The 72,089-nt window shown below is 39.5% G+C and overlaps 1 protein-coding gene, 1 non-coding gene and 1 pseudogene across 2 annotated transcripts; 1 reads left to right on the plus strand and 2 right to left on the minus strand.

Moving 5' to 3' along the window:
• Positions 1–15,780: 15,780 nt before the first annotated feature.
• On the plus strand, positions 15,781–16,259 carry LOC116481220 (succinate dehydrogenase [ubiquinone] cytochrome b small subunit, mitochondrial-like; annotated as a pseudogene).
• A 10,465-nt stretch (positions 16,260–26,724) lies between these two features.
• LOC116481391 (U6 spliceosomal RNA) lies at positions 26,725–26,831 on the minus strand. Its single transcript, XR_004251547.1, has one exon. It is a non-coding gene; the product is annotated as a U6 spliceosomal RNA (small nuclear RNA).
• Positions 26,832–69,300: 42,469 nt separating this feature from the next.
• On the minus strand, positions 69,301–71,944 carry ACTRT3 (actin related protein T3). Its single transcript, XM_032173965.2, has 2 exons — positions 71,640–71,944; positions 69,301–70,420 (listed from the first exon to the last, which is right to left on the minus strand). Exons 1-2 carry the CDS (start codon positions 71,837–71,839, stop codon positions 69,502–69,504), a joined length of 1,119 nt encoding a protein of 372 aa, XP_032029856.1. The 5' UTR covers positions 71,840–71,944; the 3' UTR covers positions 69,301–69,501.
• Between the last annotated feature and the right edge of the window lie 145 nt (positions 71,945–72,089).

Genomic DNA, 72,089 nt, shown 5'->3' on the forward strand with positions numbered 1-72,089 from the left:
TTCAGTTCTCCTTTCTTCTTTCTCTTAGGTAACTAATGTCAAAACGTCAAAACAAGGGGTTAAATTAGCAACAGTTTGAGATGAACAGTGATTGGAACCTGCAGCCATAATGAAAAACAGCATCTAAATGTTTGAAGCTACATGAAGCCAATAAGCTGTCTCTAAATCCAGTTTAATTAATGTGCAGCCTTTGTCTACTCCGTGTCTGAATAAATCCTCAAAACCAAATTAGTATTTTAAAATATGAGTTGCCCAATATGATGTGAGTTACCATACAAGCAGATTAAGATGGCATTTCCATTTTGAATGAATATAATTTAAGATTTGCAAACCTTAAACTAGATTTTTCTTACACAAATTTGATCTTTCTTTCAGCTATAACAGAGAATTAGTGACCCGGTTTCAAAAGAAAAAGGACAATTTTTTAAAATATTTCCTAAATCTCATTAGTTGTATTAATCTCCTAAACTGAAAAAGACTATTTTGAAGCTATCTCTGGAATTAGCACTTCTACAATACTGCCATAACATACTGATAGGAATATTACTCAAAATCGATAAGAAATTCCATGTCTATGCACGTTACGAATAACACAGATTATTCTGAAAGAAGACTAACATACGTAATATTACATGTTACAGGTACTGTTAGGTGTCTAGCCTACAACCATTTCTCCCTTTTCTCCTTTCTTACAGAACCTTGGCTGGGTACAAGTATATGCTGTCCTCCCCAGGCCTTCTGCAGCAGGGAAGATTGGCCCTGCGCCAATTTCAGAGGGTGAATCCTGATTGGTCTAAGATCACCACACTAGTCCTGTTGCCTTCACAGTGACTAGTGAAGCATGTGCTTGTGTGATTTTAGAAGTCGGCTGGGAAGCAACTGGGAAGAATTTCCTCACTCAAAAAGAAGCACAAGAGAGAGGCCATCTAGTATTTCTTAGAGGTTGTCTTATCTGTGTGTAGCCTGCAATTGCTATAACTACCTTGCCACCTTGAAGTAAGCTAGCCTGAAGATAGCCAATATACTGGATAAAACTTTTGTTTAAAGATTTATCTGCTTAATATTATTTCTTCTGAAAGGTAGCTGTACTCCATAAATCAGATTGTGAATCAGCTTCTTGTTTGATAAGCGAAGATACCAAACATCAAATTGGTTGTTGCAAATCAAATGTTCATGTCAATATGTTTTTTGTTCCACATCTAATCAGGAGTGGTGGTTATCTGTCTAGAATAATTTCCAAAGCTGCGTTTAGGTGTGGATTTATTTAATGCATTTGAGAGCACAAAACTTCTCAGGGTAGATATGTAGAACTAATAACAAAATTGGAAACTTATTAAGCAGTGACATTTTATTTAGATATTCTTTAGTCTACAGAAAAATGAGTGAATAGAACCACGTATTACTAATTTAAAACAATTATCCAGCTAATTTGCTGTTTTGAATAGTGTGAGTTTAAGTTTTGATATTTATTAGTGTAATATCCCTATGGAACCATTTAATCATAGAAGGCTAATCTTTCCCTACAACATTCTCTCCTAAATAAGATTTTCCTGAGAAACAAACTAGAATCTTTTTATTCTTGAACTAAGAACTCACTTATCTAGGCTGATTTGCTGGATAAGGCCGTAACATCAGTCTATGGGAATCACCCAGTTTTCATATTATCCAAAGATAAATTCTTTTCAACAGTGCAGCCTCTTCAGCAATCAGTTCCAAAATATGTAGGTCAAAGGGGGAACTGAGTGAGAGGATGCAATGGCTTAATTGCATGTGTAATCACTCACAGAAAAGTCACACACACACACACACACGCACGCACACAGACAAAAATGTCCTCTGACAGTTACTGGCATCATGTTTAGATATGAGATGGTGTGTTTAGAACATGGCTTCAGAAATCAATACATCAACAATTAGCTGGGCATGGGTCACTGTACCTTAAAAAGGATTACAATGGGGTGGCATTGCCAGAGAAGACCAACTGTCTGGTTACCTGACAGGTGGGCATTACCTTCATGACATCACAGAAGTGAAAGGAATGATCCTTGGCTCTATAATTTTTTTTTTCTGGAGACAGAGTCTCACTTTGTCACCCAGGCTGGAGTGCAGTACCATAAACACGACTCACTGCAGACTTGACCTCCTGGACTCAAGTGATCCTCCCACCTCAGCCCCCCAAGTAGCTGGGACTACAGGTATGCGCCACCATGCCTGGCTAATTTTTGTATTTTTTGTAGAGACAGGGTTTCATGTGGCTGGCCTGGAACTCCTGGGCTCAAGCAATCCCCTTACACCCACTAGTTTTCCAAAGTGCTAGGATTACAAGCATGAGCCACTGTGCTGGCCTAGATTTAAAAATTTGATCTCCACAGTGCATCAGAGTTATCAGACTCAAGAAGACTTCTTCAAGATAAACAAACACACAGAGGACTGATATGTAAATTAGAATGCCATTTATTTGTTTAAATAAGATATATGACTGTGACAAAAGAATGATCATTTTGGCATGTCCCGTGGTCTTAGTTCATTTCTGCTATTGCAACAAAATACCTTAGACTGGGTAGTTTATAAACAACAGAAATTTATTGGTCATAGCTCTGGAGGCTAGGAAGACCAAGATCAAGGCACCAGCAGATTTAGCGTCTGCTTTATAGATAGAGCCTTCTTGCTATGTCCTCACATGGCAGAAGAGGACACACAGGCTCCCTCAAGCCTCTTTTATAAGGGCACTAATCCCATTCATAATCCCCTCCCACAGGCCCCAACTCTTAATACCATCACCTTGGGGAGTTAGGTTTCAACATATGAATTTGAGGGGAGGGGGACAGAAACACTCAAACCACAGCACCTGTACATGCCTTGTAGGTAGTTAATATTTAAATCAAATTATAACCAGAAGGTTGCTTGGTGAGCAGTGAGAAATTTGAATGAATGAAGTTATTTTTATATGATTCAAATCTTTGATGGCCCTGGATTTTGATAGCCTAATTCAGTCATTTTCAAAATCTATTATTATTTTATCAACAATAGGACATATTTTTAGGATAAAGTCTTACAAAGAACACATATACAGGTATATAGCTATAAACATATAGATACCTTGGCTCTTCTGTCTCTCTGTTCTGATTGAACTAAGGTAGCCTATTCAGATCCCCACATGCTCAGCAACCCCATATACTGGAGTGAACCAGCAGAGGACGAGGAGAGGAATTCCAGTAATGAGGGAGCCCATGCAGAGATACGGACACATGACAGATTGTGGCACATTGTGGAGACTACAAGTGGTTGGATAAGAATGGAATATAGTATTTGTGAGGGGATGGAGAGAGAGGAGGCGGTAAAAGATCAGGCTGAAGAAGCAAGCCAGAACAAAATGATGAAGGAAAGACTTTGTAGACTTTGCTAAATTATTTAGATCCTATATAGAAAGCTATGGAAAGCCTTAAAAGTATGCTCAGGGGGCCATAGCATGATCAAATTTCAGTTTTAGAAATATCACTATGGCTGAAAAATAGAAAATTAGGTTATCAGGAAGGGTACAATATATGCAAGGAATATCAAAGGCCTGAATCCCATGTTCCTAGTGCCCCACCCTTACCACCTTACCCATAGGACTTCACTGCCGTAACCAGTCTTCCGGATGCCAGCACCTGCACTGCATCACCTGAGAGCTGTCTCCTACTGCTAGAACCCACTTTGTTGGCTGTGGCAGGCTTGAAGTGTCACAGAATGAATGTCCCAGCAACATCTTCTACATCAGTGACAAAGAGACTGGTGTATAACTCTGGAGCATGTGTTAGTCCCAGTTGGGATTAAACTCCAGTGGCCCACAGTGGTAGCCATCTCGACAACAGAACTTTTGGCTACTTGCCCTTCCTTGTCTCACTTCCCCACTCTTCTATCCTTGTAGTTCTCACCTCCCAAATAAATTATTTGCACTCAAACCTTTATCTCAGAATCTGCTTTTAGAGAAATACAAAGACAAGGCTACCATAGCTGAAGGATCGTGAGGGCTTGAATTAAGCAAAGAGTGGGAGACAAGGGAAGCAGGCTGGAGATACATTCAAAGGATGTGAAGACTAAATAGAAAAGATATTGGAGAATTCCAGCATAGTGTACAGGCTGCTGATTTAGGAGACTAGGAGATGGCAGTGCCGTTCACCAAGTAAAGCAACAGAGGAGAAGGAGGATTTGGGGGAAAAAAAGATGGGCTCAGACTTGCACAGGCTAAATGTGAAACAAACATGTAGAGATGAGAAACAGGATGTTGGACGTACCAACTAGAGCTCAGAAGACTGGCCTACGCTGGACATACATACTTGGAAATATGGGTTTTGTCATTTTGTGCTCAGCACATGAATCCTCTTCATAATAGGGGAAAATAAAAGACAAGTAAAGTCAGGGCCCCTTCCTCCCTTGAGAGAAATCAACAGGGGAGCAGATTCCCTGTCCCAACTCATTAGCGGCCAGGGCATAATCATGTAACCTGGACTTGACCAATCAGATGCCTCCATCAGAATTTTCACATTTTGAGAGAACGAAACACAGAGCCAAAGGGCAGTCTGGTTATTCTGGGTGGATGTGGCCAAATTGAGAGCCCTGTGTTTCTGGGGCGATGGCAGCAGCAATAATGTTCTCTCTTCTATAGTTCCCAACAGGTCAAACTTTAGGGGAGGGACCAAGAATCCCTGCTAGTTTACCATCATATAGGAAATACAAGTCAAACTCTGTGTTTTTTGTTTTTTTTTTTTTTAAAGGATCAACATTCTATTTCCTAACCTGGGAAGTAGGTTCATGACTATTCTAGTTTTTGTTTGTTTTATATTAAGTATTCCTATGCATTTTAAACACCCTTTTGTATGTATATTTCACAATAAAAAATTTAAAACAGAGAAACATGTTTTTTCAATAGAGGTAACAAAGGAGAAATTATGTTCAAGAGTGAAAAATCCTTTTCACTATCTGGGATATGCTATCTGGGATTTGTTTTGAAATAAGGGAGAAAAATGAAGAAGACTCATAAAATGTTGATAATTGCTGAGTGACAGATATGGTGGCCTTTTGGGATCGTCTCTCTAAATTTTTTAATGTTTGAAAATTTCCCTAATTATAAAGTATCTTGAGTAGGCCAGTGTGATAGGGAGTGGAGGATGAATTAGAAGAGGGAAGACACAGGGCAGAAAGTGTATCCAGGGATCAGGAAGGAAGATTAATTTAGGGAATAATCCAAGGGAACCCAATGCCTCACACATTAAATATGACCCATATTAGTTGATTGATCTTAATTCAGAAAACTAGCAACTGACTGGAAATAGGACGAAACTTTGTTTAATCAGAAAACTAAAGCCTTGGAAATACCTGATGATTTGAGTCACCAATAGTCCCCAGATTCTTTCTTTTCTGGTAATTCAGATGCCTCAGATCTCAGATTCCTCACTCACCTGTATGCCACTAACGGCTCACATTTTGATTTGGTAAACTATGAACATGTTCTTCTCCTTGGTAGCAATTATCATTCTTGATATTAGTAATTCCACTTTTCTGCTCCTAAGGCTGAGAAAAGCATTCCCACCAAGTAAATTCCCAGTCTTGTCATCAATCTTGGACGGCCAGGATTTTAAGGTGCCACTTTATTACCTTGCTCCTCAAGCTTTACAGAACCATCTCCACCCCTACTCCTACCCATATCCCTAAGAAGAGGAACATGGAATATGTTTCCAAAGGGCTGTCAGGAGAGGATTTGAGTGACACCATCCCGGGCCACTAAAAAGAGCCACCTCCCAAGGGGGGAATGAAGTCTCTGCTTTTCCAGGGTTTCCTCCCCTTCTATTTAGTCTGAAAAGCCTGGGACATACTGCATTATACAGCTTTATTCACCATTTTATCCCAGCATCCTATAGGGAATTTGATCAAAAAAGAATCCCAGAATATAAACCAGCCACACCTGCAAATTTTATTACAAGCACGTTGTTTGTTTGTTTGATTCAGATGGGGGAAGAATGGTGGAAAATTAAGAGCTACGGGAAGATTGTCCTCACAGCTCAGCTCCTCTGCTGTGGGCTTCTTTCCAGTTGGTGTAACAGGGATCTGGGGCCTGTGTTTGCTTTTCTTGGCATTCACAGAGGTGGTGTCTGTAGCTGAAGACACTGGGGTTGTTGCCAGAAGCCCTGCTGGAGCTGGGACTGTGTGCGTCCAGGTTCCAAGATCTCATCTGCTCGCAGCGATGGGGAACATTTTGATCTTGGCAAAAGCTCTCATGCTGGCACTCCATGTCCACTCGATTCTTTTCCCTACTTTTCTGACCCCAAGCAGAGCAGCAGAGTGACCTCTGGACACATGCAGCTGGGCAGCACCACTGTCTTCGGAATTCCTCATATCTCCCTGGGGAACTTGAAACAGTGGACGCAAACATGAATACAGACTGCTAGTGACCTGGCACCACGTTCACAACAGGCCCCATGAGAAGAGAAGAGCAAGCCTTCCTTCCCCCGTGGCTGGTTCCACTGTCATGCCTACTTCAGACACCAGGGAAGTAAATGTTTCAGCCATGTAAAATTAGCACAGTCTGAACACAGTTAGAAAACAAAATGCATTCTCTGTAAGTGGGAGATGTGACCCTCTTCTTAGGCTGTTGCTAATCATTAACATCAGGGTGGGTGTTCTCGAACAGTGCCTGAGCCAGGCCCCAGCTATCATTTCGAGCCCTTTGGAACTGTGGATGTGTCGGCCTATAAAGTCTTCCAAAACTCAGGTCCTCATTTATCACTCCACCCTTGACCTCCCATTTGTGAGACCCTCCAGCCCACTTCCCGCAACTGTTACCTCATTCCTCCACATCCCAGCAGCACCTCACATGCTCTGACATCCATGCACTTCAGTTCCACCCTCCCCTACATGCAAAGAAGCAATCAGCTCCTCCTCCACTTCTGAGCCGGTGTTTCTCAACTTCCAATCCACAGACAGGAGAGGCAAAATCAAACCACCATATCACAGGTTCTCTGTTATAAGTAGGAGCTAAAGAATGGGTACACATGGACATATAGAGAGAAATAATAGACACGGGACTTCTAAAGTGGGGAGGGTGGCAGGGAGATAAGGTCTGAAAAATTGCCTATTGGGTACACTGTTTACCAATTCAGGTGAATGGCACACTAGAAGCTCAGACTTCACCATTACACAACACAACCATGTAACAAATCCGCCTATGTACCTCTCAAAACTATACCAATTTTAAAAGTTTTTAAACCAGACTACTAATAAATTCATTCCCCCACCCATTTCCTCCACCACACAACAGCATTTCCAGCTCTTCTTTCCCAAACTTTTAAACTTTTTCTAGATACAAAATAGAGAGTTTAGAGGTTTTGGTTAATGATGTGGTTTTAGTTGAGAAACAGTCTTCATTTATGTGATATAATTTTTAAAGTAATATTTATTGAGTTTTAATATGTACTAGGTACCTGATTAAGTATTATCCTATTCAATCTTTACAACCACCTTTCTGCAGATAAAGAAATCGTCCAGAGAGATTAATTTGCCAAAGGTGATACAACTATAAAATGGTAGAGCTAGAATTTAAACTTACGGCAAATTAAGTTCTGAAAACAATCCTGAGCCTACAGTCCATGCTTTTAATCACACTATATATCATTTCCCAATCCCTAACAGCACCCCTCTTTTAAAATTTCTTGCCCTCTTTTTGTACTGCCCCTTGCCAAGATCATGATTCCCTACCAACTTCAGGGAAAGTTTGCCGTATTACTCCATGATGCTAACCAAAACCTACCCCTCCATCTTTTTCTCTGCCATCACCCTAGGGCTCTACCCAGGTTAATTCCTCTGAGAACTCTTTAATACCCTTGTATCAGTCAGGATGCTTTTGGCTACAAGAATGTAAACTCCCAACTTAGGCTAACTTCACTGATAAGGACATTTAGTTTACATAACAGGAATTGTTAAGGATAAATCAGAATTCATGACTGCATGACTGAGCAGCTCCACAATGCCATCAACAATTCAAGGATCAAGGTTTTTTCTGTCTCCCTGCTCTGTAAACTTAATCCTAGAGCTGGTTCCCCTCAAGAGTTGAGGGCTGCCGCCAGAAGCAACTTGCTCCACGTTCTTTCTTGCTATTGTCCCTGAGTGGTAAGGGGTCGGGGGGGACTCTCCTCCAACTATGTCTGATTGGACCATATGCCCAACCCCGCCAGTAACAGGGGAATGTACAACATGATGGATTTAATCCCAAATTCCTGAGCAGTTATCTGACAGCCTGTAGCTGCCCGCTCCTTCAGAGATTACCTCAGCAAAGAGCATAAACTTTTCATGTAGCATCAAGCCAATGATTAAGCAAGGTGGTGGTTCTAGGGCCCAGCCATTTCTACCCAGTGCAAGACTCCTCTAGTTGGCATTCACTGCCCTGGAGCTCCTAATTGGAAAGGCAAAGAGTTTGTCAGATCTGCCTCATGGTCTGTTAGCTCTTCCTGTGCAATCCTTCTTCCTCCTCTTTTCCTTTCACTGGTGTTACTCCTTAATAAGCCTTTGGGACTCCATCTCAGTACCCCCTCCCCAGAGAACCCAATCTACAGCAGTACCCTACTAGGTAACTATGACTCCATCTTCACCTTCTGTCTCTATTCCACCCACATATCTTGTACCTCTAGAAAATCTGTCCTACACCATCTACATTCCACCCCTCCTTCTAAAACTGCTTTTCATCTGCCTTAGGACTTTCAGTCGTTTAACCTATCCCCATTCTTAGTCCACCAGCCACCATCTATGTTCCCTTGCATCATGCCTTTGCCTGGACTGAATCTTCACCACAACTTTGCTATCACTTGGTTTCTCCCCTCCCAACTCTTAGACCAATCCCCAGCCCTGGGAAAGATATAGTAAAGCATCCTTTCTCCCCTCCTAGGTCTACTGAAAGAAAACCTGTAAACTGGATTTAATGGCTTAATGAAAAATCCATGCTATCTAACTTTAATTGGACCCTCAGGATGGCTAAGTAATCATTTTACTAATCTCTGTAGACTTCCACTGCACTGATGCCAAATGTTTTCTCTCTTCACTTCCTAATGTTCCTTCCTCCTAATTTCTCCTCATACTCTGAGGAGAGATTGTTAACCTCCTTCTTTTTCTGTTGATCAAGTATGTAGTCTATTGCCTTTACTTATCCAGATCCATCACACCTCTCTTTCCCTTGGAGAAATGGCCAACCATGGGCATGTGAATCAAGCCAGACCAACAAAACCCTTGTCAGAACTATTAAGGGAGAAAACTTTTGCTTGTTTGTTTTGGAGATTGCTAATCTGTAAAGAAATAAGACTGGTGCTATAAGCCCCCATATTGTTCCAGAAGGGAAGAGCCTTTCTAAGAAAAAGCCAGAGGAAAGCAGATCAGGCCCTGATGGCATCCTACTGCTTCCAGATCCACCTGTCTTAAAGCCGTCACCCCATGAGACTTCAATTACGTGTTCCAACAAATTCTCTTTATGTGTCTGTACTTTCAGCCAAGGGTCTTGATATATAAACTCCTTTCAGTCTCCAAATTTGTCTCTGTCTTTACCTATTCTGACACATTCTCACAGGCCTCTGATGGAGGTACTGTTATTGTTTGTATAGTTTTCCTCCTGTGTGTTTTTCTTTTGAACTTTGTTTGATCACATTGTTTTCTCCCATGTCTTCTTCCTCCTCATTGCCCATATTCACAATTGGTATTGGCTGAATAAATGTTACCAAGCTATTTCAAAAGTGGGTCTTTAATGAAACTAGACAGAACACACAGAACACATTTCTGAAGGTGTAAGAATGTGGCTCATTGACAGTGACTTTATTTGCAGGTGAGCGAGGTGGAGTCATTCCAGATGACGGAAGGAGAACTTTGACACAATTTCTATCCTTATATGTTCCTCAAAAGGATGCTAAGATCTCACCTCCTCACTCACTTCACCTCCATTTGGCAGTCAGTACACCCTTGAAGAATTGCCTTGTGGCACACAAATGTGAGCAGAATATGTGCTCTACTATTATGTGTAAGAGATTCTGCAGAGTTGAGGGGACTTAGGAGGAGGGAGCAGACTGATGCATATCAGCAGTCCTTAGCTGCCCTCCGAAACTTCAATGCCCAGCAGGGTTTATTTGTTGTTGTTTTCATTTTCTTCTTCATTTAATTTTAAGTAGATAATATATTTACATGATTTAAAATTCAAATCTATATAAAAAGATATACAGAGAAATTTCAGTCCCCGGCCCCTCTACCTTTTCCATCAAGTTTTCTGAAGTTTTCAGTTTATGCCTCTGTGTTAGTTTCTATTGCTGCATAACAAATTGCAACAAACTTAGTGGCTTAAAACATATTTATTATCTCATAGTTGCTGAAGGTCGGAAGTCTGAGCAGGATGTTCATAGGTTTTCTGTTCAAGTCCTCGCAAAGCCAAAATCAAGATACCAGCCAGGACTGCAGTCGCTCTAGAGCTCAGGGTCTTCTTCCAAGCTCATTCAGTTCCCTATAGCTATAGGATTGAGGTCCTTGTTTCCTTGCTGGCTGTTGACTTAGAGTTACTCTTAGGTCCAAGATGCCATCCTCAGCCTCTAGCCACATGGTCCCCTTCACATGCAGTTAACAACATGGCTGTTTTCTTTCCTCTAGGCCGATGAAGAGCATCATATTGACTGGTCCCATGTAAACTCAAGGAGAAGGGGATGATACAAGGCGTATATATAGTTGGTGGACAGAATATTGGGAGTCGTCCTAAAATTCTGCCTACCATAGCTTCCATTGTTATTTGGCTTATTAAAAATAAAAGCAAAGCAAAAATACACACACACACACACACACACACACACGCACATTTCCCCACTAAACAACAGTGGCATATAATATATACCTTACTCCATATTGTTTTTTGCACTTAATAGTATATCTGGAGTCCATTTTTTAGCAGTATATATCATCTTCATTTTTTATAGTAGTTTAGTTCTTTATTAAAATATATTATATTTATTCAACCATATTTATATACCATATACCATAAGATAACACCATATTTATTCAAATATTTTCTAACTCTTAGCCATTTTGATTTTTTCCTATATTCTCTTTGCTATTACAAATAGTGCTGTAATGAATAGTTTGCATAGCATTTTTTTTCCCCTGGGTCAAAGAAATGTGCTAGATGTTGTCAAATTCCCCTATATCAAGACGACACCATTTTGCTCTCCCTTCTTCAAGATACCTGATATGGTTTTTATTTGTGATTTTCCTTTTGTGAGTGAGGTTAAGCAACTTAAAGGGGGGATTTTTATTCATTTTTCTGTGAACTGTCTGTTCATGTTCTTTGCTATTCTTCTATTAGGTTGTTGGGCTTCTCACAGCTTCTAGAGGGTCTCAACGGGTTTAGTCATTTTCCTGTGATATGGCAAATATTTTTCCCAGTTTGTCACTGTCTTTTGACTTATGTTGTTTTGCTATGGAAGAAACTTTCATATATGTTGTTGAATTTGTCAGTCTTTCATTTTAGGGCTTCTGGATTTTGAATGAGAGAGAGAAAGGCTTTGCCCAATCAATAAACATAATCCAGCATATAAACAGAACCAAAGACAAAAACCACATGGTTATCTCAATAGACGCAGAAAAGGCCTTCAACAAAATTCAACAGCCCTTCATGCTAAAAACTCTCAATAAATTAGGTATTGATGGGACATATCTCAAAATAATAAGAGCTATTTATGACAAACCCACAGCCAATATCATACTGAATGGGCAAAAACTGGAAGCATTCCCTTTGAAAACTGGCACAAGACAGGGATGCCCTCTCTCACCACTCCTATTCAACATAGTGTTGGAAGTTCTGGCCAGGGCAATCAGACAGGAGAAAGAAATAAAGGGTATTCAATTAGAAAAAGAGGAAGTCAAATTGTCCCTGTTTGCAGATGACATGATTGTATTTAGAAAAACCCCATCGTCTCAGCCCAAAATCTCCTTAAGCTAATAAGCAACTTCAGCAAAGTCTCAGGATACAAAATCAATGTGCAAAAATCACAAGCATTCTTATACACCAATAACAGACAAACAGAGAGCCAAATCATGAGTGAATTCCCATTCACAATTGCTTCAAAGAGAATAAAATACCTAGGAATCCAACTTACAAGGGATGTGAAAGACCTCTTCAAGGAGAACTACAAACCACTGCTCAACGAAATAAAAGAGGACACAAACAAATGGAAGATCATTCCATGCTTATGGACAGGAAGAATCAATATCGTGAAAATGGCCATACTGTCCAAGGTAATTTATAGATTTAATGCCATCCCCATCAAGCTACCAATGACATTCTTCACAGAATTGGAAAAAACTACTTTAAAGTTCATATAGAACCAAAAAAGAGCCCGCATTGCCAAGTCCATCCTAAGCCAAAAGAACAAAGCCGGAGGCAGCACGCTACCTGACTTTAACTATACTACAAGGCTACAGTAACCAAAACAGCATGGTACTGGTACCAAAACAGAGATACAGACCAATGGAACAGAACAGAGGCCTCAGAAATAATACCACACATCTACAACCATCTGATCTTTGACAAACCTGACAAAAAGAAGAAATGAGGAAAGGATTGCCTATTTAATAAATGATGCTGGGAAAACTGGCTAGCCATATGTAGAAAGCTGAAACTGGATCTCTTCCTTATACCTTATACAAAAATTAATTCAAGATGGATAAAAGACTTAAATGTTAGACCTAAAACCATAAAAACCCAAGAAGAAAACCTAGGCAATACCATTCAGGACATAGGCATGGGCAAGGACTTCATGTCTAAAACACCAAAAGCAATGGCAACAAAAGCCAAAATTGACAAATGGGATCTAATTAAACTAAAGAGCTTCTGCACAGCATAAGAAACTACCATCAGAGTGAACAGGCAACCTATAGAATGGGAGAAATTTTTTGCAATCTACTCATCTGACAAAGGGCTAATATCCAGAATCTACAATGAACTCAACAAATTTACAAGAAAAAAACCAACAACCCCACCAAAAAGTGGGCAAAGGATATGAACAGACACTTTTCAAAAGAAGATATTTATGCAGCCAACAGACACATGAAAAAATGTTCATCATCACTGGCCATCAGAGAAATGCAAATCAAAACCACAATGAGATACCATCTCACACCAGTTAGAATGACGATCATTAAAAAGTCAGGAAACAACAGGTGCTGGAGAGGATGTGGAGAAATAGGAACACTTTTACACTGTTGGTGGGAGTGTAAACTAGTTCAACCATTGTGGAAGTCAGTGTGGCGATTCCTCAAGGATCTAGAACTAGAAATACCATTTGACCCAGCCATCCCATTACTGGGTATATACCCAAAGGATTATAAATCATGCTGCTAGAAAGACACATGGACATGTATGTTTATCGTGGCACTATTCACAATAGCAAAGACTTGGAACCAACCCAAATGTCCATCAATGATAGACTGGTTTAAGAAAATGTGACACATATACACCATGGAATACTATGCAGCCATTAAAAAGGATGAGTTCATGTCCTTTGCAGGGACACAGATGAAGTTGGAAACCATCATTCTCAGCAAACTATCACAGGGACAAAAAACCAAACACCGCATGTTCTCACTCATAGGAGGGAACTGAACAATGAGAACACTTGGACACAGGAAGGGGAACATCACACACTGGGGCCTTTTGTGGGGTGGGGGGAGGGATAGCATTAGGAGATATACCTAATGTAAACGACGAGTTAATGGGTACAGCACATCAACATGGCACATGTGTGCATATGTAACAAACCTGCACGTTGTGCACATGTACCCTAGAACTTAAAGTATAACAAAGTAATAATAATAATAAAATTAAAAAAGAAAGGCTTTGCCCACTCAATGTTTATAAAGGAACCCACTATGTTTCTTTCTTGTACTGCATAGTTTTATTTTTTTATACGTAAATATCATATCTACTTGAAGTTTGTTCTATTATCTTGTTTAAGGCATTAATCCAATGTAATCTTTTTCAAATATCTTCCCAATCAATTGTTCAATCATCAGGAAAACTGAGGAACAAAAGTCACCAGAAACCAAATTCAAAGAGAAAAAAGCTATTCTTAAATAGTTTAAGGAGGTGCAGACTTTCTCAAGACTGTGATAAAGGGAAGTAACACTGCTTAATTATCTGACCAGGTATGCAGTGCCAACTGCCAGACAATTTTATCTAGCTGAACTTGAAGAACATTTAAACCATGTAAACTACAGAGAGAATATGGAGAAAAACCACTGATTTCAGAGCAAGAACATGTATACTTTCTATGCTCGAGTTGATAAAGTTTCCCCTCGTCCACAAATGCTACAAAACCAAAATCTTAGTCTTCTCTTTTTTTTTCAAGTTCAAATCTTTATTAATGTCCTTAAGGTACTCTGATTTTTTTAAAATTTACAAACAGTAAAATTCACTCTTTAGGGTATACAGTTTATAAGCTTCAAAAATGCATAGAATTATGTAACCATTTCCACAATGAAGGAACAGAACAGTCTCATAACCCCCCAAAAATTCTCTCAAGCTACTCCTCCCCAAACCAGAATACCCAGAAAACCTGGCAACCATTGATCTGTTCTTCATCCCTACAGTTTTTCCTTTTCTAAACATTATATGTCATATAAATGGAAACCTTCTGCTACAGTATGAATGTTTGTGTCCTCCCAAAATTCATATGTTGAAACCTAATCCCCTATGTTGTAGTATTAAGAGGTGGGGACTTTAGGGAGGTGACTAAGTCATGACAGTGTAGCCCTTGTGAATGAGATTAGTGTCCTTATAAAAAAGGCCTAAGAGAGATTGTTTGCCCCTTCCATTGTATGAAGACATATAGAAGGTGCCATCTATGAGGAACAGGTCCTTACCAGACACAAAATCTGTTGACACCTTGATCTTGGACTTCCCAGCCTCCAGAACTGTAAGCAATAAATTTCTGTTGTTTATAAATTACCCAGTTAAGGTATTACATTATAGTCGCCCAAATGGGCCAAGACACCTACTTTATGTAGGCTTTTTAGTTTGGCTTCTCTCACTCAGCATAATGCACCTGAGATTCATCCATGTTGTTATGTGTAGAAATAATCTGTTCTTTTTATTGTTAAGCAGTACTCCATGAGATGGATGTATTACCATTTATACCAAAGGTTATTTGGAATATTTCCAGTTTTCAGTGATTATAAACACTTGCACACAGATTTTCAGCATACAGATCCTGCATGTACTTTGTTAAATATATACCAAAATATTTCTTTCTTCAGGGGGACAGTGCTATAGTAAATGGTACTGTTTTTTCACTGCTAGTATAGAAAATATTTTTTCTGTATTCTGTTAACTTGCTAAACTCACTTATTAGTTCTAGAAGCTTTTGTAGATGCCTTAAAGTTTTGTATGTAGACAATCATATCATCTGCAAATAGTGATCATTTTATTTGTTCCTCATCTATCTACAGATGCTCTTCGACTTGCAGTGGCATTATGCCCCAATAGATCCATTGAATTTGAAAATACTGTAAGGCAAAAATGCATTTAATATACCTAACCTACTGAAGATCATAGCTTAGCCTAGCCTACCTTAAATGTGCTCAGAACACTTATATTAGCCTACAGTTGGACAAAATCATCTAAAACAAAGCCCATTTTACAATAAAGTGTTGAATAGCTCAAGTCATTTGTTAAATACCGTACATTATGCCAAAATGGAGATAATGGGACCTTGAGCCCTCAGGAATGAGATGGTGGTTCTCTGGAGGCTGAGTGCCCTTTGCGGTGCCCAAGGAGGCCGAGCTCTGTTGCTGCGAACCCCAATGGTCAGACCTGCTCATATCTCAGCATTTCTTCAGGACCAACCTATCCCAGATGGTGTGGAGTGCAGCACATACACTTGTCACCGAGCCACCATTCTGGCTCCAAGGCTGCACCTCTCCACTTGACTAGTGAGAGGGTTGTCAGTGGTTTGCTCCTGGGTCTGCTTCCGGCTGCTTATTTGAATCCTTGCTCTGCGATGGACTATTCCCTGGCTGCAACCCTCACTCTTCATGGTCACTGGGGCCTTGGACAAGTTGTTATTGGCTATGTTCATGGGGATACCTCGCAGAAAGCTGCCAAGGCAGGGCTTTTGGCACTTTCAGCTCTAACCTTTGCTGGGCTTTGCTATTTCAACTATCATGATGTGGGCATCTGCAAAGGTGTTGCCATGCTGTGGAAGCTCTGACCTTTTTGACTTCATAGTTTGAAGAATTGATGTATGCCTCTTTGCCTCTGCTTTGTCATGCCATTAAGCTCATAATAAGAAAGAAATAACAGATAAGTCCATTGGTGGACAGCCTTCTTCTCTTAATTACAAGATTATTTTCAGAATTTAATCTTTGAGGAAAAGGTTTGAGAGGAATTGTATCTAAGTTGTGAGACTGAGTTCTGTATTCTGGTGAGTTAATGGGGTTGCCTCCCAGCTTCTTATAAGACTCACAGTATAACTAAACGTGATATATGAGCTTTTGCCTTTTAATTTATCAGTCTGAGAATCCAGCTTTATTACTATTAGTATATTATCAAACTTCCATATTTGCCCTGGAAATAATGGACAAAGGGAAATACTCTTAATTCATGAATAAAAACTTTGCAGAAAATTAGACAGTGTTTAATTTTCGAAAACTTCCCTCTCTAGTCAGTAGATACCACCTACTGATGGTTACATATACTAGGGAAATTTTAAAATTAGGAAATGCTGTTATCTCACATTATAAATTTCTAAATCCTAGGAAGAAATGCTTGGAGTGCTTCTGAATATACAGAAGTTCCATTTAAGGGCAAGTTTCCCCTTGTAGACGTATCAAAATATTACCAATGGTAAACTGAGATTTAATTCTCAAATGTATTCTACTTGTTCTAAAACAATCTGTCCACAAATATAAAACTATAAGTAATAAATTGTTATTTTCACACAATGGGAATCTCTAATGTGAAAATGTATTCTATGAAAATAATTTGTTTAAATAAAATGTTGTATAATAAAAAAATGGAGATAATGGGTTTCATACCATTGTAAAGTAGAAAAATTATAGATCAAACCACCATAAATCAGGGATATCTATATATGCCTTCTATTTATTTTTCTTGCCTTATTGCATTGAAAAAAAACCTTCCAGTATGATACTGAATAGGAGTAATGAGAGTGGGTATCTTTGTCTTGTTCCCAATATTAGGCAAACATTCTTTCACCATGAAGCGGATGTTAACTGCAGATTTTCTTGAAGATGACTTTTGTTAGGTTAAGGAATTACCATCTGTTCTTTGGTGAGTGAGAGTTTTCATCATGAATGGATGTTGAATTTTATCTAATGATTCATCTTCATCTATTTATTTGATCATATGGTTTTTCTTCTTTAAGTTGTTTATATGATGAATTACATTGATTTTTGAATGTTGAATCTACCTTGCATTCATAATATAACCTGGTCATGTTATATTATCCTAATTATGTATTGCTGGATTAGATATTGCTTATATTTTGTTGAGGATCTTGCATCTGTGTTCATGAGGAATATTGATCTATAGCTTTCTTTACTCATAATGTCTCTGTCTGGTTTTGTAATAGGGTAATATTGGCCTCATAGAATAAGTTAGAAAGAATGTCATGCTCTTCTGTTTTCTAGAAGAGATTGTAAAGAATTGGTTTCTTTCTTAAATATTTGGTAGAATTCACCAGTGAAACAATCTGGGCCTAAAATATTTTTCTTTTTCCTTTTTCCTTTTCTTTTTTTTTTTTTTTTTTTTTTTTCTGAGACAAGGTCTGGCTCTATCGCCCAGTCTGGAGTGCAGTGGCACAATCTCGGCTCACTTCAACCTCTACCTGTCCAGCTCAAGCCATCCTCCCACCTCAGCCTCCCGACCAAGCAGCTGGGACTACAAGCACCCGCCACCATCCCTGGCTAATTTTTGTATATTTTGTAGAGACAGGCTTTGCCACGTTGCCCAGGCTGGTCTTGAACTTGATCCACTTGCCTTAGCCCCCCTCAAAGTTTTGGGATTACAGGCATGAGCCACCACACCCAGCCAAGTTTTTTTTCTTTGGAAGGTCTTTTTAATACAAACTCAATTTCAATTTCTTTAAAATATAAGGGACTATTCATGTTATCTATTTCTTCTTGAAGGAATTTTGGTAATTTGTGTCTTCTGAGTATGTCATTTAATCTAAGTTGTTGAATTTATAGACTTGGAATTGTTAATAATCCTCCCTTATTATTCTTTTAATATCAGTAGAACCTTTAGGTGATATTTCCTCTTTCATTCTAATGTTAGCCCATAGTTGGGCAAAATTAGCCTGCAGTCAAGTAATTTATGTCTTCTCTCAAGTTTTTCTTGGTCACTTTATGTTAAGAACTGTGAAGGGTTGGAGATTTTACCCTACTTGCAAACTAAGAAATTAGACTGCCAGTGTTGTAGATTCTGGTAGAAGACACATGACTCCTAAGTCAGAGACAAAGTTTAGTTTAGTGCTTACAGCAGTAGCAGCAGCCAGCCAGAGTGTCAAGATTTTTGTACCAGTTCCCTGGGCACAAATTCCCACAGGTCAACACAAAGAGGTCTAGATGATACCTGAAACTGCAGTGGCTTGTACTGCAGGAAAGGAACACTAAACTTAGAGGACCAGAATCTTTTATACTGAGAGTAAGCATTCCTTGCTCCAGAGTGAGACACTATCTCCATCTTCCAGGGCTGTTTATAGACACTATTGGGGGAAAAAAATAGTCCAGAACAAAGGGTAGTCAGTGTCTTACTCAAAAAAACATGTAGAAAAGTGAGAGATCCATAAAGAGTTGTTTCTCAACACTCTGGTTAGAAATTGATTGATTATATTGATCATTTTAAAGAACCAGCTTTCATTTGATTGTTATTCACTGATTTTCTCTATTTTTATGTTTACAATTTCATTGATTTCTGCTCCTAATTTTATTCTTTTCTTCCTTCTGTTTAATGTGGGTTTAATTTATTCTTCTGTTTCTAGTTTCTTAAAGCAGAAGCTTAGATTATTTATTTGACAACTTTTTTCTTTTCTGATGAAAGCATTTAATGCTATAAATTTTACTCAGTACTATTTCAGCTACATGCCACAAATTTTTGATGTTTTCTTTTTATTTTAATTCAGTTCAAACTATGGCCTAATTTCTATTAAGATTTTTCCTGTAACCACTGGGTTTTTTAAAAATGTGTTGATTAGTTTTCAAATGTTCATCAATTTTCCAGAAAGCTTTGTTATCGATTCCAAGTTTAATTCTGTTGTGATTGAAACGCTTTTTTAAAACTGTTATAATTTCAATTATTTTAAGTTTACTATTATTTATATCCCAGAATATAGTCTATCTTGGTGAATGTTCCATGTAAACCTGGAAAGAATGTGTATTCTGCTATTGTTAGGTGGAGCAGAAGTGTCAATTCAGTGCTCACTTTAGCAGCATATATATCAAAATTGGAATGATATAAATGTCAATTCAGTCACGTTGGTTGAGAATGTTGCTGAAGTCTTCTATATCCTTGCTCATTTTTTTCTACTTGTTCTGTCAATTCTGAGGGAAAAATTTTTAAGTCTTCAAATATAATTGTGGCTTTGTCTATTTCTTTTCTGTTCTATCAGTTTCTGATTCATGTATTTGGATGCTCTGTCATTAGACGTATACACATTTGGGATTGTTATGACTTCTTAGTCATAGAAGAATTAGTGAATTGATTATTTTTCATTATATAAGTGCCCCTCTCTTTATCTCTGATACTTTTTCTTGCTTTGAAGTCCACTTTGGTATTAATATGGTCCCTGTCATTTGTTTGGAATAATGCTTGCATGGTATATTTCTTCTATCCTTTCACTTTTTTTTTTTTTTTTTTTTGAGACAGAGTCTCGCTCTGTTGCCCAGGCTAGAGTGCAGCGGCGCGATCTCGGCTCACTGCAAGCTCCACCTCCCGGGTTCACGCCATTCTCCTGCCTCAGCCTCCCGAGTAGCTGGGACTGCAGGCACCTGCCACCATGCCTGGCTAATTTTTTGTATTTTTAGTAGAGACGGGGTTTCACCGTGTTAGCCAGGATGGTCTCGATTTCCTGACCTCGTGATCCGCCCACCTTGGCCTCCCAAAGTGCTGGGATTACAGGCGTGAGCCACCATGCCCGGCCTATCCTTTCACTTTTAACCTATTTATGTCACTGTATATAAAATAGATATCTTGTATTCAATACATAGCCGGGTCTCTTTTTTATTCAGTTTGAAAATTTCTTTTTTTAATTAGCGTCTTTAGGCCATTTACCTTTAATGTAATTATGGATGTGGCTGGATTTGAATTTGCCACTTTATTACTTGTTTTCTATTTATCCCTTCTGTCTTACATTAGTCTGCTTTTCCTTTCTCATATATTTCCAGATTATTTGGATATTTATACTCTCTCATTTTAATATACCTATTGGCATTTTTTGCTATATCTCCTTTTATTATTTTTAGTGGATGCCCTATGGATTACAATATACCTACACAACGTTTGGTTGTCCATTTAGTGTTAATATTAGCACTTAGAGTAAAAGGTATTAGACATAAGTAAGAGAAACAAAAGTCTCTTTAACCTTCCCTTCTTTTAAGTTGTGGTTGCCATTTATAGTGTAACATTGAAACCTCCACTAATTCTATAATTTTTGCTTTCAATAATCATACATAGAGATATATTTTTTAGAGACAGGATCTTGCTATTGCCCAGGCTGGCCTTGAACTCCTGAGCTCAAGCAATCTTCACACCTCAGCCTCCTAAGTAGCTGGGACTAAAGGCTCATGCCACTGCACCCAGTAGTCATACATTTTAAAGAACTTACTAAGAAAAAATATTCTTTTACATTTACCTAAACATGAGTTAGTTCTCCCTTTATTCTTAATGTTCTAACTTTCTCTCTCTTATAATTTCCTTTCAGCTTGAAGAATTTCCTTTAACATTTCTTTTAGAACAGAAAATGTCTGATAGCAATGAATTTTCTTAGTTTTTTTTCCCCTCTGAGGATATCTTTATTTCTCTATAATTCCTGAAATATATTTTCACTGATTGCAGAATTCTGGATTAATAGCTCTTTTCTTTAAGAACTTTAAAGATGTTGTTCCATTGTCTTCTAAGCTATGTAGGATTTTTAAAGATCTTTAAGAACTCTTTTTTTTTCTCTCCCTCTTTTGGTTTTTATAAGTTTGATTGTATCTGTCTGATGTGATTTTCTTTGACTTTATAAGATAACCTTATGTGTTTCACCAAATTGGAAAGTTTTCAGCCATTATTTTTTCAAATAATTTTTCTTCACCAATTTTTTTTCCTCCTGGGACTGCAATTACACAAATGTTTTATCACAAAATACTGTCCCACAAGTCTCTGATGATCCATTCATTTTTAACAAATATTTTTCTCTCAGTTCTTTACTTTGGATGATTTCTATTGAACATGTTCAAATTCACTGACTTTTCTTCACAGTCTCATTTCTGCTATTGAGCCCATCCAGTGAATTTTTTTTATTTCACATATTTTTTAGTTCTAAAACTTTCATTTGACTCTTTTGATTATAATTCTATTTATCTACTGAAAACTCCTTCATTTATTTCAAATGTGTTCACTTTTGCTTCATTAAGTTTGGTTATAATAGCTGTTTTAAAGTCTGTCTAATAATTCCAACCCCTGGATAATCTTAGGGTTAGTATCTGTTGATTGTCTTTTCGCCTGAGGATTAGTCATATTTTCCTGCCTTTTCATATGTTGAGTAGTTTTAGATTCTATCTTGGACATTTTTAATACATTTTATACTATGAGACTCTTAGTCTTATTAAAATTCTTTGGAGAATGTTGACGTTTTGTTATTGTTTTAGCAGGCAAACAGTATGGCCAAGTTCAGACTATAGATTGTCTTTCCTTCTTTGGTCAATTAGTTTAAATGTTAGTTGTTTTCAAATCTTTTGCCATGCTGCTTTGGGTCTGTACTACACACGTGCCTCTCAGAGGTTAGTCTCCAAATTGAGTGTTGATTTATGTCATAGATCACTCCTCAATACCTTTGTTATCCAGCTTTGGACCTGTTTTGTGCCTTTAAAGCTCAGTCTTGCAACATAAGATTCCAATATGACACTTCCTTCCCATCAAGTCTAATGAATTATATGGATGCTATAATACAGTCAAAAGACATGTTTTTCCATGACTGTTCCTTTGTGGCATTTGTTGTCACCCTCCTACCATTTCAGCTTAAGAGATTTGTATTTGTTCCTTGGTAGCATTTGTTGCCACCCTCCTGTCATGTCAGCTTAAGTGATTTGTATTTAAATCACAGAACTCCTAAAATTGATTTTCTTCTTTCCATTGTCAAAAGAATTATTAAAGTTGTGTTTGTCTTTAATACTGAAAAAAATCCAATACAGATGAAGGACACTCTTCACCATTAGGTGACTTTAACCCAATTTCCGTCTTAGTCTCAACGTATCTCTCTTGTTCAGAGAGCTTTCTTGCCTTTCTATCTCCTCCAAGGATAGTAAATGGATTTAGGCATGAAAGGCTGTTGAATTTTATAGAAGGCCTTTTCTGCATCTATTGAGATAATCATGTGGTTTTTGTCTTTGGTTCTGTTTATATGATGGATTACGTTTATTGATTTGCGTATGTGGAACCAGGCTTGCATCCCGAGGATGAAGCCAACTTGATCTTGGTGGATAAGCTTTCCGATGTGCTGCTGGATTCGGTTTGCCAGTATTTTATTGAGAATTTTTGCATCAATGTTCATCAGGGATATTGGTCTAAAATTCTCTTTTTTGTGTGTGTCTCTGCCAGGCTTTGGTATCAGGATGATGCTGGCCTCATAAAATCAGCTAGGGAGGATTCCCTCTTTTTCTATTGGTTGGAATAGTCTCAGAAGGAATTATACCAGCTCCTCTTTGTACCTCTGGTAGAATTCAGCTGTGAATCTGTCTGGTCCTGGACTTTTTTTGGTTGGTAGGCTATTAACTATTGCCTCAATTTCAGAGCCTGTTATTGGTCTATTCAGGGATTCAACTTCTTCCTGGTTTAGTCTTGGGAGGCTGTATGTGTCCAGGAATTTATCCATTTCTTCTAGATTTTCTAGTTTATTTGTGTAGAGGTGTTTATAGTATTCTCTGATGGTAGTTTGTATTTCTGTGGGATCGGTGGTGATATCCCCTTTATCATTTTTTATTGCATCTATCTGATTCTCCTCTTCATGCTAAAAACTCTCAATAAATTAGGTATTGATGGAAAGTACCTCAAAATAATAAGAGCTATTTATGACAAACCCACAGCCAATATCATACTGAATGGGCAAAAACTGGAAGCATTCCCTTTGAAAACTGGCACAAGACAGGGATGCCCTCTCTCACCACTCCTATTCAACATAATGTTGGAAGTTCTGGCCAGGGCAATCAGACATGAAAAAGAAATAAAGGGTATTCAATTAGGAAAAGAGGAAGTCAAATTGTCCCTGTTTGCAGATGACATGATTGTATATTTAGAAAACCCCATCATCTCAGCCCAAAATCTCCTTACGCTGATAAGCAACTTCAGCAAAGTCTCAGGATACAAAATCAATGTGCAAAAATCGCGAGCATCCCTATACACCAATAACAGACAAATAGAGAGCCAAATCATGAGTGAACTCCCATTCACAATTGCTACAAAGAGAATAAAATACCTAGGAATCCAATTTACAAGGGATGTGAAGGACCTCTTCAAGGAGAACTACAAACCACTGCTCAATGAAATAAAAGAGGACACAAACAAATGGAAGAACACTCCATGCTCATGGATAGGAATAATCAATATCATGAACATGGCCATACTGTCCAAGGTAATTTATAGATTTAATGCCATCCCCATCAAGATACCAATGACTTTCTTCACAGAATTGGAAAAAACTACTTTAAAGTTCATATGGAACCAAAAAAGAGCCTGCATTGCCAAGACAATCCTAAGCCAAAAGAACAAAGCTGGAGGCATCACGCTACCTGACTTCAAACTATACTACAAAGCTACAGTAACCAAAACAGCATGGTACTGGTACCAAAACAGAGATACAGACCAATGGAACAGAACAGAGGCCTCAGAAATAATACCACACATCTACAACCATCTGATCTTTGACAAACCTGACAAAAAGAAGAAATGAGGAAAGGATTCCCTATTTAATAAATTATGCTGGGAAAACTGGCTAGCCATATGTAGAAAGCTGAAACTGGATCTCTTCCTTACACCTTATACAAAAATTAATTCAAGATGGATTAAAGACTGAAATGTTAGACTGAAAACCATAAAAACCCAAGAAGAAAACCTAGGCAATACCATTCAGGACATAGGCATGGGCAAGGACTTCATGTCTAAACACCAAAAGCAATGGCAACAAAAGCCAAAATTGACAAATGGGATCTAATTAAACTAAAGAGCTTCTGCACAGCAAAAGAAACTACCATCAGAGTGAACAGGCAACCTACAGAATGGGAGAAAATTTTTGCAATCTACTCATCTGACAAAGGGCTAATATCAAGAATCTACAAAGAACTTAAACAAATTTACAAGAAAAAAACAACCCATCAAAAAGTGGGCAAAGGATACGAATAGACACTTTTCAAAAGAAGACATTTATGCAGGCAAAAAACACATGCAAAAATGCTCATCATCACTGGCCATCAGAGAAATGCAAATCAAAACCACAATGAGATAACATCTCACACCAGTTAGAATGGCGATCATTAAAAAGTCAGGAAACAACAGGTGCTGGAGAGGATGTGGAGAAATAGGAATGCTTTTACACTGTTGGTGGGAGTGTAAACTAGTTCAACCATTGTGGAAGACAGTGTGGCGATTCCTCAAGGATCTAGAACTAGAAATACCATCTGACCCAGCCATCTCATTACTGGGTATATACCAAAAGGATTATAAATCATGCTGCTATAAAGACACATGCACACGTATGTTTATTGTGGCACTATCCACAATAGCAAAGACTTGGAACCAACCCAAATGTCCATCAATGATAGATGGTTTAAGAAAATGTGGCACATATACACCATGGAATACTATGCAGCCATAAAAAACGATGCGTTCATGTCCTTTGTAGGGACACAGATGAAGCTGGAAACCATCATTCTGAGCAAACTATCACAAGGACAGAAAACCAAACACTGCATGTTCTCACTCATAGGTGGGAAATGAACAATGAGAACACTTAAAACAAAGGGCATGGAACATCACACACCGGGGCCTGTCGTGGGGTGGGGGAAGGGGGGAGGGATAGCATTAGGAGATATACCTAATGTAAACGACGAGTTAACGGGTGCAGCACACCAACATGGCACATGTATACATATGTAACAAACCTGCACATTGTGCACATGTACCCTAGAACTTAAAATATAATAAAAAATAAATCAACTAAATTAAATTAATGGATTTATGTTTTATTATTTCATCTACCAACTATTTTTCAAGTGTCTACTGTGTGTTCGAAGCTATTTTAGACATTGTTCAATTTTTTTTAAAGAACTGCCTGATGCTGAAATGAATAGGTTACCAGAGACTTACTTTTAAGATAATTTTTAAGTTACCTGTGTATTCAAGAATATTAACCGGAGAATGGCTTGAGGTGAGGAATGGACTAGTCTCTTCTCACTGTCCTTTAGTTCAGTGACTTCTGAAGACTGAAATAACAAGACAAGACCATCAAATAAACCCAAAGCATCTCTGAGAAAAAACAAAAAAATTTTTATTTTTTAAGTTCTGGGGTACATGTGCAAGATGTGCAGGTGTTTGTTACATAGGTAAATGTATGCCACAGTGATTTGCTGCACCATCAACTCATTACCTAGGCATTAAGCCCAGCATGCACTAGCTATTTTTCCTCATGCTCTTCCTCCTTCCACCCTGCCTCCCACAGGCTCCAGTGTGTTTTTCCCCTCCCTATGTCTGTGTGTTCACATTGTTCAGCTCCCACTTATAAGTAAGAACATGCAGCATTTGGTTCTCTGTTCCTGTGTTAGTTTGCCAGTGATAATGACTTCCAGCTCCAACGATGTCCCTGCAAAGGACATGATCTCGTTCCTTTCGTTCCTTTTTTTTTTTTTTTAATTACACTTTAAGTTCTAGGGTACATGTGCACAATGTGCAGGTTTCATACATAGGTATATATGTGCTATGTTGGTTTGCTGCACCCATCAACTCATCATTTACATTACATATTTCCCCTAATGATCTCCCTCCCCCAGGCCCCCACCTCATGACAAGCCCCAGTGTCTGATATTCCCTACCCTGTGTCCAAGTGATCTCATTGTTCAATTCCCACCTATGAGTGAGAACATGCAGTGTTTGGTTTTCTGTCATTGTGATACTTTGCTGAGAATTATGGTTTCCAGCTTTATCCATGTCCCTACAAAGGACATGAACTCATCCTTTTTTATGGCTGCATAGTATTCCATGGTGTATATGTGCCACATTTTCTTAATCTGGTCTACCATTGATGGACATTTGGGTTGGTTCCAAGTCTTTGCTATTGTGAATAGTGCCGCAATAAACATACGTGTGCATGTGTCTTTATAGTAGCATGATTTATAATCCTTTGGGTACATACCCAGTAATGGGATTGCTGGGTTAAATGGTAATTCTAGTTCTAGATCCTTGAGAAAAATATGGAACATTTCATGAATTTGCATGTCATCCTTGCACAGGGGCCATGCTAATCTTCTCTGTGTCATTCCAATTTTAGTATATGTGCTGCAGAAGTGAATACAATCTCGTTCCTTTTTATGGCTGCACAGTATTCCATGGTGTATATGTACCACATTTTCTTTATGCAGTCTATCATTGATGGGCATTTGGGTTGATTCCATGTCTTTGCTATTGTGAATAGTGCTGCAATGAACATACGTGTGCATGTATCTTTATAATAGAATGATTTATATTCCTTTGGGTATATACCCAGTAATGGGATTGCTGGGTCAAATGATATTTCTGGTTCTAGGTCTTTGAGGAATCACCACACTGTCTTCCACAATGGTTGAATTAATTTACATTCCCACCAACAGTGTAGAAGTTTTCCTATTTCTCCACAGCCTCACCAGATCTGTTGTTTCTAAACTTTTTAATAATCGCCATTCTGACTAGCATGAGATGGTATCTCATTGTGATTTTGATTTGCACTTATCTAATGATCAGTGATGTTGAGCTTCTTTTATATGTTTGTTAGTCACATAAATGTCTTCTTTTGAGAAATATCTGTTCATGTCCTTTGCCAACTTTTTAATGGGGTTGTTTGGGTTTTTTCCTTATAAATTTGTTGAAGTTCCTTGTAGATTCTGGATATTAGAAATTTGTCAAAAAAAAAAAAAAGGAACTTTGTCAGATGGATAGGTTGCAAAAATTTTCTCCCATTCTGCAGGTTGTCTATTTGCTCTAATAGTAATTTCTTCTGCTGTGCAGAAGCTCTTTAGTTTAATTAGATCCCATTTGTCAATTTTTACTTTTGTTGCAATTGCTTTTGGTGTTTTTGTCATGAAATCTTTGCCCGTGCCTATGTGCTGAATGATATTGCCTAGATTTTCTTCCAGGGTTTTTATAGTTTTGGGTTTTCAATTTAAGTCTCTAATCCATCTTGAGTTAATTTTTGTATCAGGCATAAGAGCGGAGTCCAGTTTCAATTTTCTGCATATGGCTAGCCAGTTCTCCCAGCACCATTTATTAAATAGGGAATCCTTTCCCCATTGCTTGTTTTTTGTCAGGTTTGTCAAAGATCATATGGTTGTAGATGAGCAGTCTTATTTCTGAGTACTCTATTCTGTTCCATTGGTCTATGTGTCTATTTTTGTACCAGTACCATGTTATTTTGTTTACTGTAGCCATGTAGTACAGTTTGAAGTTGGGTAACGTGATGTCTCCAGCTTTGTTCTTTTTGCTTAGAATTGCCTTTGCTATACAGGTTCTTTTTTGGTTCTATATGAATTTTAAAATAGTTTTTTCTAATTCTGTGAAGAATGTCAGTGGTAGTTTAATGGGAATACCATTGAATCTATAAATTACTTTGGGCAGTATGGCCATTTTCAGAATATTGATTTTTCCTATCCATGAGCGTTGAATGTTTTTCCATTAAAATTTTAATAAGCTATTGTCTCTCAAATTGTAGCCCTTCCATACTGCTGCAATTATACCTGTTCCTACTTTTCATGCTTCTCCCCAGAAGCCCACAAGTTTTGAAGGGAAAATAAAAGCCATAATCTCTCAAAAGTACCATAAACTAATGGCCAAATATCTCACCTGGCTGACTTTGGGACAATGTTCCACATTCAAACGGTTTCCATCTTCTTCTCACTGGTAAAGTCAATGGGAAAAAATATATAGTGAGCTAACTGAGCTAGGAAAATAATTTTATTGTTCTATCAACAAATTCCTAATAAGTGTGATTAGCATAAATACTTTCACATCAGTAGAATGAGGCTTCACTAATGAGATGAACACAATACACATCTGACGTAATACCAATTACTTTTAAATATATATATGTGTGTGTCTATATATATATATATAAAAAATAAAAATTATTTTTAAAGGCAATATAATTAACTTGCATGATTCAACTGGAGTTTACTCCCATTTACTGGTTGTGTGATTTTCAGATAAATTATTTAACATTTTTGAGTCCCCTTTTTCTCAACTATAAAATTGGGACAATAGCTATTGGTAGTTTGTTAGAATTTAATGCCTAATACAGTAGATACTCAATTAATGTTAGGTGAATGTGAATCCAAAGCCAATAAAACTTCTGAAAGGGAGTATATGCATCTGTTTGAAAAGTGACCTTGAGAAGAATTTATTCCAACAATTTATATATTTTACAAATTGAATAAAGCAGAAGGATTTCTTAAAACATTGTCACCTGAAGCAGAAAAACAAATCTTTCTTTTAAATAAGTGTTTTCCTACCTTAATATTTAATTCAATTAGATTAGGCTGAATGTTTTTGGAGAGACTTGAATATAATAATGCATAAAATTTGTCTACAGTTGGCCACAGCTTTTGCTGACACTTAATGAAATCTTTTTAATTACTCCAGCAGCCCTTGTGTTGGCTGCTGTGCTGGGGTCATTGGAAAACTCGACCCTGTGGTACTTGGGATACAAGAACATCTTCTGCTGATTGAAGCCTATACCCTGTGGAAATGTTTTAATGTGGTCCTTGAAGCATGTCCTAAGAAATACTGTCAACACATATTCTTCCTTGTCAGGCCTTTACTTGGTCAGGAATACTCAAGAGCTCTGTCTTTTTTGCCTGTAGTTTACCACGTTGTCTTCCACTCGTTTTCAAATCTGGTTTAGCTGTGTTCAATAAAGCAGAGTTAGCTGAATTAGAGGACATCATCAACCCTTCTCTCTCAGAGAAAATTTCCCATCAGATAAATCACTGAACCAGCTACCATGTTCTGACACACAGAAGCCACATCCCTGCCACCTGATCATTCACTTGCAGCAAAACATTTTCTTAACACAGGGAACAAAGAGGCATGCCCAATGGGCCATATGAAAAGCTGGGATTGATCACAAACCCCCAGTGTGAAGAATTTCAAAAGAAGAAGGAACAGGAAAGAATAAAAGGATAACTTATTCATAATTCACAGTATCACAGGTGATTTTTTTTAAAACAAACAGGCCAGGCACAGTGGCTCACACCTGTTATCTCAGCACTTAGGGAGGCTGAGGTGGGAGGATTGCTTGAGCCCAGGAGTTTGAGACCAGTCTGGGCAACATGGTGAGATCCTGTCTCTAAAAAAATGTTTTTAAATGTTGACCAGTCATGTTGGTGTGCACTTGTGGTCCCAGCTACTCAGGAGGCTGAGGTGGGAGGATCACTTGGGCCCAGGAGTTTGAGGCTACAATGAGCTGTGATTGTGCCACTGCACTCCAGCCTGAGCAACTGGGTGAGACTCTGTCTCAAAAAATTAATTAATTAATTAATTAATTAAATAACAAACAAGACTGCTGGACTCTACTGTTTAATATAAACTAAAAGATAGGACATAATCCTTAAGACTCCATAGCTAATTAAAAACCAACTCCTAAAAAATAACATACGAGCAAATATAGATGACTTTGGGTTTGGCGATGACTTTTTCAGACAGAACACCAAAGGAATAAGCCATGAAAGAAAGGATTGATAAACTGGACTTCATTAAAATTAAAACGTTCTGCTCTGGGATAAACACTGTCAAGAGAATGTAAAGACAAACCACAGACTGGAAGAAAATATTTGCAAAAGATCTATCTGATAAAGGACTGTTATCCAAAATATACAAAGAACTCTTAAAACTCAACAATAAGAAAACAACACAATTAAAAGTGGGCCAAAGACCTTAATAGACACCTCATCAAAGGAGATCTATAGATGTCAAATAAGCATATGGAAAGATACTCTACATCATATGTCATTAGGGAAATCCAAATGAAAGTAAAAATGAAACACCACTATATACCTATTAGAATGGCCAAAATCTAGACACTGACAACAGCAAATGCTGTTGAGGATATACAGGAATAGAAACTCTTATTCATTGCTGGTGGAAATACAAAATGGTACAGCTACATTGGAACACAGTTTGACAGTTTCTTGCAAAACTAAACATATTCTTACCATATTATCCATCAATCACCCTTCTTGGTATTTTTCCAAAGGAACTGAAAATATATAGCCACACAAAAACCTGCACATGGGTGATTATCGCAGCTTTACTCCTAATTGCCAAAACTTAAAAGCAACCAACCAACTTAAAAGCAACCAACCAACCAAGCAACTTTCGTATTTACCTTTCAGTAAGTAAATACATAAGTAAATTGCAGTGCATCCAGATAATGGAGCATTATTTGGTGCTAAAAAGAAATGAGCTATCAAGCCATGAAAAAGAATGGAGAAAACTTAAATGCATATTATTCAGTGATAGAAGCCAATCTGAAAAGGGTACACATGTATGATTCCAACTATACAACATTTAGGAAAAATCAAAACTATAGAGACAGGAAAAACATCAGTGGTTGTCAGGGATTAGGGAGGGAGGAAGGGATGGATTGACAGAGCACAGAGAATCTTTAGGGCAGTAACACTAGTCTGTGTGATATTATAACTGGTGGGTACATGTCATTATACATTTGTCCAAACCTGTAAAATGTACAACACCAAGAGGGAATCCTAATGTAAACTATGGACTTTGAGTGATAATGATTTGTCAATGTAAGTTCATCAATTGTAACAAATGTACGACTTTGGTGAAGAATGTTCATAATGGGAGAGGCTATACTTGCCTGGTGACAGAGAGTAAGTGGGAAATCTCTGTACCTTTCTCTGAATTTTACTATAAACACAAAACTGCTCTAAAAAATTTAAGTATATTAAACAATCCACACTGCTATATATAAACATGTTCATATACTGATTAACTGGGGTGAATAGATATTGACAAACATAAGAAATTGCCATATCCAAAGACAATGGATGTTCCCCCAGGTGTATTGTTATTGTTATTTACTTGTTTGTTTCATTTTTAATTTTTATGAGTACATAGTAGGTGTATTATTTATGGGGTACATAAGATATTTTGATAAAGGTATATAGTGTATAATAACCACATCAAGGTAAATGGAATATTCATCACCTCAAGCATTTATCATTTCTTTGTGTTATAAAGATTCCAATTATCCTCTTAGATATTTTTAAACAATAAAATATTGTTGATTAAAACCATCCTGTTGTGCTATCAAATATTAGATCCCATTCATTCTAACTATATTTTTGTACCCATTAACCATCACCATTCCTCCCTCCCCACTGTGCTTTCCAATCCCTGGTAACATTCATTTTACTTTCTATGTCCATGAGTTCAATTGTTTTAATTTTTGGCTCCCACAAATGAGTGAGAACATGTGAAGGTTGTCTTACTGCACCTGGCTTATTTCATTTAACATAATGTCCTTCAGTTCCATCTATGTTGTTGAAAATGACAGAATTTCATTCCTTTTATGTCTGAATAGTACTCCATTGTGTATATGTACCACATTTTGCTTATCCATTTGTCTGTTGATGGACACTTGGGTTGCTTCTAAATATCGGCTGTTGCGAATAGTGCTGCAATAAACATAGGAGTGCAGATATCTCTTTGATATACTGATTTTCTTTCTTTGGGGTTTATGCCTAGCAGTGAGATTGCTGGATCATATGGTAGTTCTATTTTTAGTTTTTTGAGGAACCTCCATACTATTCTCTATAGTGGCTGTACAAATGTGCATTCCCACCAACAGTGTATAAACATTCCCTTTCTTCCTCATCCTACCCAGCATTCATTATTGCCCATCTTTTAAAGAAAAATCATTTTAACTTGGTTGAGATTATATCTCATTTTAGTTTTTATTCACATTTCTCTGATGATCAATGATATTGAGCACCTTTTCATGTATCTGTTTGCCATATGTCTTCTTTTGAGAAATGTCTATTCCAATCTTTAGTCCATTTTGATTGGATTATTAGATTTTTTCCTATTGAGTTATTTCAGCTCTTTATATAGTCTAGTTATTAATCCCTTGTCAGATAAATAGTTTGCAAATATTTTCTCCCATTCTGTGGGTTGTCTCTTCACTTTGTTGATTGTTTCCTTTGTTATGCAGAAAGTTTTTAACTTGATGTGATCCCATTTGTCCATTTTTGCTTTGGTTACCTGTGCTTATAGGCTATTGCTCAAGAAATCTTTGCCCAGACCAATATCCTGGGGATTTTCCCCAATGTTTTCTATTAGTAGTTTTATAGTTTGAGATTTAAGTATTTCATCCATTTCAATTTAATTTTTATATATGGCAAGAGATAGGGTCTAGTTTTTTCTTAGCACCATTTATTGAAGAGACTATCCTTTCCCCACTGTATGTTCTTGGCACCTTTATTGAAAATTAGTTCACTGTAGTAGTAAAGATTTATTTCTGAGTTCTTTATTTTGTTCCGCTAGCCTGTATGTCTGTTTTTATACCAGTATCATACTGTTTTGGTTACTACTGCTTTGTAGTATGATTTGAAGTCAGGTATTATGATTCCTCTGGTTTCGTTCTTTTTGCTTAGGATAGCTTTGGCTATTCTGGGTCTTTTGTGGTTCCATATAAATTTCAGAATTGTTTTTTCTATTTCTGTGAAGAACATCATTGGTATTTTGATAGAGTTTACGTTGAAGCTGTAGATTGCTTTGGGCAGTATGGACATTTTAACAATACTGATTCTGCCAATACATGAACATGGAATATCTTTCCATGCGTTTGTGTCCCTCTTCAATTTCTTGCATCAGTGTTTTACAGTTTTCATTGCAGAGATCTTTCACTTCTTTGTATAAAGTTATTCCTAGGTATTTTGTTTATAGCTATACATGGGATTAATTTCTTAATTTCTTTTGCAGTGTTTGTTTTTGGCATATGAAAATGCTACTGATTTTTGTATGTTGATTTTGTATCTTGCAAATTTACTCAATTAATTTATCCATTCTAATAGTTTCCTTGTGGAGTCTTTAGGTTTTTCCAAGTGTAAGCTCATATTATCTGCAAACAAGGATAATTTGATTTCTTCCTTTCCAGTTTGGATGCCCTTTATATCTTCTTTATATCTTTCTCTTGTCTGATTGCTCTAGCTAGGACCGCCAGTACCATGTTGAAAAACAGTGGTAAAACTGGGCATCCTTGTGTTGTTCCAGATCTTAGAAGAAAGGCTTTCAGCTTTTCCCCTTTCAGTATGACACTAGCCATGGTTCTGTGATATATGGTTTTTATTATGTTGAGGTATGTTCCTTCTATCCTCAGTTTTTGAGGGTTTTTATTATGAAGGGATGTTGATTTTATCGAATGTTTTTTCAGCATTAACTGAAGTGATCATATGATTTTTGTCCTTCATTCTGTTGATAGGATGTATCATGTTGAATAATTTGTGTATGTTGAACCATCTTTGCATTCTTGGGATAAATCCCACTTGGTCATGATGAATGATCTTTCTAATGTGTTGTTAAATTCAGTTTGGTAGTATTTTGTTGAAGATTTTTGCATCAATGTTCATCAGGAATATTGGCCTGTAGTTTTCTTTTTTTGAAGTTCCTGGTTTTGGTATCAAGGTAATACTGGCCTCATGGAATAAGTTTGAAAGTATTCCCTCTTCCTCTATTTTTCAGAATAGTTTCAGTAGTATTGCTATTAGTTCTTCTTTAAACGATTGGTAAAATTCAGCACTGAAACCATTGGGTCCTGGGCTTTTCTTTGCTGGGAGACTGTTTATTATGACTTTGATCTCATCTCTTGTTATTGGTCTATTGAGGCTTTGGATTTCTTCATAGTTGAATCTTGGTAGCTTTCATGTGTCTAGGAGTGTATCTATTTCTACTAGGTTTTCCAATTTACTGGCATGTAGTTTCTCATAGTAGTCTCTAATGTTCCTTTTAATTTCTCAGTATCAGTTGTGATGTCTCCTTTTTCATCTCTAATTTTATTTACTTGGGCCTTCTCTCTCTCTTTTTTTTTTTTTTTTTTTTGAGACTCCTCAAACATGAAGGAGAAATAAAGACTTTCCTAGGCAAACAAAAGCTGAGGGATTTCATGCATACCAGACCTGTCCTATAAGAAATGCTAAAGGAAGTACTTCAACCAGAAAGAAAAGGACATTAATGAGCAATAAATAATCACCTGAAGGTACAAAATTTGCTGGTAATAGTAAGCATACAGAAAAACACAGAATATTATAACACTGTAATTGTGGTGTGTAGACTATTCTTTTCCTAAGTAGAAAGTTTACACTGAATAGGCCGGGCATGGTGGCGCATGCCTGTAATCCCAGCACTTTGGGATGTGGAGGTGGGCGGATCATGAGGTCAAGAGATGGAGACCATCCTGACCAACATGGCCAAAGAAATCTACAGATTCAACGTAAACTCCATCAAAATACCAACGATGTTCTTCACAGAAATAGAAAAAACAATTCTGAAATTTATATGGAACCACAAAAGACCCAGAATAGCCAAAGCTACTCTAAGCAAAAAGAACAAAACCAGAGGAATCAGAGAGTATAAATATCCAAATAATCTGGAAAAAGATGAGAAAGGAAAAACAGACTTTGGTTACTGTAGCCTTGTAGTACAGTTTGAAGTCAGGTAGCGTGATGCCTCCAGCTTTGTTCTTTTGGCTTAGGATTGTCTTGGCAATGCAGGCTCTTTTTTGGTTCCATATGAACTTTAAAGTAGTTTTTCGAATTCTATGAAGAAAGTCATTGGTATTTTGATGGGGATGGCATTAAATCTATAAATTACCTTGGACAGTATGGCCATGTTCATGATATTGATTCTTCCTATCCATGAGCATGGAATGTTCTTCCATTTGTTTGTGTCCTCTTTTATTTCGTTGAGCAGTGGTTTGCAGTTCTCCTTGAAGAGGTCCTTCACATCCCTTATAAGTTGGATTCCTAGGTATTTTAATATCTTGATAGCAAGTGTGAATGGGAGTTCACTCGTGATTTGGCTCTCTGTCTATTATTGGTGTATAGGGATGCTTGTGATTTTTGCACATTGATTTTGTATCCTGAGACTTTGCTGAAGTTGCTGATCAGCTTAAGGAGATTTTGGGCTGAGACGATGGGGTTTTCTAAATATACAATCATGTCATCTGCAAACAGGGACAATTTGACTTCCTCTTTTCCTAATTGAATACCCTTTATTTCTTTCTCATATCTGATTGCCCTGGCCAGAACTTCCAACACTATGTTGAATAGGAGTTGTGAGAGAGGGCATCCCTGTCTTGTACCAGTTTTCAAAGGGAATGCTTCCAGTTTTTGTCCATTCAGTATGATGCTGGCTGTGGGTTTGTCATAAATAGCTCTTATTATTTTGAGATACATTCCATCAATACTTAATTTATTGAGAGTTTTTAGCATGAAGAGGAGAATCAAATAGATGCAATAAAAAATGATAAAGGGGATATCACCACCGATCCCACAGAAATACAAACTACCATCAGAGAATACTATAAACACCTCTACACAAATAAACTAGAAAATCTAGAAGAAATGGATAAATTCCTGGACACATACACCCTCCCAAGACTAAACCAGGAAGAAGTTGAATCCCTGAATAGACCAATAACAGGCTCTGAAATTGAGGCAATAGTTAATAGCCTACCAACCAAAAAAAGTCCAGGACCAGACAGATTCACAGCCAAATTCTACCAGAGGTACAAAGAGGAGCTGGTACCATTCCTTCTGAAACTATTCCAATTGATAGAAAAAGAGGGAATCTTCCCTCACTCATTTTATGAGGCCAGCATCATCCTGATACCAAAGCCTGGCAGAGACACTGTAAAAAAAACAGAATTTTAGACCAATATCCCTGATGAACATCGATGTAAAAATCCTCAATAAAATATTGGCAAACCGAATCCAGCAGCACATCAAAAAGCTTATCCACCAAGATCAAGTTGGCTTCATCCCTGGGATGCAAGGCTGGTTCAACATATGCAAATCGTGTGGTTTTTGTCTTTGGTTCTGTTTATATGATGGATTACATTTATTGATTTGCAATAAATGTAATCCATCATATAAACAGAACCAAAGACAAAAACCACACGATTATCTCAATAGATGCAGAAAAGGCCTTTGACAAAATTCAACAGCCCTTCATGCTAAAAACTCTCAATAAACTAAGTATTGATGGAACGTATCTCAAAATAATAAGAGCTGTTTATGACAAACCCACAGCCAATATCATACTGAATGGGCAAAAACTGGAAGCATTCCTTTTGAAAACTGGCACAAGACAGGGATGCCCTCTCTCACCACTGCTATTCAACATAGCGTTGGAAGTTCTGGCCAGGGCAATCAGGCAAGAGAAAGAAATAAAGGGAAATTATTAGGAAAAAATCAATTAGGAAAAGAAGAAGTCAAATTGTCCCTGTTTGCAGGTGACATGATTGTATCTTTAGAAAACCCCATCGTCTCAGCCCAAAATCTCCTTAAGCTGATAAGCAACTTCAGCAAACTCTCAAGACACAAAAATCAATGTGCAAAAATCACAAGCATCCCTATACACCAGTAACACACAAACAGAGAGACAAATCATGAGTGAACTCCCATTCACACTTGCTATCAAGATAATAAAATACCTAGGAATCCAACTTACAAGGAATGTGAAGGACCTCTTCAAGGAGAACTACAAACCACTGCTCAACCAAATAAAAGAGGACACAAACAAATGGAAGAACATTCCATGCTCATGGATAGGAAGAATCAATATTGTGAAAATGGCAATACTCCCCAAGGTAACTTATAGATTCAATGCAATCCCCATCAAGCTACCAATGACTTTCTTCACAGAATTGGAAAAGACTATTTTAAAGTTCATATGGAACCCAAAAAGAACCCACATTGCCAAGACAATCCTAAGCAAAAAGAACAAAGCTGAAGGCATCACGCTACCTGACTTCAAACTATACTACCAAGTTACAGTAACCAAAACAGCATGGTACTGTTGGCAAAACAGATATATAGACCAATGGAACAGAACAGAGGACTCAGAAATAACACCACACATCTACAACCATCTGATCTTTGACAAACTTGACAAAAAGAAGAAATGGGGGAAGGATTCCCTATTTAATCAATGATCCTGGGAAAACTGGCTAGCCATATGTAGAAGCTGAAACAGGATCCCTTCCTTACACTTTATACAAAAATTAATTCAAGATGGATTAAAGACTGAAATGTTAGACCTAAAACCATAAAAACCCAAGAAGAAAACCTAGGCAATACCATTCAGGACAAAGGCATGGGCAAGGACTTCATGACTAAAACACCAAAAGCAATGGCAACACAAGCCTAAATTGACAAATAGAATCTAATTAAACTAAAGAGCTTCTGCACAGCAAAAGAAATTACCATCAGAGTGAACAGGCAACCTACAGAATGGGAGAAAATTTTTGCAATCTATCCATCTGACAAAGGGCTAATATCAAGAATCTACAAAGAACTTAAACAAATTTACAAGAAAAAAGTCAAAAAACCCCATCAAAAAGTGGGCAAAGGATATGAACAGACACTTTTCAAAAGAAGACATTTATGCAGCCAACAGACACATGAAAAAATGCTCATCATCACTGGTCATCAGAGAAATGCAAATCAAAACCACAATGAGATACCATCTCACACCAGTTAGAATGACGATCATTAAAAAGTCAGGAAACAACAGGTGCTGGAGAGGATGTGGAGAAATAGGAACACTTTTACACTGTTGGTGGGAGTGTAAACTAGTTCAACCATTGTGGAAGACAGTGGGGCGATTCCTCAAGGATCTAGAACTAGAAATACCATTTGACCCAGCCATCCCATTACTGGGTATATACTGAAAGGATTATAAATCATGCTTCTATAAAGACACATGCACACGTATGTTTATTGTGGCACTATTCACAATAGCAAAGACTTGGAACCAACCCAAGTGTCCATCAATGATAGACTGGATTAAGAAAATGTGGCACATATACACCATGGAATACCATGCAGCCATAAAAAAGGATGAGTTCATGTCTTTGTAGGGACACAGATGAAGTTAGAAACCATCATTCTGAGCAAACTTTCACAAGGACAAAAAACCAAACACCCCATGTTCTCATTCATAGATGGGAATTGAACAACGAGAACACTTAGACACATGGCGGGGAACACCACACACCAGGGCCTGTCATGGGGTGGGGGGAGGGGGGAGGGATAGCATTAGGAGAAATACGTAATGTAAATGACGAGTTAATGGGTACAGCACACCAACATGGCACATGTATACATATGTAACAAATCTGCATGGTGTGCACATGTATCCCAGAACTTGAAGTATAATAAAAATAAATAAAATAAATAACAAAAAAGAAAAGTATTGGAACTGATAAACTCAGTAAAGTTGCATGGTACAAATCAACATACAAAACCTATATGCCAATAGTGAACAATGTGAAAAGGATATTTTAAAAAGTAATGCCACTTACAGTAGCCACACATAAAATTAAATACCTAGAAATTAACCAAAGAAGTGAACAATCTCTACAATGAAAACTACAAACACTGATGAAAGAAATTGAAGAGGACACCAAAAAATGGAAAATATTCCATATTCATGGATTGGAAGAATCAATATTGTTAAAATGTCCATGCTACCCAAAGCAACCTACAGATTCAACGCAATTCCTAGCAACATACCAACGACATTCTTCACAGAAATAGAAAAATAATCCAAAAATTTATATGCCACCACAAAAGACCCACAAAAGCCAAAGCTACCCTAAGTAAAAAGAACAAAACTGGAGGAATCATATTGCATGACTTCAAATTATACCACAAAGCTATAGTAACCAAAACAGCATGGTTCTGGCCTAAAACAGACACATAGGCCAATGGAACAGAATAGAGAACCCAAAAATGAAGCCATACTTCTGCAGTAAACTCATTTGCAACAAAGGTGCCAAGAACATACAATGGCAAAAAGACAATCTCTTCAATAAATGGATATCCATACACAAAAGAATGATACTAGACTCCTATCTCTTGCCATATACAAAAATCAAATCAAAATGGATTAAAGACTTAAATCTTAAATCTCAAATCACAAACTATTACAAGGAAATATTGGAGAAAATCTCCAGGACAATGGTCTGAGCAAAAATCTCTTGAGCGATGCCCCTCAAGCACAAGCAACCAAAGCAAAAATGGACAAATAGGATCAATTCAAGGTAAAAAGCACAGAAAAGGAAACAGTCAACAAAGTGAAGAGACTACCCACAGAATGGGAGAAAATATTTGCAAACTACCCATCTGATAAGAGATTAATAGAAAATATCTAATAATCTGATCTAAAAAATGGGCAAAAGATTGGAATAGACATTTCTCAAAAGAAGACATACAAGTGGCAAACAGGCATATGAAAAGGTGCTCAAAATCATTGATCCTCAGAGAAATGCAAATCAAAACTACAATGAGATACCATCTCGCTCCAGTTAAAACGGCTTTTCTCCAAAGGACAGGCAATAACAAATGCTGGGGAGGATGTGCAGTAAAGGAAATGCTTGTACACTGTTGGTAAGAATGTAAATTAGTACAATCCCTATGGAGAACAGTTTGGACATTCCTCAAAAAACTAAAAAGTGAGCTATTATATGGTCCAGCAATCCTACTGCTGGATATATACCCAAAAGAAGGGAAATCAGTATACGGAAGAGATATCTGCACTGCCATGTTTATTGCAGCACTGTTTATAATAGCTAAGATTTGAAAGCAACCTAAGTGTCTATCGGCAGATCAATGGATAAAGAAGACGTGGTACATATATAAAAAGGAGTACTATTTAGCCATAAAGAAGAATGAGATCCAGTTATTTGTAACAACATGGATAGAACCAGAGATCATTATGCTAAGTGAAATAAGCCAGGCACAGAAAGACAAATATCGCATGTTCTCACTTATTTGTGGTATCTAAAAATCAAAACAATTGAACTCATGGACATAAGTAGAAGGATAGTTGACACATGCTGAGAAAGGTAGTGGGAAGGTAGTGGGGGTAGGGGGAGGTGGGGATGGTTAATGGGTACAAAAAAAATAGAAAGAATGAATAAGACCTACTATTTTGATTCTGCTGAGAGAGTGAAAAGAGAAAAATTAAGAAAGAAAAAAAAAGGCCTACCATTTGATAGCACAACACAGTGACTATAGTCAATAATAACTTAATTGTATACTTTAAAATAAAAAGTGCATTTGGATTGTTTGTAACTCAAAGGATAAATGCTTCAGGTGATGGATACCCCATTCTCCATGACTTGCTTATTTCACATTGCATCTCTGTATCAGGACATCTCATGTAACCCATCAATATATACACCTGCTGTGTACCCACAAAAATTTTAAAAAGCTGGAAAAAAATAAAAAATAAAAAATACGGAAATAGGTTTTATATTTTATACACATGCTTAATACATATTTATAAAAGAACTGTGATTGCTTTTTTTTTTTTTGAGCCAAGATCTGGCTCTGTCACCCTAGTTGGAGTGCAGTGGTGTGATCTCGACTCATTGCAACCTCTGCCTCCCGGCTCAAGCCATCCTCCCACCTCACTAGAACTACAGGCATGCACCACCGCCTGGCTAATTTTTTTAAAAATATTTTTTATAGAGGCAAGGCTTTGCCATGTTGTCCAGGCTGGTCTTGAACTCCTGAGCTCGAGCCATCCACCCGCCTCTGCCTCCAAAAGGGCTGGGATTATAAGTGTAAGCCACCATGCCCAGCCCCTGAGGTTACTTTTTAGACAATATTGAATTATCTCAATACCTTATCATTGGCTTAACCTTGTCGCATAACCAGTATATCCCACAACTGACTGATTCTTGTTTGCAATTCAAGAAATTATGAATGTTTAAGCAATGCTGTATTTACTGACTAAAAAAAAAAATAGTACATTAAACCAAAGGACTTCTGCCATTGAAGAAATGTAATGAACTGTTCTACAGAGAAAAGTTGGTGGCTGCCACTTTACTCTAGTGGTGAAGGGCACAGGACTTGGGAATAAACTCATATAGACTGAATCCACTATACATGTGACCTTGGGTGAGCTACTTCATAGGGGGCTGTTTCCTATCACACAATAGATTCCTTATGGTGTTGTTTAAATAAAGCATATAAATGCTTTAGCACAGACATTTGTTTAAACTCAATGAAAGAGGGCTACTTTCATTTTGAACCTTCTGTTATTTAAATGTTTTTCTTTACATTCATGTAGATATACATGCTTGCATAGGAAAAAAAATAAGAACACAAAATAGGTAGAAAAATGGAAAAACAGTGGCCTCTGTGGAACAATTTGTGGAAGTTGAAAAAGGCTTTCCTAGTCAGACATATCTCACCAAAGGGGCCCAGGAGCAGTCGAGAAGTTCCAATTAAAAATTCAGTTTATTCCTCAGGCAAACCCCTGTGAACATGCATATATTTTAGAAGGAGATTAACCCATTAACTAGTAATATTTAGCATGGCACATTAAACAAATGCTAGTTTAATAGCTAGTGGCAGAATTCATCTTAGAGAACAGTCTCTGTTTGGTGACAAAGAGAATACTTATGTGCGAGGACTGATGTGGAAAGAAAGAGTCCTTGGGGCACAGCTAGAACAAGGCAGGAATAAGACAAAGAGAGCAAAACTGTTCTGCATAAGAAAAGAACAAGGGCCAAGGTGGGTGGATCACCTGAGCTCAGGAGTTCAAGACCAGCCTGGCCAACATGGTGAAACCCCATCTCTACTAAAAATACAAAAATTAGCAGGGTGTGGTGGCGGGCGCCTGTAATCCCAGCGACTCAGGAGGCTGAGGCTGGAGAATCGCTTGAACCCCGGAGGCGAAGTTTGCAGTGAGCTGAAATCACACCACTGCACTCCAGCCTGGGTGACAGAGTGACACTCCCTCTCCAAAAAGAAAAGAATAAGGATTTCGGGGCTAGGAGCAGGAGCCAATCAGGGAAGAAGAGCAGACTTGGAAGCAGAAGAAAGGAGACTCCCAGACCAGAGAAGATGGCAACTCCCCAGTGGGAGGGATGGCCAACAACTTTTGAGGACAAAAATATCTCAAATTTTATTTTAAGTGGGGTCATGAAGCTGCACAAATATAATAAAACTATTATAAAATAAATAAAATTATTAATTATATTAGTGCAGTTTTATGACCCCAAACCTAGGGTAAGACTCTACTCATAGCCGTGAATTGTCTGGACTTTGGGCAGCGAAGGGATTTGGATAATGTCCAGGAAGAAGACACATGCAGAAATGGGCAGAAGATATAAAGAGTGGGCTGATTGCACAGCGGAGGAGACTTCCAGAAAGAAAGGTAGAATACAATGGTCTAAGTCCAGAGCACAAGCTATCCCAAGAGTTCTGGGATAAGGGTGAAATGTGCAGGGAGGGGAAGGGGTGCCTCCTTTCCCACCACATTTAGGAGAAAGGGCTGAGTCCATCTAATAAAATCGCAAAGGATGAAGTGACCCAGCTGCATGTTGGTTCCACTAGCTCTCTTTCTTCCTAGCTCTCTAACAGCTATGGAAAAGCTAAAAGAAGGACACAGAGGGCCTAGCGCCCAGGGCTGACAAAAGGGATTAGAGGAGAAAGCTGGGAGAGATGACACATAAGGGGCATCAAATGGAGACACCTTAACAGAAGACAGTTATTATGAATAGAGGCCGGGCATGGTGGCTCACATCTGTAATCCCAGCACTTTGGTGGATGGATCACTTCAGGTCAGGAGTTCGAGACCAGCCTGACCAACATGGCAAAACCCCATCTCTATTAAAAATGCAAAAGTTAGTCCAGCATGGTGGCACCTCTCCTGAGGCAGGAGAATCACTTGAACCCAGGAGGCAGAGATTGCAGTGAGCTGAGATTGTGCCATTACACTCCAGCCTGGGCAACAGAGTGAGTCTCTCTCTCTCTCTCCATATATATATATATATATTAGAGAGGGGCACCTGTGGCTTGAAGAAGCCCTGAAGAGATTACAAATTAACATTCTAAGTATTATTCACCTAAATTTAAATTTGGATATATGTTATTTGGGTAAGTGATCAAATACCAGATTGCTTGTGATAAATTAATTAGAGATATCCAATCTGTAACATGACAAATACAATGAAAAAATAACAGGAATTTTTTTAATGAAAATGGTACTTTTCCCTCCCAGCAGTCTGTTTAAAAGAGTTAAATTAAGACATGAAATGATCAGGTTAGCCTTAATTCTTCTCATTTATTAATTGAACATCTTGGAAACATGCAGATAAATGTCCCACCTTGGAGAATTTGAGATAAGTGTGAATAGAAATGAAGAGAAATTACCAAGATTTACCAGTTCACACTCACAACCATCACGCTCTGTTTATTCAAAGCTGCCTGCAGATGCATGATATCAAATTAAACCTTTAATGCATTCTGATGTCAAGGGAGCTTACAATCATAAGGCCTGTTCTTAGGTTCACACTTGGGTCTTTGTACATAGTAGAGGCCATAAAACCAGGTAAACAGCAAAAGGCTATTGTGAAACAAGATAAATGAGAGTTCCATGTGTTATCAAGAAATTCAAGCTGTTTCCTGTGATGAAAAATACATAGATATACATATTCACTATATTCCTAAGAATAGTAGTTCCATAATGCATTCATTTACAGGCATATTAATGTGATAAAAGAAACGATGAAATTTGGTTATTTGCCTGAAGAAAGACTTGTTATAAACAGAAAAGCTGGCCAGGTGTCCAGTGATCCTAAAAATAGGTAAGCTTCCACTGCGAAAGCCATCACCACACACGAAATAATGAGAGAAACACAAGCTCACTCTATGGAAAACATCCACCAAGAAATAGCCAAAATAATTCCTTTCATTTGACCATAAACCCATCAAAACTTCATGGAATGTGGTTATATTATTTATGCAGTACCTGCATTCAGTAAACCTTACATGCTGTAGCATTCTTAAATAATGAGAGAGTCAGACAGACAAACTTTCATGGGATTTGTTCTCTAATAGAAATTCAAGTATCAATGTAAATCTTCAGAATCCTGAGGAATTTTCTACTGATATAAATAGCCACCAACACAAACTGACCTAGAAATAGCTTATAGCTCATTCCTCCTTGACTCCTCAAAACATTTTTTTTTTTTTTTTTTTTTTGAGATAGAGTCTCGCTGTTACCCAGGCTGGAGTGCAGTGGCACAATCTTGGGTCCCTGTAACCTCTGCCTCCCGGGTTCCAGCAATTCTTCTGCCTCAGCCTCCCGAGGAGCTGGGATTACAGGAACGCACCACCACACCTGGCTAATTTTTGTATTCTTAGCAGAGACGGGTTCCACCATGTTGGCCAGGCTGGTCTTGAACTCCTGACCTCCGATGATCCAACCACCTCAGCCTCCCAAAGTGCTGGGATTACAGGCATGAGCCGTCGCGCCCAGCCAAAACATTTATTTTTAAAAATCTAACTAACTCAATGTGCAAGAAGGAGTGTTATAAAAGAAAAAAAAATCTAACTACTTAAAGTGAATCACTTTTATCCTTTTAAAAAAAAAGAGATGTGTCCGGGCGTAGTGGCTCTCACCTGTAATCCCAGCACTTTAGGAGGCCGAGGCAGGTGGATCATCTGAGGCCAGGAGTTTGAGACCAGCCTAGCCAACATGGTGAAACTCCATCTCTACTAAAAATACAAAACTTAGCCGGGTGTGGTGGCACATACCTGTAATCCCAGCTACTCAGGAGGCTGAGACAGGAGAATCATTTAAACCTGGGAGGCAAAGGTGGCAGTGAGCTGAGATCGCACCACTGCACTCCAGCCTGGGCAACGGAGTGAGACTCTGTCTAAAAAGAAAAAAATAAATAAATGATAAAAATAAATAAGAAATTCAAAAGGATTATAAAAGGATTATAGTCAGATTCTGAGAGGCTGGTCCTCAACTATAGGAACAAGGTAACAGTCATTTTCTAATGAAGAGTAGCCCAATATTGTGTGTCATAAAAACCTTTGAAGTCTTAAGCAACAGGATGTCATGGAAACTAAACCCATTTGATACTAGCAGATGTGACCCAATTTTTCTTTTTCATTGCATTTTGTTTCCAGTTTGATGTTCGGGAATGCAGTGGTAGACTCTTTTTTTTTTTTTTTTTTTGAGATAGAGGCTTGCTCTTTTACCCCCGGGGGGGGGGGGTGGGGGGATCTTGGGGCCCTGCAAGCTCCACCTCCCAGGTTCACGCCATCCTCCCGCCTCAGCCTCCCGAGTAGCTGGGACTACAGGCGCCCGCCACCACGCCCGGCTAACTTTTTTTTTTTTTTTTTTTGCATTTTTAGTAGAAACGGGGTTTCACCGTGTTAGCCAGTATGGTCTCGATCTCCTGACCTCGTGATCCGCCTGCCTCGGCCTCCCAAAGTGCTGGGATTACAGGCATGAGCCACCGCGCCCGGCCAGCTCTTGTCCTACCTCCTAGCAGTTTTGTCTGCAAAGAGCTGTTTTCCCATCCGCAGTCTTCCAAAGAGCAAACTGTCAATGGAATGATTTTGACGAATAAATTACTTGTTTTGAAATACAAAAGCAAAAGTTACAGCCGATAAACAATCAACTTAGTAACAAATGTTACATATTAAAGGTATATGTCAATGAAGGATAACACTCGTTAGGGAAAAATAAAAGCTAGAGAGTTATAGGCGATATGCCAATGTTCTCTCATCATACTGCACAATATTATAATAATTAGGCATTCAAAGGAATAGATGATGTTAGATGTGGAGGATAAGACTATATATTATCCCTTTTTTTAAAAAGCTCATTTATTGTTGTATCACAAAAGTAAAGCTGTTTGACCTGTAGAGCAGCTATTTTGGTTAGGTCTTCACCTGTAATTTTTGAAATTTTTGAAACTGTGGTGCCATTACTTACCAACGCGAGAAATGCACTTTATAAAGTGTAACTGCTCAGGTTGAGGGGATCAACAAGAGGATCAGATCTAAGCGAAACCTCTTCCAAAGACTAGTCTTCACCCATCCCCCACTACTCCTTTGAGAAGGAAAGAGTAAATGTGAGCCTTGGGTACAAAATTGGCATTGTTTTATTTATTTCTCACTTTATTTCTTGATATAAAAAATGTGAAAAGCTTACAAATTTCTAGGCAAAAAGCACACTTCAGGATTTTTTTAAATGTAAGCAAAAAACCTCTATGGGTATATAACAAGGTCTGAGCATAAACTTTAACAGAACAAACTAAAACCTGCTAGCTTAACCTCTCTTGCTCCTGCCACAGACCATCTAGCCACAGGTTCTCTTTGTTCACCGCATTCAGCAGCCTTCTCTGGAGCTGCTCGCCTGTCTACCCTGGAGTGAAAGAAGGCATAGTTTTCATAATACAAAAGCACTCGCATACTTTTGTACTCCTTCAACCAACATTTAAAAAGTAATATTGTACAAACATGCAAACTGTTTCTGTCTTTAATTTACAATTTTAAATAGGCTGATTTCACTTTACAGAGTGGGAGAAAAAAAATCGAAGTCTGCAGTTATTCATGTGAGTGAGCTTTGTGCTACAGGTGAACAGATATTGCCATCTACTGTCGAGAAAAAATAAAAGAGTTAAGCCAAAAGTTTTCAGCCTTCTTGAGGTCTTGACAGATCATAAATTTGAAATGGAAAAAAAATGACTTTATGAAAGTAGTCAGTTTCTTTTTACTTATACAGCTATTTAGCATTCATAAAGTAATTTGAGAACTAAAGAGAAGAAAAAGCATAATAAACCAGAAAACTTTCTTCTCTAAAATCGGAAAAATTGCTATGAGTAATTATTCTTAGTTTTGATTAAAGTTGAAAGCAAATCATGTTTTACTGGGTTCCATTTGACCCACAATATTAGCTACTGCAATCGAGAAGAAATGTAAGTAATGTCTCTTTTTAATTACCTTAACTTCATTTCAAAATTTACCTTACAAATAGGTTAATGTGTTTTATTATAAAAATCACTGGAAACACTCATGACAAAGTCAGTTTTTAACTTTACGTTTAGCTATTAATATTCTTTTGAAAAATAGAGTAGCTACCACTTAGCCTTCTTTAGGCCTCTAATAGTACATACTTAAGCTCAAATTTACAGAAAGCCCCTTTAGGGCAAAATGCTACCATAAAAGCAATGCATCTGAGTCAGAGAACCCAGCTATGTTCAACCTCTTCCACTAGGAAAGGGAGACAGAGCTCTGAGCCTCAGATCAATCAATGTGAGGAATGACCTGTCTTTATTCTGGTAGCTGGTGTTGAGCTGGAGGAAATGATTTGGTGGCCAAAATTCAGTCGTTTTTGCACGTAAAGAAGTATTTTCCCCTCTGAAATATATGTATTTAACTCTGTCAACAGCAAGCATCACACCACGTCCTGTAACAGCTATCTCGTAGTCAAACGATGCAAATGTGAAGCATAATGTGTGGATTGTGAGGAACAAGCCCCCACTGTGAATGTCTGTGAAGAAAAGGGAAAAAGACCTTTAATCTTTTCAGTGTATTAGGCCAAGTATGAAAGCTGACTACACACTATGCACTATGGAGGATGCGTCTGTGTGTGTATCTGTGTGTGTCAAGGAGCTGATGTTTTTAAAATTGGTAACTGATTTTGCTATATTGACCGTTCTGGTTCCAACCATTATGACTTATTCTGCTGGCTTCATTAAGATATTGTCATCAAAACTAAGGCTGGTATAGCATTTACTGTTCATAAAATGCTCTCATGCGTGTCAAAATTTGCTCGTTTAACAAATGTGTACTAAACACCAACCCTGTGCGAGGTTCTCGCAAGCTTCAGGAATACAAAGCTAAAAGACGAGGTATCCCATCTTTCAAAAGGCTTCACAGTCTGGGGAGGTGAAAGGGAAGCAAACCTCACAGCTGGATTTTAAAACCAATGTTAGATGTCCCATGATAGAAGAATGAAGGGGTGCTATGTAAAATGAAACACAGTAGCTCTGTTTCTGCTTGGAGGGACACAGCCAGGATCCAGGAAGGCATAAGTAATCGAAAACTAAATAGCACATGATCTAGCAGAGAAGGGACATTTCCTGAAAACCACAGATCATTATTGGATACCACAGGCTCGCTGGGTATCAGCAGGTGAGTCTGGTGAGGAAGTGTCAGGCAGAGGTGTCCTGGGCATATATGCCTAGTGTCACATAGGGAAGGTAAAAAATAAAGGTTATAAAAGGAAAGCTTACAAGCAGCGAAGCAGCAGAGTGTCTGCAATCCCCTGAACTCTCATTATCCCACAGTTTCGGCCCTGTGTAGATGGGTCACATGTCCATGGCTAACACTGCAGTAGAAAGGGACCTTGCCCTACAATCCTGTAGGGAACAGGGAACATCTGTGCACTTGGATGTCCTGTGGTCAGAGAAGTACCTTGATAGAAAGGGAGGGTCTCTGCAGCCCAGAAACTGGCATCCACCTGTTCTAGTGGGCTAACTCTAACTTGCTGAGCCAACTTTCTACTCATCTACCAAAAATGGGAAGATGAGCCTCCAGTACATCCAGATCTATTGCTTATAAGAGGAATGCAGAACAGGAACTGAATGAAGTCTCTTGTCTGCCACAGCAAGGAGGTGATTCGAAACCGCAGGTGTCAAGGAACAACCAACTGTTCTTGGGCAGAGAAGTAATAGGATATGATTTATATTTTAAAGAGGTCACCAGCATTGTACAAGATAGGTGAAAGATAGGAGACCAGCAGGGAGCTATTGCAGAAGGTCAGACTAGGGGGTCTGAACCAGAGCAGAGAAGGTGGGGAGGGGCAGTCAGACTGGAGAGATGCCACACACGAATGAAATGGACAGGACTTCAAGACTGCTTAGATGATGGGGATAGGGGTAAAAGAAGGAAAGAACAGAGTCTCATATTACCTGGTGTCTGACTGAGTGACAAGATGGATTGGGGAAGACAGAGTAAGGAGGGAGAGAGAAGTCAATAAGCCTACTTTTTTCATCTTTTTATTTTGAAATAACTGTAGATTCATAGGAAGTTGCAAATGTTGTACAGAGAAGTTCCATGTACCCTTTACCTCATCTCCCCTAAAGGGGACATCTTACATAATTATAGCACAATATCAAAAGGAGACAATTGACACTGGTACAACACGTGTAGTTGTCATTTGATCACACCAGTTGATTTATGTAACCACGAATTCAATTAAGATACAAAACTATTTCATCGCCACAAACATCTCCCTCATGCTACACCTTCACAGTTATAGCCCCCTTCCCTCCACCACCCCTATTCCCTGGCAGCCACTAATCTATTCTCCATCTCTACAATGTTGTTATCTTGAAGATGTCATGTAAATTGAATCATCCAGTATGTGACCTTGTGTGAATGGTTTGTTTCACCTAGCATAATGCTGGAAGTGCACCCAAGCTGTTGCATGTATCAATAGTTTGTTTTTTTTATTGCTGAGTGATATTCCATGGTATGGATGTACCACAGTTTGTTTAATCAGTCACGCACTGAAGAACTTTTTTTTTTCTTTTTTTCCAGTTTGGGGCCATTAAAAATAAAGCTGCTGTGAACAATTGTGTAAAGGTTTTTGTATGAATACAAGTTTTCATTTCTCTGGGACAGATGTCTAGGAGTATGATTGGTGGGATATATTGTAAATGTATGTTCAGTTTTTCCAGAAATTGAATAAGGCTAATCTTTCAAGTTAAGTATTATTTTATCCCCATTTTGAAAGTAAGAAATGGGAATTATGGTGATTAGCAGTCCAGACTTTGGTGCCAAGTAGACTTAGGGTTGAATCTGGCATTGCCATAATCAACTGTGGGATTTGGCAAATTAACCCTGATACAGTTCTATGTCCTTTTATCCCACATGTAGATCTTTATAACCTTTCAATGACTTCAGAATAGCACCAGAATAATTTCCTGCTTTATTGTACACAGAACCAGTGGGATTCCTAGGTATGAAATGCACAATTATGCCAGTTATTGAATAAGGAAAAGGGAAGCTGGGCTGGATAGAACTGAGAATGTAGGAGAAAACTGAACAGTTTTTACTTAGGTTAAGATGATCAGGGGGTGTATTGGAGACTGTGATGGGATAAGAGAATAGGAAGTGGCTAAGGTTTGTAACTGGGCAACTGAGGGTGGATCTAGAATAAGCCAGTCTCAAGGCTCATACAGAAAAAAATATATATGATGTGATGTATGATTTGATGAAAGACTCCAGTTCAGCAAGGTTCTGGTTACTGGTAGTTTCTAAGTTACAGGTGTTGTGAGGGATTCAGAGACGAAAGCAAAGGGAAGGAAGAAACGTGTATGATCAAGTCATGAAACATTATGACTCATCCTCTGTAGGTGGTTTAAGGCGAAGTTAAAAAATAAAGGTGTATCACATTGAGGTGGGGTTGACAATGGGATAAGACCATTTACAACAAACCAGCTCCAGGTAGGAGTCTAGACAAACAGGAAAGGTCAAATAGAAGCAGCAATTTAGACAATATATGGCCGAGTTCAAGAAAGCCAACAGAAGCAATAAAGGGCAGAAATATGCCTAAGTTCAGGCAACCAGAGTCAGCTATTGGGAGGTCAGCAGAATTATGGAGCAAGTGCGGTGCATGAATCTGATTTTAGAAAACAGACTTTTTGCTTATCTACCTTTTGCTAGCTGCTGCTCCTGTGAAGCCCTGGGCCTTTGAGTATCAGTTCTAGCCAGGAAGAGCTCAGAGACCTGCTATAGTAGCCTATCTTTGATGAGAATAAAAGATTGAGATTACCTTACGTAAGATTAGTAGAGGCTAATGTATTGGTTAGGATGCTTTTGACTGCAATAACAGTTAAACACAACTGAAAGAGCCTCACACAATAAAGAAATATGTAATGTGGCGAGTGAGGTGGCTCACATCTGTAATCCCAGCACTTTGGGAGGCGGAGGCTGAAGGATCGTTTAAGCCCAGGAGTTCAAGACCAGCCTAGGCAACATAGCGAGAACCCGTCTCTACTAATAAAAAATATAAAAAGCCGCACGTGGTGGCATGCACCTGTAGTCCCAGCTACCGGAGAGGCAGAGGCAGGAAGATCTTATGACCCCAGGAGTTTGATGCTGCACCACTTCACTCCAGCCCGGGCAAGAGTAAGATCCTGTCTCAAACAAACAAAAAGAAATTTATAGGCTGGGCGCAGTGGCTCATGCCTGTAATCCTAGCACTCTGGGAGACTGAGGCGGGCAGATTGCCTGAGCTCGGGACTTTGAGACCAGCCTGGGCAACATGGCAAAACCTCATCTCTACTAAAAATACAAAAAATTAGCCAGGTGTGGTGGTGCATGCCTGTAGTCCCAGCTACTCGGGAGGCCAAGACAGGAGAATCGCCTGAACCCAGGAGGCAGAGGTTGCAGTGAGCCGAGATCACAGCACTGCACTCCAGCCTGGGCAACAGAACGAGACTCTGTCTCCAAAAAAAAATATATATATATATATATAATATATAACATAATAAAGTCTAAAGACAGGGAATTCCTGAGCAAGTCAAAATAGCAGCCGAACAATAGCAGCAGAGCAAGTCAAGGACACCATCCATTCCATCTCCCTCTGCCATCCTCATACTTACCCCTGATGGCCACAGTATATTCTCAAGATAAATCTAAAACATTTCTTTTGGGGGTTTAGAATCAGAAAATTTAAAAATTAATCCTGGTTAGTTAAGTGTTTTGGTTAGTTGAATTCTAACTGACTGAAATTCTTCTTTAGGTCTTTTTTTGTTGCTGTTGTTGTTCTTTTTTGTTGTTGGTGGTGGTGGTGGTGTTGTTTTTGAGACAGAATCTTGCTCTGTTGCCCAGGCTGAAGTGCAGTGGTGCAATCTCCATTGCAACCTGCCTCCCGGGTTCAAGCAATTCTCATGCCTCAGCCTCCCGAGTAGCTGGGATTACAGGCATGTGCCACCACGCCTGGCTAATTTTTGTATTTTTAGTAGAGACAGGGTTTCACCATGTTGGTCAGGCTGGTCTTGAACTCCTGACCTCAGGTGATCCACCTGCCTCAGCCTCCAAAAGTGCTGAAATCACAGGCATGAGCCACCACGCCCAGCCTAGATCAATCTTTGTATTTCATATTTTGTCCAAGATTTCACTCTAACATCAGGATCAGATCACTTTCATGGTTTTAGATGAATTTCCTTTATTCCCATTCTCAGAACATGAAGAGATGACTCTAAATATTTCTTTTGAGGAAGTAAGTGGTACACCTTAAATTTGCATAGCAGTACACTTTCACATGGTTTGCCTAATCTAATCTTTACAAATATTTGTGAGTTAGAGAGAGCAGATATTAATAGCTTCATTTTGGAGACGAGGAAATAAAGGCTGAAGTTTAAATGAATTGCCCAAGGTCACTGAGAAACTACATGGCAAAACTGAGATTTAAGCCCAGATATTCTATCTTTCAATTCAGTGCACTTTCTACTTGTGGGGACAATAAATCAGATTTCTCTGGGCCAGTGCAAATTTTGCATATCAAGTCACAGTCTCCCCATTATTGCATTCATATTTGTTGAAACGAGAGTTTTTTTTTTGTTTTGTTTGTTTGTTTTTGTTCGAGACGCAGTCTCGCTCTGTCACCCAGGCTGGAGTACAATGGTGCGATCTCAGCTCACCGTAAGCTTCACCTCCCGGGTTCCAGTGATTATCCTGCCTCGGCCTCCCTACTAGCTGGGATTATAGGCACCTGCCACCAAGCCCAGCTAATTTTTGTATTTTTAGTAGAGATGGGGTTTCACCATGTTGGCCAGGCTGGTCTCGAACTCCTGACCTCAGATGATACACCTGCCTCGGCCTCCCAAAGTGCTGGGATTACAGGTGTGAGCCAACATGCCCGGCCAAGAGTTGGTTTTTAAATTAGAAAACACGAGCATGATAATTAAAACTATGGGAGGGCTTCCAAAGGAGGAATCAGGTCAGATACTCAAGCTAATACTCTAATTTCAGTGCAGTAGAAGAATGGCTGTGTCTTATCCCCTCCCACTCTACAACTAAAGAGTGAAAAAGAGAGAAATTTGATAAATAAAATGGAGCAGGAAGGTTGCAAGGACAGAGGTAGCATTGCTGAAGCGAGTGTGTCACAGATCTTGCTTACCCTTGATTTATCCTACATAAAATTCAGTAATAGTAGCTATAATACAGTGTTTTGTACTAATAAAATAAGACAGTCACCTTAAAACAATCAATAAAGGTAGTTTGAGTATTAGAAGAATAAAGAAATCCTTGCACATGACCCAGGCTCTAACTTCAGAGAAAAAAGAAGCCATAAGATATGAACCCCCTTAACTCCCTACCATGAAATCTTTAAACTGACCTGTATCTGATGGACCATTTCCTTCCCTTTTGCTCTTTTCTTTTCTATGGAAAATCCCTCTTCTGTTGTACTGCCTTCCTAGAAACCTTTCTCCAGTTCCAGTCATCAACCTTTTTTGTTCTTCAGACCCCTTCCAATCAGCACATAAACATGGTTATTCAAAGCATTACTCATTACCCTGTCAGCTAACTCTCCTATTTCTCTCCTCTCCTTCATAAACTAAAGAACTATCTGTATCTACCATCTCTCCATCAATTCCTACACCTCAATTCTCAATCTACTGCATTCTGTCTTTCTGCCTCCCTAGTCCACCAAAACTACTCTTACCAATAGACAGGATGACTATATAATGTATTGTCCAAACTGGAATTTTTGAAAATACTATTTAAGTCCTCCTCCCCTACCCATTGTGCTATGGTGTAAAACCCTGTTCATTTCCTTCACACTCTGGAATTATATATTTACTAGTTTACTTCTCACTGTCTGTCTTTTAGTTTACTGCCAAACTTCGGGGATACTGAAGTTTAGTTGCCCTGGTACCTGGGCATTCCCAGCACCTGGCATAATGTTGACAGGTAGCAGGAGCTCAGTAATTCTTTTTTTTTTTTTTTTGCATGCAATACTTTTATTTTAGACATGCCGAGGAAAGCTGTTTCAGAATCTACTAATTTAAAGCAAGCAGCCGTATACAGACAGCAAAAGCAGCAACATTTTGTTACAGCTTAGCAAGAACTTAGAGAGCTATGTCTGAAGTCTGTTCTGCAATATCTGCAATTATTACTTAATAATAACTCTTTCAAAGCATTAATGCTGAGTTTATATGGTTCAAAAATTCTAATATTCAGTTTTAATACCTAAATACTTATATTTTACTAGTAATGGCATTCTAATGTATTAAGTCCTCATTTAAATACTTAATACTTTGTTAACTGTGGCATTATATTTCTGAATTTTAAAAACTTTAATATTGGTAACTATTGCATATTCTTTTAATAAAACAGTAATTCTTTATTGGATGAATGGATACATGAATAAGCAGATGAAAAAATAAACAAATACCATGCAGAACACTTTTGGAAAATAGTGGCATAAATACTATAAAATTGAGAATACTATAGCTGGATCTTTGTCCTCTATTTAAAAAGTCAGTAACAGAATCTCTGAGATGAAGGTTGAACAACCAAAAAAGGTCAGAGTTAACACCAGGAAAAAGGTAAGAATGAGTGGAGAAAAGTCGAAAGAACTGGTGAATTCAAACCATTTCCTCTATTCTTCTCCTTTGATACTTGCTATCTGTATAACCCTGTTTTAATTCCATATCTTGCACCAGAGAAAATTACACTAATGAACAGGTAAAACAATCTTTCTTTCTTTCCTTTTTTTTTTTTTTTTTTCCAGATGGAGTTGCCCAGGCTGGAGTGCAATGGCGCGATCTCGGCTCACTGCAACCTCCGCCTCCTGGATTCAAGTGGTTCTCCTGCCTCAGCCTCCCCAGTAGCTGAGATTACAAGCACGTGCCACCATGCCCAGCCAATTTTTTTTTTTTTGTATTTTTTGGGGTTTTTTTTTTTTTTTTTTTTTTTGTATTTTTAGTAGAGACGGGGTTTCACCATGTTGGTCAGGCTGGTCTTGAACTCCTGACCTCAGGTGATCCACCTGCCTCGGTCTCCCAAAGTGCCGGGATTATAGGCATGAGCCACTGAGCCCAGCCTAATCTTTCTGGTTAAGGAACACCATTCTGTCTGATAGAGAGGGGAGACCTTTGAATGTGGAAGTCAAATACTCAGAAGGATTATCAACAGCAGTGCTGTTTTTGCTATAGTCAGGTTGTTGCAATGAATACCAAAGAAAGATTTATTCCATAACAGGAATGACACTTTGGACAGCTATCAAATAACATTTACTTAATTATCTTTTTAACAGTCACTTTTTAAAGATTAACTTTAAGACAAATATTTAACTAGATAGATATTCTCCTATCAGTTATACATCAATCACATGAATCTGTCTGTAATAAACAAGCAACCAAATAAGGTGAGAGCTTCTACTGAGAAAAGGAAAAGTGGGAGTGGGAGATGGAGAAAGGTGAGAGAACTGTGAGTTTTTATTATTGTATATCTCATTATCGAAAAGCTATGCATTGGACACATACACAAAAAAGAAAAAGTCTTTCACCTCTGAGAATAAATATTCTAAGCATGCTCTGTGGTCCCAACTTCTTTTTTTTTTTTTTTTTTTTTTTTTGAGACAAAGTCTCTCTCTGTTGCCCAGGCCAGAGTGCAGTGGCACAATCTTGCCTCACTGCAACCTCCACCTCCTGGGTTCAAGCGATTCTCCTGCCTCAGACTCCCAAGTAGCTGGGACTACACGCGTGTGCCACCATGCCTGGCTAATTTTTTTGTATTTTTAGTAGAAACAGGGTTTCACCATGTTGGCCAGGCTGGTCTCGAACTCCTGACCTCAAGTAATCTACCCACCTCGGCCTCCCAAAGTGCTAGGATTACAGGCATGAGCCACTGCGCCCGGCCCCCAACTTCCTAGTCTTGGGGCCTACATCCCCGAACAGCACAGGGCTGTAAACAAGATTTGTTCTGCCCCAGAATGACAGCCCCTGTGCCTTTCCTATTTAATATTACAAATAATCACAAACCATGTCCATGGTATTTGGTAGTTGCAAAGGGTCTCAAACAGGAGAAAATGTACTTGCAAATATAGCATCTGAAAGCTGCATGTCCTGTCTTTACAATGCTACCTGTCACTGTATCCAGGGAAGAGGGGTACAAATTGGGAGAAGAGCTGGTCCCAGAAGTCCCTGAGGCATGCCTCCTGTGTTGTAGAGAACATTTCCTTCTAGGACAGAAGCCACTCTAACCTCTCTTCTAGGACAGTGCCACAATACAATTATTTGGTAAGATAGCAATCATATAGCAGTCATGCCAATTTTCCTGCATCAGTTAAGGTACTTTTGAGTGAAGCAACAAAACCCCTGACGCTAACTGGCTAAAACAATCAAGGTGATTCATCAGCTCATGTATTTGAAAAGTTGAAAGGCAGGGCAAGCTCACGCATTTTGCAAAGTCCAAAGTCAGAGCTCCACCTCTTTCTCTCTGTTTCCCTGGGCTTTGCCCTTCTTTGTGAGTTGATTCTGTCCTCAAACTGGCCTCCCTCTTAGTTGCAAGTGACTGATAGGAGCAACACTAGTTACTAAGGTCTTCATTCCCATTAAAGGGAAGGAAACTCTTACCTCAGTCAGCCATTAAACTGAAGTTCAGCACTTTGTTCTGATGAAGCCATCCCAGAAGCAATCATGATGGCAAGAGAGAGGGGATTAGAACCATCCTTGGATACAGGCAAGAGTCAATCCATCCTACCTATGATGCATGGCTGCAACTGAATGCAGGAGGAGGGTGTGATGCAGGAGAGGCATCATCATGTATGTATCCAGCCTCTGCATTGATACCCTTGACACCCGTGACTTAATACTACACATACACACACACACACACACACACACACACACACACACACACCTCTGAGAAACAGACTCTGTTTTTAGCCATTATCTCTCTCCCTGCCATCTTTACCTCCTGCTTTATCAAAACTTTTGGCAGGGAAAGCAAGGCAGAAAAGCAGATGAGGAAAGATAAGACAGAGAAGATATAATGTGTCCTTCATTGTAATAGTAGAAGGACTCTGGAAAAGATTGAACGATTCAATCTGCATAGCTACTCAAGGTTTGCAGCTGTGGCCAGATCTAGTTCTGTTGACAACCAGATATACATAGTGATCAAGATAAATTCTATTTTGGGAAATGCCAGAAGAGAAAGTAACATAGGTAGATTACCCAGAGGTTCTATACAAGTCTGGACAATTCTTCAAAGCAAATACTACCCTTTGGGTTATTGATGCACTCTTAGTAATTAAGTAAAGGAACAATATAAAAACATAAAAAATTTTGTGCATAATTATTCACGATAGCAGTAAAAAAATTGAAAACAAGTTAAATATTCATCTGTAGGTGAAGTGTTACATAGATTATGATACATCCATTAAATGGAACATTAGGCAACAATATTAAATAATGGTTATGAAGGCTCTGTAATACCATGGAATAATATTCATAATTTATTACTAAATAAAAAAGCAGAATTTGACATATAATTGTCTAAAATATATACATCAGGTATAAAAAGAGACAGGTATAAAATATATACATCAGGTATAAAGAGAGACTGGAAAGAAATGTACCAAATAATGACCTAAATTTTAATTTTGTAACTGAAAAACATTAGAAAGCACTATTAATTACAGATATCTACTTAGCATTTGCCTCTGTGCTGGTGAAATCATAGTTACAATTAGCTGGTCTGTTCTCTGCCCCAACAGCACTCCATCATGCATTCAACAAACAATTATTGAGCACCTGTTATGTACTAGGCACCTGGGATCTGTCAATGAACTCAATGACTTGGGTTCTGCCCCTATCCTTATAGCCCAGTGAAGAACACAGATAAGCAAATAACTTACTGCAAATTAGGAAAACATGTTATAAAGGTAATCAACAGAAGATCATAAGAGGAGGGGTAACCTGCTTCAAAAGGGGGTCAGAGAGGATTCTGAGGAGGTGGTATCTAAGTTGAGACTTGAGGAGGAGAGAAGGGGCCAGGAACTACAAGTGCAATTTAAGCAGAGAACCCAGGATGAGAGCTTGGTACAAAGGAGGCTGGTGTGGCTGAAGCACAGTGCAAGAAGAGAAGAGGGTGTATTAGTTTGTTTTCACACTGCTGGTAAAGACATACCCGAGACTGGGAAGAAAAAGGGGTTTTATTGGACTTACAGTTCCACATGGCTGTGAATGCCTCAGAATCATGGTGGGAGGCAAAAGTCACTTCTTACATGGCGGCAGCAAGAGAAAATGAGAGAAGAAGCAAAAGTGGAAACTCCTGATAAACCCATCAGATCTCGTGAGACTTACTCACTATCACGAGAATAGCATGGGAAACACTGGCCCACATGATTCAATTACCTCCCCCTGGGTCTCTCCCAAAACACATAGGAATTCTGGGCGATACAATTCAAGTTGAGATTTGGGTGGGGACACAGAGGGGTAAGCAGGGGGCCAGATTATACAAAGCCTTGATAAGAATTTTGGATTTTATTCCAAGTGCAACATGAAGTCACTAAAGGGTTGTGAAGAGAAAAAACATGGCTCAGTTAGCCTTTTAATGAGATCACTCTAGTTTCATTGTGAAGAATGAATTGGTAACAGGTGTGAGGCAAGATAAGAAGTAGAAAGACCTGTCAGGTCTTTGTAGAAGATGGTGAACTGGGCTGGGGCAGTGGCTCACACCTGTAATCCCAGCACTTTGGGAGGCCAAGGCGGGTGGATCACCTGAGGTCAGGAGTTCAAGACCAGCCTGGCCAATGTGGTGAAACCCCGTCTCTACTAAAAATACAAAAATTGCTGGACGTTGTATCATGTGCCTGTAATCCAGTTCCTTGGGAGGCTGAGGCAGGAGAATCATTTGAACCCAGGAGGTGGAGGTTGCAGTAAGCCAAAATCACACCATTGCACTAGAGCCTGGGCAACAGAGCAAGACTCTGTCTCCAAAAAAAAAAAAAAAAAAAAGATAGTGAACTGGATTAAGGAAGTGGCAATGAAGCCAAAGTGGGAGGATCACTTGAGGCCAAGAGTTCAACACCAGCCTGGGCAATATAGCAAGATCCTGACTCTCAAAAAAATTAGTTTAAAAATTAGGCTGGTGGTACATATCTGTAGTCCCTCTATTTCTCACCTTTTTGTATGATATTGTCACATTAATTTCGTAATTGAGAAAATTAGCATTATTAATTAGATTACTTAGCATTTGCCTCTGTGCTAACTCCTGGGCTCAAGTGACCCTCACACCTCAGCCTCAGGGCTGCGGTGAGCTATGTCACACTACTGCACTCCAGCCTGGGCAACAGAGCAAGACCCAATCTCAAAAAAAAAAAAAAAAATAGACCAGAGGACACGGTGGGGTGCAGGGAGAATGAGACATCAGCAACGGTGCCCAGAAGACTGGTTTGAGCTACTGGGTGTAGCAGTAGCATTTACAGAAAGGGGAAAGGGAAGAAAACATAGATCTGGGGGATAAAATGAAGAATTTAGTAAATTTAAATAACATGAGACTGCACCATATAATTTGCTTATAGAATCTCTCTCTCCAGGAAGACCTTTAAGGATGAGGAATATACGTTTCACCTTTGAAGTCTCAATACCCTGAACGATACAACATGTTGCAGACTAGGTATTTAGTGTTTGTTAAATGAACATCACAACTTTGCAAGTGGTTCATTCATTCCAGTATAATAAGATTCTAGTTGTGAAAAGCCATTTAAACAGTTTTCCTCACCAAGCAAAAGTTGATAGATGAGTAATTATTCTTCAACTTAAAAAGAGAATGAAAAAGTATGTGATTTTTTTAAAATTATTTTTTGTTTGTTTAGTTTTCTGTAAAGTAAAATAGCAGTTAAAAGCTTAAATGTGTGTGTTTACATTCTTGGGCCTGCTACTGACCTTCTTCAAGTGATTTTACCTCCCAACGTTTCAGTTTCTCCATTTGCAAAAGGGAGATAATGGTGGTTGCCTTATCTCACAAGGATGTCATGAAAATAAGTCAGATAAATTGCTTTGCCCTACTTGGAGAGGGGCTCTAGAAAGTAAGCATTATTAGATATGATGATGAATTGATGAATACCCACAACTTCAAAGATATTTTTAAATTGCCCCCCCTCCGCCCCCAAGTCTTTGAACATGTTAAGCCTATGAATAGCACTGGGTTAGGTGTTTATACATTTCTGGCAAGCTTTCACCTCTTGTTAAAGCAGTAAATGGTCTTTGAACAAACGTATTTCTCATTCTTTGATAACTATGCTTCCTTGTTTGTACACTTGAAAGATGATTATAATCTGGCATATGAGGTCAAGTTGAACTCCTTGGTGCCATTACAGTTCAAATGCAGCTTTAATTTAGTTTTTCTTCCAAGGTTGAAAATAAGTCACCCAGTTCACTTTAGCAAACTACTCGCATTTTTTAAAAAGATTCTGGGGAATGTAACTGTTTTTGCAACTGATATGTATAATGTTTTTCATTTTAGTTATAATATCCTCATTGATCATACAAAAAAGTCAGTATTTGTATTTCATTATTGCATTTTTCTGTTTTCCTTAAATTGTTTTTAATAACTATAATTATGCCCTTTAACACTTATATAGACAGCCATAGTACACACATAAATATCACCAAAGTGAAAACCTAGAGCCCCAAGACAAAAAAAAAAAAAAAAAAATGATAGTCAAACATCACCTAGAGAAAGATTCTAGCTGCAGGTGTGCATCAAGTTCATAATTGGTGTTATTTTAAAAATTCACAAACCATTAGCACTTCCACCCTTCTCCATATATCTCTTAACTATACAACCAAGTCAAAACCACTTCCTGCCGGAGTAACTACAACATACCCATCAGAGCACTGTAAAATCATTACTTGCAAAGTAAAGAGTAAGACAGACTTCTCCTCTCATTAATAATACCAGTTGCTGTCATATACATTATTCATATATTCTCCCTACAACCACCCTGCAAGGGAAGTCTTAGTACATCCGGTTGACATATGTGGAATGTAAAGTTGGGTGACTTATGCTAGATTCCCTCAGCTAGGTTAGAACAGGGTAAAAGTACAGGACCACAATAATATCCTTATTTCAATGCTTTCCTGTTTCCTTTTTACATCAAGGAAGAAATGAGAATTTGAGGCAACACAAACGAAGACCATATATACTTTGATACCTACCTAGGAGGGGAGATATAAACCAGAGTAAAGGACAAATATGGGAAAAGTTGCCTCATTTCCACCGAGTGATGGTGGAACCCTCTTCATATCCCATAAAGACTGAAAGAATGGACACTGAAAAACAGGCCCACCCCTCAGGCAGAACCACTGGAAGAAATACCCTAACTCGTATACGTGAAGGATTAGCACTACTATTTTCAGAATATTATTAAAATTTAATTTTGAAACTTCTCTTTAGTGATATTCCCAGAAACCTATAAAAGATACCACCAGTGTAAACTCCTCTCAAATACATTTATTTTGGGTAGGCCTTAAACTGGTAGGATGGTCCAAACCCTCATCCTTCTAGGGAAAGCATTCAGGAATGCTTAAATTTGCCTAGGCCAAAGGTCGCAAATTAATAGCCTATAATAGACCAGATTTTATCTCAAAAGGTTTTTTGATTGGCCCATTGCAACGACTTCAGCTACCAACAACCTAAGCTAGGAGGTCCACAGGCCATCCTTACATCTGACAAGCTGCCTACAAATTTAGGGGTTCCCACTACCCTTTCAAGTTTCATAATTCAGTAGAATGACTTAGAGAACTCAGGAAAGTGTTATTTCGGTTTTATTACAGTTTTATTATAGCAAAAGGATGTTTATTACAGTTATTATTATGGTTTTATTATAGCAAAAGGATTCAAATCAAAACCAGCCAAAGGGCGAGACACATAGAGTGAGGTCTGGGAGGGTCCCAAAAAGAAGATTCCATTGTCCCTCTTCTCATGTCCTCAGGGACACATTTTCCTCCTAGCACACTGAGTACTGCCAACCACGGACGTTCATCCAAGCTTCAGTGTGTCCAGAGTTTTTATTGGGGCTTCATTACAGGCATGATTGGATGACTCGCTAGTCGTATGGCTCAGACATGTGGCTCCAAGTCTCTCAAGAGGTTAGGCTAGTATCATGGGGCCCAAAGCCCCAACACTCTAATCACATCGCTGACCAACCCAGTCATGAGTCATCTCGTTAGTGTAAACTATTGGGTCTAGTCCAAGAGGCCTACCAAGAAAAGACACTCCCACCATTCTTGGTGAATTCCAAGGGTTTAGAGGCTACTTTCCAGGGTTCAGGAACAAAAGCCATCCAAATTCTTTACTATGCACTTATATAATATTTAAATTTTATTTCAATTTAGCCACCAACATTCTATAATCAGTGGTGTTGACATAAAAATCTGAATTTTTGTCTTCTCTTGCAATATTGACAATTTTAGGCTCAATTTCTGTAAGATTGCTGCCTCCTTAAAAAGGGACGCTCATTCTCCCCACCATCTCTATAGCCTCCATTTTCTTATTCCCAGTGTGATTCACTTCTTTGTTTCCTTCCTGTCCACTGCAGACATTTAAATTTGCAAATCCTGGGCTAATTCTTGGGTACTTTCGCTGTTTTTACTTCCATCACATATTACCTTAAAAGAATGAACATGGAAGGAATGACAGTTACCTTTGTCACTTCATTCTCATCTTAGTTTAAAACCACTCCTCCCTTACACTTTATATGAGGGTGGGTGCATGTTTACGCATGCTTGTGCCTGTGCCATCTATTTGTCTCTCAAGTCTCGAGCCAGGCTAACATGGAATTTTTGACTGCAGAACCAAGGCAAGCTGAATTAAAACTCAATGTCATCCTCAGAGTCAAAACCCATAACCAACCCCGGACCTTAAAAAGGAAGCCCCTCATTCTGAAGGACAAAAGAAAAAGCATGTTTCTCAGTATTTTTAAAGCTAATGCTTCCTTCATAAGCATAAAATTCTCACATCCTTCTTTATGTGAAATACAACCTAAGTAACTGAAAATAAAGAGAACAAGTATCGTCATTTGCAAACTTCATATACCCTTTCTCTCACTATACCCCTTTGAGAATCACTGGTTTAAATAATATAAAAGGCATGAAACAAGCCCTAAGTACCTCAGGAACCATGTGGGACATCTGTAGTTTCTCTCAGAAACAGCTGTCACATAGACCTTGAAGTACAGTCAACCCTCAATATTCATAGATTCTGTATTTGTGGATTCACCTAGTCACCGAAATTGTTTGTAATCTCAAAAGCAATACCTGCAGTGCTTTCATAGTCATTCATGGGCATGTGCAGAGCCCTGAAAAGTTTTATTTCCCCAACACGTAGGTTCCCAGTTTTGCCTTTGTAGTCCAAAAAGGACACTATAAACAACTGTCCTATTTCTGGCCTACTTAATGGCAAGTTTTTCACATTTTTATGCTTTTAGTTGGTGACTGTGCTGTTTAAAATGACCCCCAATCATAGTGCTTAAGTGCTGTCTAGCGTTCCTAAGCACAAGAAAGCTGTGATGTGTCTTACAGAAAAAAAAAAAATACTTGTTAGATAGCCTTCATTCAGGCTTAAGTGATAGTGTTGTTGAATATGAGTTCAATGCTAATGAATCAACAACATACTTTAGGATGTCTTTAACAGAAACACACACAAGATTATGTATTGATTTTTTGACGAAAATGTTATGACCGAATGTTCCCAGAAACCTAATCCCGTAATTCCTCTGGGAGCAATGGTTCAGTGTTCACTAATCCAGTGTTCCCAGAGGCTTCACAGAATGTAACTACTGCAAATAACCAGAATCAACTGTACTTGTGAAAAAGCGAAACACACACAGCACAAAATCACATCGAAGAGTGCTGGGGCGGGAGTGGATGTGGGGTGGAAACCAAGGTTACAACCATTAAGGAGGTTATTTTATTTTAAACCAGAAAGTGACGATGGAGTTAATGCTAGCCATCTGTCCCAGGTTAACCAACAAAACCTTAGGGTGCAATACAGTGAACAGAACACTTCCCAAAACTGGGAAGCCTAGCTTCTGGTCACAACTCCGCCAAAAAATTAACTTAGGCAAGTAAATAACTTAGGCAAGTAACTAAAACCCCTCTCCGCAGCAGTTTCTTCATCTGCTAGTCACTCAAATCGGTGGCAGTAAGAAGTCACTTTTGCCATAATTATTATATACAGAAAGTTTTCACATAAATTATCTCACTGGATGACCTGTATGGTCATCCAGGATGACTGGCTGTCTTTACTCCAGAATTATATAACTTAATCATTTTACCAAAAACAAACAATATATTGAATGTTTATAATACTAAGAATTGTCCTTTGGACTGTTAGTAATAGACACGTCAGAGGGAGGACTTCAAATATGAGCTAGAAAACAACTATGGACTTATTTTTAAATTGAATGTATTAAATCACTATTTTCTTTTTAAAAATGAAAGAAAAACATTCCCGGTCTGTGGCCATTCTTGCTTCACGGCCCTGCACCACCACAAATGTTGTAAATGTGGAGAAGCAAAAGTACCACTAGATGGAGTAAGAACAAAAGACATGCATTTCTCTGTAGTTCAAGGAATCCCCGCCCTTGAAAAAGGGATCTTAGTCCTCGCACGGTGGCTCACGCCTGTAATCTCAGCACTTTGGGAGGCAGAAGCAGGCGGATCACCTGAGGTCAGGAGTTCGAGACCAGCCTGCCCAACATTACCAAAAGTACAAAAAAATTAGCCGGGTATGGTGGTGTGTGCCTGTAAACCCAGCTACTCGGGAGGCTGAGAGAAAATCCCTAGAAACCCGGGAGGCGGAGGTTGCAGTGAGCCAAGATGGGGACACTGCACTCCAGCTCTGGGTGACAGAGTGGGACTCCGTCTCAAAAGAAAGAGAAGAAAAAGCGATCTTAGATCACCTTGAGTAAAGTGAGGCTTACTGAAGCTGAGCTACTTCCTCAAGACTCTAAACAAGTTCTTGGCAAAATCATTCCTTACTTTTCCACAAAACCATGCTGATAGGAAAAGTATTTTTCCTTAGAGAACATTACCAGCAACAGTGGACTCTAGAGGTTTTTTTACATTTCTTAATTCTAATAGTGCTAAGAAATGTATCTGCTAGACAATTCTAGGGGACCTACTTTAGTTAATAGGTTAAAAAGCTACAAATATACACGTTCATAAATTTACTGACATGGTCTTGCCTACTGACTCAATCATCAGGATTCAGGCTATCACCCTAAAGGTGGGCCTTTATATACACACCCCTGGTGCTCTCTTGACAACTACCCCCAGAAGAAGGTCCTAAGGAATTACAGGTATGGATTTGGGACGGAATTACCTTGTCGTGGTAAGTGGGTAGAACAGCCTGTTTGTTTCTTTCAACCTACTGGGCCATCAGCTTATTTTCTTAAAGGAAATCAGAGCCATTCTTGTGGGAGACTGCCGGCTGAGAGGGTTGGGGGGGCGGTGTGGAATAAATTTCTTTTCCGTCTTTCATTATGCCTAGTGTTCCGTTATTGGAACGCTAAGCTTGTGGGGGTTATATCCTACTGCTCAAGGTCATCGCCAAGGTCTAATTTTTCAAAAAAGAAACTTGTAACCTCCGGCATAAACCGATGACCATTAAAGGAACACAACTTTCAATGTTCATTTAGATCTTCTAATTAAATATTCATTAAATGTTAGATGATCTCTCAAAAAAAAATCACTGCTCTCCCACACCCGATTGAGGGGACTGGTCGAGATCTACTTTGGGAGAAGCAAAAACCTCAACAAAATCTGCAGAGCAGGAACTAAGTTGTAATACAACCATAAAAGGCAACAAAAAGAGGAAGACGGGAGAACCCACGCAGGAACGGCTCCAGGCAACCCCGGCTCACTGCCCATTCATTTTGGCCAACTTTGGAGGTGCCTTCACGTCCCCTGCCAATCTGCAGCACACTGGCCCAGTCAGTCAGGTTTGGGGGTTCACAAGCCCCCATTGCCGGAGAGGGGGGACGGATGCGCATGATCGGCGTTCCCCCCAACAGGAAAGCGAACTGCATGTGTGAGCCGAGTCCTGGGTGCACGTCCCACAGCTCAGGGAAGCGCGCCGCGCGCGGGGACTCGCTCCGTTCCTCTTCCTGCGGCCTGAAAGGCCTGAACCTCGCCCTCACCCCCGAGAGACCCGCGGCTGACAGAGCCCAACTCTTCGCGGCGGCAGTGGGCGCCTCCGGAGAAGCCCCGGGCCGACCGCGGCCTCCAGGCGGGGTTCGGGGGCTGGGCAGGCGACCCGCCGCAGGTCCCCGGGAGGGGCGAACGGGCCAGCAGCTGACATTTTTTGTTTGCTCCAGAATGAACGGTGGAAGGCGGCAGGCCGAGGCTTTTCCGCCCGCTGAAAGTCAGCGAGAAAAACAGCGCGCGGGGAGCAAAAGCACGGCGCCTACGCCCTTCTCAGTTAGGGTTAGACAAAAAATGGCCGCCACCCCTCCCAGGCCCACCCTCCGCAACCCGGTGCGCTGCCGGGCGAGTCGGCTTATAAAGGGAGCGGCCGCCGACCGCACGGATTGGCCAAGCTGACTCTCGCGGCTCTCGTGAGAGTCACTCTCTCGGGCTGGCGGGTGGCAGGGAACGGGAAATTAAAGTTCCATTTCCGGCCATGAGGAAGGACCCTGCCCTTCCGCACGTCCGGGAAAGGCTTTGCGTCTATACTGCCGACCTTCTTTAAAGGTGAAACTAACTTGAGGTATCAGCGGGCCTTTTTTCTATCCTCTGCAGACCAGACGCGGTTCACCTCGACTACCTTAAAAATGGAATTCACAGGAAGATTTTAGGGCCTAAGACACAGAACACTAATTCCTAGTTTTGATCGTTACATTTTTTGGAGAACTTTGTGAAAATAGATTCCCAGGCAGCACTGACTAAAGCAGAATCTTGTCTCGGCTCAGTGGGATGCGTCCGAGTTCCTACCCTGCCCCCTTCTCCTTAGAATGCCTTCTCCAGCCTCTCCTTGAGCAGAGGATAGCTTTAATCAAGTGTAACTACTACATTATTAATCTTAAGGACTGAATCTCCCTTTTATTAGGAAAGAAAGGCGTTTCAATCATTGACTTTGCTTTAAAATAGTGCTGTGTCTTGATGAGGTAAAAAGAGGGGAGTAATCCGCCATAAATTGTAACGATTTTTTTTTTTTTTTGAGACAGAGTCTTGCTCTTTCGCCCAGGCTGGATGGAATGCAGTGACGTGATCTCGGCTCACTGCAACCTCTGCCTCCCGGGTTCAAGGGATTCTCGTGCCTCAGCCTCCTAAGTAGCTGGGATTACAGGCGCCCGCCACCACGCCCGGCTAGTTTTTGTGTTTTTAGTAGAGACGGGGGTTTCACCATGTTGCCCAGGCTGGTCTCGAACTCCAGGGCTCAAGCAATCCACCCGCTTCGGCCTCCCAAACTGCTGAGATTACAGGTGTGAGCCACCGCACCCAGCCGCGAATTTTTATAATGGCCAGTATAGTGCAGTTTTACATATAAATGACAGGATGATCTTAAAAGTTTTACTCGTGTTCGGTTAGTTGTCGCTGTCGGTCCTCCATCTGAAAGAAAAGTAAAATATCTCTCTCTCCATCTCTCTCCCTCCTTCTTTCTCTCCCAACCCCTTTTTCTTTCATAGCATCTGCCAGGTTGTAAAGTTTTTTAAGGACAGAATCTGACTCCTGTTTTTAGCACTATTGCACTTAGCACAGTACCTTACATAGAGTAGATGCTAAATGCTTTGAGTTATATATTAACACTACCACCATTCTCTTAGCGTCCCACATTATCTCAAACCCTTCTTTCCCCTTCATATCTAATTAGGCACTAAATCTTGTCAGTTTTCGTAATTTCTTTTTTTAAATTCCTATTGCTTATAATCTTGAGTACAAGACTTGGCACTTTATATCTGGACTAGTAACTTTCTAACTGATCACCAAATCTCCAGGGCCTTCCTCGTTCAATTTATTCTCCAAAGTATCACCACATTCATCATAACATAGTTTCCTTATGGCTCCTGCTTTTAAATCTTTAATTTCTCTCCTTTGCATATTGGATATTTAGCACTTTAAGCCTTTCAGTCCCTGGCCTTCACTTAACCTTGCTAGTCATAGTGCTTGTTCTGCTCTATATGAGCTCTTGACTCGAACAAAATCAGTCTAAACTAGGCGTGGTGGTGCACACCTGTGGATTCAGTTACTTGGGAGGCTGAGGGCAGAGCCCAGGAGTTGGAGGCTGCAGTGAGCTATGATTGCACTACTGCACTCCAGCCTGGGACACAGGACAAGACTCTCCCTCTAAAACTAAATAAATGAATAAATACATACATAAACAAAAATTTTAAAAACAAACAAAATCAGTCTATTAAACATGCCCTGAATATGCTTTCTTCATTCTCATCTTTAGCAACTTGTTCATTTTAGTATGCTTGCCTGGATATCTACCCTTCATCCCAATGCCACCCCTTCCATGATGGCATATCTCTGCTATGGAGTCTCTTTCCTCACCACAGCAACCTTCTTTCCCTAAACTTCAGTAAGCTTAAATCTTATCACTCATTTGGCACATAGCATATTGTACCACAAATGCTCTCTTCCAAGGGAAATATAAGCTCACCAACGTCAAGTTATAGAAGAAACACTATGGGAAACATTATTTTAACTTGGTTCTACTCAATAGACATCTGTTCTTGAGCTTCACCATTATTATCCCCCAAACCCATTATAGAAATACAACAGAAATATTGGCATCCCAAAAGCTGAAGTATTTTCTCTTCTCCCAGAAACATATAATATCCAAAGTTTTCTGTCACATATACTCAAAACATTTTCTTCTAACCATTTTATCTGTATTTCAGAAGCATCTTTGGTGTACTATGTTGGGTCCAACTTCTTTAAATTCTGCAGCAGTGATCCACATGTCCTGGAAGGCAGACAAGGATGCAAGAATAGAACCTCCCATCCACACTGATATTTTCCTTTCTGGAGGAGCTATAACTTGCACAGCGGTGTTGGCAGGAGCCACCTTTGCTATATCCTTAACTAACCGCTTGTCTAAACCAGGGAAGGAGGTTGATCCCCCGGCAAGGATAATATTGGAAAAGAAGGAATTCCTCAGGCCTGTATCACATTTCATTATGCTGCTTAAGCATATCTTATCAATGCCAGGGGCCTCAAGGTTCATATGACACGGAGAGAAGAGGGCCTCTGGACAAGAAAAGAGCTGGTCATGGAGCTGGATGACCTTCCCATCAGGTAGTTGGTAAACTTTCTCTAGACAATCAGGTTTCTTGGCCATTTCCTCTTCGTAGTTCATTGCCACATAACAAAAGGTCTCCTTGATATCTTCAACAATCTTTCTGTCTGAAGCACTAAGCAACATGACACCATGGTTCTTCATTAGCACCATGAGGTAGTTGGTGAGGTCAAGGCCTGCCAGATCCAGTTGCTGCACACCATGAGGCAGACAGTAACCCTCAAAGATGGGTACACTCTGGGTAACCCCAGCACCTGAATTCAGCACAAGGCCAGTAGTGAAGCCAGCAGCAAAGAGAGCCAGCACAGCCTGGATGGACATATAGAAGGCAGGAACACCCAGATGCTCAAAAAACACTTCCGTGATCTGTTGCCGGTTGGCCAGTGGGTTCAGCGCTGGCTCAGTAATCAAGACTGGGCCATCACACGGCTTCAGCTTTAGGTTATAGTCATAGATATGCTTCCACATGATCTCCATGTCCTTCCATGAAGTAATGAGACCACGCTCCACTGGGTAACTGTAGGGAGAGCAATAAGATCAATGACAGCTTTTTATTTTTCTAGTTTTGTCTTCGACCCTCAGTTAATTCCCCGCGTTTGTTACCAATATCGCTTTATGGGCAATAACTGCCACAGCCTCTCACAGAAGGTAAGTGTCAGCCAAAATTAGCACAGCTACTTTGTAATTTTTTTTTTTTTTTTTTTTTTTTTGAGACGGAGTCTCGCTCTGTCACCCATTCTGGAGTGCAGTGGTGCGATCTCGGCTCACTGCAAGCTCCGCCTCCCAGGTTCACGCCATTCTCCTGCCTCAGCCTCCTGAGTAGCTGGGACTACAGGCGCCTGCCACGACGCCCGGCTAATTTTTTTGTATTTTTAGTAAAGACGGGGTTTCACCGTGTTAGCCAGGATGGTCTCGAACTCCTGACCTCCTGATCCGCCCGCCTCGGCCTCCCAAAGTGCTAGGATTACAGGCGTGAGCCACCGCGCCCAGCCTACCTCTGCAATTTTTGTTGCTTTCCATTTTCTCTGTCCTTTGGAAGTTTGTGACTTTTAAAAAATTGGGAAATGTCCACATTATAGTATATTTTAAATGTCAATTGAAGAGAATAACCCAAGTGACAAAAAGAACTATGAGTTAATATTCTTAAATGAATTCGTTCCATAACTTTATACGTTTTAATACATTTGTATAGCCACAGACAGCAAAATGTTCAGTTTTTAGATGTGTGGTACCCTTGGAGATTTGTGGCCCGCGCGTTTGTAGTAACTCTAGCTGGATGGGGCTTTCCAGCTCCCGGCTTTCTTATCCTTTCTGTCCCCATTGCGCACCTCCTTTGGGGTCCTTCCCTGCCCCGCGACAACACCCCCAGTCCCCCTGCCCCCAGCCACCCCAGCCCCACCCACCCAACCTCACCCCCCCAACCTCCCCAGCCCCACCCCCTAAGCCACGCCAGCCCCACTCCCAACCTCCCCAGCCCCACCCCCCCACAACACCCCCAGCCCCCCGCCGCCAGCCACCCCAGGCCCCCACCCCTCGCCAACCTCCCCAGCCCCACCCCTCGCCAACCTCCCCAGCCCCACCCCTCGCCAACCTCCCCAGCCCCACGCCCCGCCAACCTCCCCAGCCCCACGCCCCGCCAACCTCCCCAGCCCCACCCCACCCCAACCTCCCCAGCCCCACCCCACCCCACCCCAACCTCCCCAGCCCCACACCAGCCTGCTGGGAGAAGGAGGTACCTGATGGACAGCGAGCTCCTCCAGTCCTGAGCTTGGTCGCCCACGCAGAGTTCTAGCCTGCCCTGGGCCGCGCCGCCCTGGCCCTTGGCGCGGCCGATAATGTTCGGGTAGATAAACTGGGGCTCCCGGCACCCAGCTACGCCCGCCTTGATCACTCCCGAGCCGTTGTCGATCACCACCGGTAGCTGGCAGTGGTTCATGCCGCCGCTGCTGCTGCCGCCGCCTCCTGTCTCTGGGCCGCTCTAGCTACGGGCTCGGCCGGGGCCGAGTGCCTGGAACGCCGCGTCACAGAGGCCCCGGCACGGCCGGGTGAGGCCAGAGTCCTGGGGGCGCAGGCGGGGGGTCGGGAGGGCCCCAGGCGGAAGGACTCGCTGGACGCACCGTGCTTCTCGTGTCAGCGCCAGCTATTGCTTCTCGCAGGAACTGGGCCACCCCAACCCCTGGAATCCC

The sequence above is a fragment of the Hylobates moloch genome, unplaced genomic scaffold (genome assembly GCF_009828535.3).
Source record: "Hylobates moloch isolate HMO894 unplaced genomic scaffold, HMol_V3 SCAFFOLD_13, whole genome shotgun sequence".
In the NCBI taxonomy this organism is placed as follows: Eukaryota; Metazoa; Chordata; class Mammalia; order Primates; family Hylobatidae; genus Hylobates; species Hylobates moloch.

Coding starts and splice junctions, on each gene's coding strand:
- ACTRT3 (XM_032173965.2), bottom strand. CDS start 71,839: ATGAACCACTGCCAGCTACCGGTGGTGATCGACAACGGCTCGGGAGTG. Junction 70,421..71,639: donor AGGAGCTCGCTGTCCATCAG/GTACCTCCTTCT, acceptor CTCTCCCTACAG/TTACCCAGTGGAGCGTGGTC.